General features: G+C 35.7%; 7 protein-coding genes, 1 long non-coding RNA gene and 1 pseudogene across 11 annotated transcripts; 4 read left to right on the plus strand and 5 right to left on the minus strand.

The window, feature by feature from the left end:
* The first annotated feature begins 18119 nt into the window (after positions 1-18119).
* Positions 18120-20093, plus strand: LOC111888441 (uncharacterized). The gene is made up of 4 exons (XM_052769103.1): positions 18120-18479; positions 18549-19270; positions 19344-19879; positions 20089-20093. Exons 1-4 carry the CDS (start codon positions 18120-18122, stop codon positions 20091-20093), a joined length of 1623 nt encoding a protein of 540 aa, XP_052625063.1.
* Positions 20094-21134: 1041 nt separating this feature from the next.
* Positions 21135-21749, minus strand: LOC111888442 (uncharacterized). The gene has a single exon (XM_023884612.2). The coding sequence runs from the start codon at positions 21747-21749 to the stop codon at positions 21135-21137; it is 615 nt and encodes a 204-aa protein (XP_023740380.2).
* An 881-nt stretch (positions 21750-22630) lies between these two features.
* LOC111888469 (uncharacterized) lies at positions 22631-24879 on the plus strand. Its single transcript, XM_023884641.1, has 6 exons — positions 22631-23170; positions 23280-23506; positions 23603-23713; positions 23905-24060; positions 24129-24370; positions 24440-24879. The coding sequence occupies exons 1-6, from the start codon at positions 22833-22835 to the stop codon at positions 24761-24763; spliced, it is 1398 nt and encodes a 465-aa protein (XP_023740409.1). The 5' UTR covers positions 22631-22832; the 3' UTR covers positions 24764-24879.
* A 1030-nt stretch (positions 24880-25909) lies between these two features.
* Positions 25910-26743, minus strand: LOC111888471 (probable amino-acid acetyltransferase NAGS2, chloroplastic; annotated as a pseudogene).
* A 110-nt stretch (positions 26744-26853) lies between these two features.
* Positions 26854-29278, minus strand: LOC128125900 (uncharacterized). 2 transcript variants are annotated; one of them, XR_008230481.1, is made up of 4 exons: positions 28236-29278; positions 27911-28023; positions 27605-27728; positions 26854-27438 (listed from the first exon to the last, which is right to left on the minus strand). It is a non-coding gene; the product is annotated as an uncharacterized LOC128125900 (long non-coding RNA). The 2 variants fall into 2 exon arrangements; XR_008230482.1 differs by having other exon boundaries at positions 26854-26938; positions 28236-29277.
* A 370-nt stretch (positions 29279-29648) lies between these two features.
* Positions 29649-32073, plus strand: LOC111888470 (uncharacterized). The gene is made up of 6 exons (XM_023884642.3): positions 29649-30106; positions 30467-30693; positions 30812-30922; positions 31022-31177; positions 31280-31509; positions 31599-32073. The coding sequence occupies exons 1-6, from the start codon at positions 29802-29804 to the stop codon at positions 31932-31934; spliced, it is 1365 nt and encodes a 454-aa protein (XP_023740410.1). The 5' UTR covers positions 29649-29801; the 3' UTR covers positions 31935-32073.
* Positions 32074-36191: 4118 nt separating this feature from the next.
* On the minus strand, positions 36192-36821 carry LOC111888443 (uncharacterized). Its single transcript, XM_023884613.1, has one exon. The coding sequence runs from the start codon at positions 36819-36821 to the stop codon at positions 36192-36194; it is 630 nt and encodes a 209-aa protein (XP_023740381.1).
* Positions 36822-41680: 4859 nt separating this feature from the next.
* Positions 41681-50252, plus strand: LOC111888466 (ferric reduction oxidase 4). Its single transcript, XM_023884636.3, has 8 exons — positions 41681-41901; positions 42039-42132; positions 42310-42501; positions 42729-42963; positions 47654-47981; positions 48097-48337; positions 49140-49852; positions 49961-50252. Exons 1-8 carry the CDS (start codon positions 41751-41753, stop codon positions 50104-50106), a joined length of 2100 nt encoding a protein of 699 aa, XP_023740404.1. The 5' UTR covers positions 41681-41750; the 3' UTR covers positions 50107-50252.
* Positions 50253-50984: 732 nt separating this feature from the next.
* LOC111888467 (lisH domain-containing protein C1711.05) lies at positions 50985-54637 on the minus strand. Of its 3 annotated transcripts, none has more exons than XM_023884639.3 (3): positions 54286-54637; positions 52984-53224; positions 50985-52889 (listed from the first exon to the last, which is right to left on the minus strand). In XM_023884639.3, the coding sequence occupies exons 2-3, from the start codon at positions 53140-53142 to the stop codon at positions 51243-51245; spliced, it is 1806 nt and encodes a 601-aa protein (XP_023740407.1). In that variant the 5' UTR covers positions 53143-53224; positions 54286-54637; the 3' UTR covers positions 50985-51242. The 3 variants fall into 3 exon arrangements, with proteins under 3 accessions (XP_023740407.1, XP_023740406.1, XP_023740408.1); XM_023884638.3 differs by having other exon boundaries at positions 52984-53217; positions 54286-54636; XM_023884640.3 differs by lacking the exons at positions 52984-53224; positions 54286-54637 and having other exon boundaries at positions 50985-52648; positions 52747-52882.
* Positions 54638-65208: the final 10571 nt, after the last annotated feature.

The following is a 65208-nucleotide window of genomic DNA, read 5'->3' on the forward strand; positions in this document are numbered from 1 at the left end:
CCAACTGCGGAAGCGTAAGGTACTCGGCTAATCTCAGCTATCTCAGCTTCGGTACTCGGACTTTGAGTCTTACTCAACTTGGTATTACTCTGTATCGGTAGTTCTCCCTTCTTTGAGTTTTCCATACTAAAACGTTTTAGTACTTTATCTAAGTAAGTATTTTGACTAAGTCCTATTAGTCTCTTATTTCTTTCTCTCACTATCCTTATTCCCAAAATATAGGAAGCCTCTCTGAGGTCCTTCATAGCGAAACACTTCTCGAGCCAGGACTTAACCTCCTGTAGAGTCGGGACGTCGTTTCCTATGAGAAGCATGTCATCGACATACAAAACGAGAAAGCTAACTATGCTCCCACTGGCTTTGACATATACACATGATTCATCTTCGCTTCGTACAAATCCAACTCCTTGAATTTCTCATCAAAGCAAAGATTCCATCTACGAGACGCTTGCTTAAGTCCATAGATGGACTTCTCAAGCTTGCACACTCTATTCGGATGCTTCGGATCGACAAAACCCTCTGGCTGAGACATGTAAACATCCTCAGCCAACTTCCCATTAAGGAAAGCAGTTTTGACATCCATTTGCCATATCTCATAATCATGGAATGCGGCAATAGCTAGCATCACTCTAATAGACTTTATCTTCGCAACTGGTGAGAAGGTCTCATCATAGTCAACTCCGGGAGTTTGAGTAAAGCCCTTCGCAACCAATCGCGCCTTGTACGTGTGCACATTTCCATCCATGTCGGTCTTCTTCTTGAAGATCCATTTGCACCCAACCATCTTACGCCCGGGCACATTGTCAACCAAATTCCAAACTTGGTTGTCATACATGGACTGAATCTCGCTGTCCACTGCCTCTTTCCATTTTTCAGACTTTGGGCCTGCCATGGCTTCCTTATAGCTATTAGGTTCATCTAGATTTATTAGTGTACCATCACTAATATACGTGTCCCCTTCAGTAGTAATATGAAAACCATAAAACTAGGGTTGAACTCTAACTCTTTCGGAACGTCTAAGAAGTAATGATTCGCCAATGGGTTCAACCAGATTTTTCCTCCTCGGGTTGAGCGCCAGCGGTGGCGGTTCGTTCATCATTCGACTCTTGAATCTCTTCAAGATCGATTTGCCTCCCACTGTCTCCTTGGCTTATGAGTTCTCTCTCTCGGAAAACCCCTCTCCTCGCAATGAAGACCACATTGTCGCTCGGTCTATAGAAGAGATATCCAAAGGATTTTTATGGGTAGCCGATGAAAATACATCTCTCACTATGGGGTTAGAGCTTGTCATGAGTTTCTCGTCTTACGAAAACTTCACAACCCCAAACCTTGATATGTGCCAAAGAGGGAGCTTTCCCTGTCTACATATCGTGAGGTGTTTTGGCAACCTTCTTAGTAGGGACTCGATTAAGGATATGGTCCGCAGTCTCTAAGGCACACCCCCAAAATGAGATAGGTAGTGAAGCACGACTCATCATAAAACGAACCATGTCCAAAAAAGTTCGATTGCACCTTTCTGCCACACCATTTAACTGCGGTGTCCTAGGTGGCGTCAATTGCGAAACTATTCCACATTCCTTGAGATAGTCATGGAATTAAAGACTTAGGTACTCTCCTCCTCGTTCGGATCGAAGCATCTTGATTTTCCTGCCCAATTGATTCTCCACTTCTTTCTTGAACTCTTTGAACTTTTCAAATGTTTCAGACTTGTGCTTGATTAGGTAAATATGCCCATATCTACTATAATCATCGGTAAAAGTCACGTAGAAGCGGTTTCCATCCTTTGTGGTGGATCTAAAGGGCCCACATACATCGGTATGTATGAGATCCAATAAACCCTCACCCCTCTCACAAGTGCCAATGAAGGGTGACTTGGTCATCTTTCCAAGTAAACAAGATTTGCATGTGTCATCTTCCCTAAGGTCGAATGACTCCAACACTCCATCCTTTTGGAGTTGGGCTATGCGCTTCTTGTTGACATGTCCAAGACGACAATGCCACAAAGATGCCTAATCCATACTATTGGAAGAATCTATACACAACACATCATTTCCTAGGTTATCTACAACCATAACAGTCTCATAAATTCCATTACAAGGCATTGCTTCAAAGTATAAAACACCATTTAGATAAGCATAAATAGAACCATTCATATTATTAAACGAATATCTAAATCCTTGTCTAAACAAACCATGAAATGAAATGATGTTTCTTGCCATATCAGGCGAGTAGCAACAATTATTTAAATCTAGACCTAATCCATTACTAAGCACTAAAGAATACACTCCAATCTTGGTGACAGGCGACGATCTTCTGTTTCCCATGATTAGATTTATTCTTCCTTGCTCCACATCTCTATTTCTTCTTAGTCTCTGCAAATCAGAACAAATGTGGTAACCACATCCTGTATCAAGAACCCAAGAAATAGTGTGAGATGAATTACTAGATTTAATTGTGTATATACCTGCAAAATATGGCTTGATCTTTCCTTCCTTGATGGCTTTTAGGTATTCCGGACAACTTCTCTTCCAATGCCCTATCTTGTGGCAATGATGGCACTCTGCCTCCTTCGGGTTAGGGTTGGGCTTAGCGGGATCAACTTTGGTCCCACTAGAAGAGGAACCATCTTGGGACTTTCCTTTGTAGTGGCTCTTTGACGGAGCCTTCCTCTTCTTTCCCCTTCCCTGCCCTATAGCCAAAACAGGGGCAGCAGTTGGTGCAACAGACATGTCCTTTAGGTTGCTCTCAGCAGTCCTTAGGAGTCCTTGGAGTTTGCTTTGGGTGACCTCTTCCTTGTTCATGTGGTAGGTCATCCTAAATTGGTTGTAGCATGAAGGCAAGGAATGAAGAACAATGTCGATGGCCAAATCCTCCCCAAAGTTAACATTTAACTTGCGAAGACGATCAACATATCGTTGCATCTTTTGCAAGTGCACAGTCAACGATTCTCCATTTCCCATCTTAGCGGTGATCATATTAGTGATGATCTCGTAGCGCTCTTGCCTCGCGCTTTGGTGGTACCTCTCCATCAAGTCTTGATGCATTTCATACGGATACATGTCCTCATAGGACTTTTGGAATTCTTGGTTCATAGTGGCTATCATGATGCAATGTACTTTCGTTGCATCACGTTCGTGTGTCTCAAAGACAGCCATCTCTTCGGGAGTAGCGATTTTCGGGTTGACCTTCCCGAGCTTTTCGTCGAGGACATACTCTTTGTCCTCATCGCGTGCAATGTTGCGAATGTATCTTATCCATTCGCTAAAGTTGGTACCATCGAAGGTCACCTTTTGGCAAAGACTCATTAAGGTGAATGAGTTGGCAGCAGCGTTGTTTGCGTTCGACATCTACAAATAGAAAGGACAAAGTTTAATTAGAATTTGGATCCCTAATTAAACACCCAATATGAAAAATTAGGGCTAGGACCCAACAAAATTATTCACATATTAGAAAAGGGATGCCGTAATCCAATCATGCAAATAATTTGGAGGTAAGTGAATGACGACTCACTAATTCTTCACCACGAAAACATAACTTTAAGTTTTATTGAGAATTACTAGATTTTAGAGATTCATTGAACCTTTCAATGGCATGTTTAAATCTCGATATGCCCCTCTAGTTTGTGACTGGGATACCGAGAATCACAAAGCGGGTGTGAATTACCATGCAAATCTACATGGTGCCTTCATTGTTACAATCATCTATTCGATGTGCCGGTAAACCACACACGCTCCATCGAACTATGATAAACAATGAATCACCCTTTGCCACCTTTGCTTAGAACCAATTAGTGTGCCAGTAAACCACACACGCTCCACTAAACTCTTAGCAAGGGTGCAAAGTGCAATTTCATGGGATTGCATCAATTCACTTTTCCTAAAGTAACTAAGATTGGGAATTTTATAAAATAGTTTAGTTACTTTATAGATTCATTATACTTATTAATGAGGAGAGAGAGTTGCCCTATCCTACCCGTTCGGCTAACGACCCTCCACCGATCAAGCAAGCGGTAGGTGTGAGTGTACACCCATTAAGCGCTATTTTATAGGCAGCAACCTTATACCCACCTTATAGACCGGCTTCGTGAATGAGGCCTACTAACGGTAAGACTAACATTTTAATCTTACTTATATATTTATTAAGCTTTTAATAATATAATAGTATAGGGTTGAATTTTAAACTTGTAAAACTCTAGGGGTTGAAATTTAAGTTCTTCTAAATTAAACTATTAATCACAAAATTCAAATTTCAAAACTTCGGGATAGAAATTGAACTTTTCAAACAATAGGGATCAAATAACAAATAATTCAAATTAAACAATTAATTTCATAATTATCTATATTTGACCTAATCCAATTTTAGTCATTAGATAATTACCAAATAATCTTAAATAGTCCAATATTTATCATATAAATAATCAATATTTAAAAGATTTGAAATTATCTTTATTTATGTCAAGGATAATCATTAAATTAAGTTAAAATTCGGATTTTTACATAATAAAACGATTTAGGTATCAATCCAAGACAAAACAGCAACAAAATCCCGAATTATCCTCTATCTGACGCTCGGACTCGCCGAGTCCAACTTTGGGACTCGCCGAGTAGGGCCAACTCGCCGAGTCCAAAAACTGACTCGCCGAGTTGAGTCGAAAGAGGGTAAGAAAAACGATTTTCAGCAAGTAAAACAGCTAAGCATCATATTCAATTGAAACCAATCATGGCTCTGATACCACTGATGGGTTTTGGACATAAGAACTTTACCTATGTGCACATACAACCCTATAGCTTTGATCTAGGTTTCACTAATTGAACATGCAATAATTCCAAGACTTTCATGGCTAGATCTAAAAACAAAACATCTGAAAAGAGATCTAGAATAATACCTTGAGTTACTTGCTTGAAACCTTCTTCTTCTTGGAGCTAAGAGTCACAAATGTCACTCCTCTAATGGCTTACAAACACCAACTAGCAAGAAGGTGACTTGAGATAGATGAGGGAGAGGGAAGTCGACTCTAGGGTTCCTCCAATCACAATGGTGGCCGATTTCCTCAACCCTATGGGTCTATTTATACTGTGAGCTCCTAGGGTTTCACCCTTAAACCCTAATTGGATAACTTAGCCTCAAAGCAATCCAAATCCCTTCCTAGATTAGGCCTTGGACGATTTCCAGGTGATCCATATCCCTAAAATCGTCCAACCCTATATCCATAAGGATTATCAGCTCAAAATACAACTTTCATACATTTGATAGTTTATACCCCTTTATTCAATTAATCTCTTTAAGTCACCAAATTAATTCCTAATTAATTTATGACTTATATTAATCAAACAATATTATTATTTCTATAACGTATTATTCTTATAATACATTAATAATAATATCTTTTTTCTCTAAATCACCCTGTCAAGTTGCTATGGTGAAGGCAACCCAAAAGGACTATGCACAATCGGGTCAAGTACTTACCAAATATAGTTATAGCCTTAGACACTAATCCAACAGTCAGCAGCTGTCAGGACCATCCCACTCTAAATACATGTCCAGGTCTAAGCTAGAAGAACTCAGTTATCCCAAGCAAACATTGACATCTACTAGCCTAGGGGACTTGTAAACGTATCCCACTAAGAATACATCAAACATAACGGGACCCACGTCTGATAAGCGTGGTAGTCAAGGATCGACATACACCTAGCGCCAAGACTACGCCCCCGCCCTCGCGATCCCATGATTATCCCTTGGCGCCTAAGAATTGAAGCCCACTTAGAGACAAAACAATACCAATTGTCTCTTAGAGCGACAGGTGTAGTAATCATGGCCACGCAAACTAAGAGTTCTGCACCAACGACAACTAACCACTAATGGAGCATGATCCCCCAATGAGACGTCTGCACGTCCTGTCGACCCAGCAGAGACCAAAAAGTATCGTCAGGACATTGTCCCCGCCATGACAAGTATAAATAGAACCCTTATCTTGAAGGAAAAGGGGGACCTCTCAATCACTCTTTTGCTAAACCTATAATGTATCAAATAGACACTGACTTCACCGTCGGAGCTTCGTTTCAGGAGCCCCTCCCGGACGACGACTAACGGCCTTGTTCTGTGCATTGTGATTCTCAAACTTAACTCCATTGGGACAACAAGAGGCGACATTAAGTTCGGGGAACATATCACATCAGGTACCATCAGAAGCAAGTAACTGAGTAAAATCATTATAGGTATATTCACCCCCTAAGTCATACCTGAAGCACTTTGTCACAAACTGAATGTTGAGTTTTAACAAGAGCTCTAAAATTATTGTAAATACCAAGGAACTCAGATATGCGTTTCATAAGATAAACCTAGGTATAGCGAGTATAATCATCTATAAAAGATACATAATAGGTTGAACCACCTTTTGTGGATACTGGCGCAGGACCCCACACATCAAAATGAATAATATCAAAAGGAGCAATAAACTAAACATAATTTTATTGAAAGGTAAAATAGAGTTTTATTCTAGTTTACATCCACTTCAATCATAAATGTCACAAGTGTTCAAATCACCCAAACCACCACTAGAAGCTAGAAAACTCAACCGTGATACAGATACATGTCCCAAACGAGAATGCCAAAGATAAAGTTGAGACGACAAAGGACTCAAACAAAAAGAAGACAAATCAATGTCGGAGGCAGAAACAACAGACTCTTTGAGAACCTCCATGACATATAGTTCTCCCACCCTACGACCAATCCCAATCACCTTCTGAGTGTGTTGGTCCTGTATAACACAAATAGAATCATAAAAAAACCAATTACCAGACTTACACAACTGGCTGACCGAAACAAAATTCAAAGTGAGTTTGGGAATGTAATAAACATCAGGGAGAGACATATGAGGAATAGGAAGACCTAACACCCTCAACTATCATAGATATATCACTAGAAGACATAACAAAGATAGATGACATGCGTGATGAGAGAACCCCTCTCTATAACTACATCATATTACTCCAAAACATGCTACATGCATATTCATGAACAATATTTTACATTGATGGTTTCATTACAAAAGACTGGATACAAACCGACTAAGTTTTAGTATATTACATAACTACACAGGAAATTATAATTTTATACATACACGATCACTAAATACAAAAGTAATGTTATTAACTATTCTAAATCTTCCACCAATATGTGTCTATACTGGATGCATATTACCTACAATAGTTAAACACTGAGAGGGATAAGCGGTGACGCTTAGTGAGTTAAAAAATAGATACAATATAACGTTATGCCATATATATACCAATACGACAGAAGCAAAGAGGAACAAAGAACAACAAATGAATATGTGAATCATGTGACAAGCTTTCCATATCAACAAATGATCTGATTCAAAGATTTACAGTCAATGAGATACAACAATTTTAACTTGATATACATCAATAAGACTTCAGCCCAAGTGGCACAGAAAATAAACGATTTATAAATTAACATTTTGCTAGAATTTACAGGCTTTCAGCCCTATCTAGCATTCTGCCAATGCCAAAGTGATGCTTACTCATTCACTTCATGGTCAAAGGCTACATACCAATACCAAAGTGATGCACACGTGTCTCGCTTCGGATGCCTCCACCGCGATGACACGCATCGGATCCGGACTGGGCCGCGCCTTCAGATGAGTCACTAGCTTGGACACGGGGCAGCTTCGCGGGCAAGGGTGATGTGGCCGAACCAGGACCTTGCATATGCGAAGGTTCTCGGTTTTTGTGTCACGAACTTCAAAAATTCATAACTTTTGCATACGAGCTCCGTTTTCGACGTTCTTTATATCCACGCGTATGTGAAATTATACTTTACAAGTTTCCCTTAGACTCTGTTGGCTAATTTTGACTTATTTTTAATATTATTATTTTTAACAGACCAGGACAAGAAAGACCGTTAAAAATTCATAACTTCTTCATCCGACGTCCGTTTTCGTCTGTCTTTTTACCGTTGTACTACTATTGATGAGACCTCCAATTCTCGTTTAGGTTGTTTCGGCTAAAAATTACTCGATCTTTATTTCGAGTTTTTAGTTGTATACTAATATACCGAATCTTAGAAAAATCATAACTTTCTCATACGAAGTTAGATTTTGACGTTCTTTTTATGAAAATTCTCAGTTTAATGAATACTACAAATTTCATTTAGATCACTAAAGCTAAAAAGTAGTTTATTGAAAACTCACTTTTTACGCTAAATAGTGTTTTACCGGTTTTGTCGCGGATCTTCGATTTGTCATAACTCTTTCGTTATAACTCGGTATTCGATGAGGTTTTCGCCTAAATGTTTCTAACGAGATAATATACAACTTTAAATAACATTATTTTTATTTATTTCCAACTTTATATTTTCGTTAATTTCGATAGTTGACTTTTGATCGGAATCTCATAAGACTTCCAATACTTTCCGAATGATCTAAACATAGTTTTACTTCAATTCTTCATAAAGCTATCTTGTTAGAACTCAACACTCAAAATGATATATTAAATAATATTCATTTTTAAACAAAACACGATAATTGAACGTGTATGTTACACGTGATAAGGAAGTAAACAATGACAGATAAGGAGGCATGTGATGGATTGCACCCGAGTCTAAAATCCACAAAGATGAAGGTATACCTGAGTTACCGGATGAAGTAGGACCAAAATGAGACATAGATGCAGACATATGAGTAGGTATATCAATGTTTATTAACAATGGTCACTAAGCTTTCAAGTGATTTTTCTGTCTGCAGAAGGTACACTCATCATACACAACCCTTGAAGTTTGTCGAGACTGATTAGAGGAAAAAATAAGCACAACAGGAGTGGGAGGAGTAGTGGAGATTGCTTTAGACCTTTTATCCGCATGAGAATTGATACAAGTTTCTTCAACAATCAGCTCATGAATAACAGAATCCACCAAGGAAGTGGGGAACGATGAAGAATTGTTCCATGTAGGCCTTCAAAATCAGAACATAACACCATCAAAAACTGAACCAAACGTTGTTCTTCCCTCCTAACAATAAAAGGCTCAAAATCGTTTAACTTCTAGATTTAGTAAGATCCAACCGATCCCATAAATTAGACATAGAAACATAGAAATCTTGAATACTCATATCATTTTGTTGAAGGGAACGAATGCCATACTCTAACAAATACTGTTTAGCAAAATTAGACTAAGTATACAGTCTCTCCAAATGGTTCCACACTTCCTTTGTTGTGTCATATTTAGCCAATTGCATACCAGTAGATGATAGCTTCATTTTATTTACTTCTTTTTATAGTTTATTTTAGTACATTTCATTCGCATTTTAGTTAACTTCCATGCATATTTTCCCTTTTGTTATTTTTATGACCATTTCGGGGTACTTTCTAGTTTCTTGAGCATTATTGCAGATTTTCTTGGAAACTAGCGGGGCGGCACTCTTAGGAGGCGATTGGGCTTGAAAGGAATTGGGGATTTCGTGCTTGATGGCTATGAAGGTGACTCATGGGGTGGACCTGTCAATTGCTTGAAGACTTGGAAGAATTGAGCTTTAAATTTGAAAGACGTGGGAGAATTCTTGAGTGTGCAAGATCAATATTTGGGAGTTTGCGGAAGTTTAGAGTGATGTGGATAAGCAAATTGGGCTTTAATTGAAGAAATATTGAAGAAAAATGGACTAGGAGTTGATTGGATTCGAACTGGGCCAATGGATTAGCTGTGGGGGCCCAAAACTTGAAGAAGCCCAAAAATACCCGTCAGACCCCGCGGCCCGCGTAGGATTCCCCGCGGCCCGCGTGGGTTTCTGACTAGGGCAATTTCGGGATTTTGCTTAGAGCTCTATTTTGGGAAGTTTGGTGTGCCTCATTAGCCTTATCTTGAAGGTCCGATTTTGAGACTTTCTCTCTGGAGTTTGGAGCATTTTTGGAGGCCAAGAACACTTGAAGAATATCTTCTTTTCATCTCTTGAATCTTGTCAAATGTTTGGTACAATCTCATCTAACTTTGTTCATTTGAGTTTAGCCATGTTTGGCTAAAAAAATCTTGGTTGACTTTTTGTTGAATCTTTTGAACTTTTGTTGGATGTTGAAGAATCCATGAACTTGTTCTTAAATCTTTATGGAATTGTTTTGTGTTTTATCATATTATCACTACTAGTATGTTTTTATTCATGAGTTTAAATATGTTTGTGGTGATTAGTTGGCTAATTTCTTGATTAAGTAAATGATCCTCAAATTAGCAAGCAACAAATGATTTTTGTGTTGTTTTTGCTTCACACAATCATAAAAACATTTCCTCCAACATGGTGGTGAAAGCATTTGACCCCTCTTGGATTTGGTGACTTTTTGGTTCTTAATGCTAGTTGACTTTCACTAATTACATGCTATTTGGAATTAGAGACTTTGACTAAGGAAATTGTTATGAGCTTCTCTAGCCATTTCAACAATTAAGAAAAGTCTAGGTAATCTCAAGCTCCTTGGATTGCTATAGCCAAATTAAGGATTTAAATCAAAGTATTGCACCATTGGATTCTAATGATATGTTCATCAAAAGTCAAAGTGAGGAAACCTTAAGTCAACCATCTCTCCTTTATTGATTTACATCAAACTCTTATTTTTGTTGCATTTGTCTATTTAAATCATAGTTAATTCTAGTTCGTTTCAAGTATTTCAAAACACCAAAACCCCCTATTTTATTTTTATTGTCATTTTACAAGTATTTTTACAAAGAGATTTTTCATAGAGTTATAAATTGAACCAATCTCCATGGATTCGATCCCTTTACCACTATACACTATTTTGGTGTGTAATATTTAGGGTTATTATTTGTGTTGGCCTCGACAACCACCAGTAGACTGAGTAACAAAATTGTTAATCCAAGTAATGACCTTGGAGTTATAAGTCTCCTAAGTATCAACCAACAAATCGAAAATTTCAGCTTGAGGCATTGATGGTTTGGCTTTAGTCCTAGTGACATAGCCCCACATATTCTTCCCACGAAGGAACTTCTTCATAACGTAGCTCCAATATGTGTAATTCTTTCCATCAAATCGAGTACTAAATGACTGAAGGGAATCATCCTTTTGTATTCATGATTGCAATAGGTAAATAACCACAACAATAACAATAACATCAATAGACAAGTAAATAGAGACTGAGAACAACAACAAACCAGCAGAATCAACAAATCAAATCAAACAAAAGGCAAATGACATAAATTAAACCATTAGAAAACGAGCCAGCGGAAGCAGCAAACGAACCAATAATGACAAATGAACCATATAGTAAACCTAGAAATTTGCGATTGGGGCTCCGCCCCGAACCCCGAACGGGGGCGTGATGCCCCTCGTAACCCCTAAGCAAACTTACTTCGGAGTTTGATTTGCGCCACAGGTAACTGCTACAAAACCTTCTAACAAATCAAAACATCTGCTCTGATACCAAGATAATTGAGCCATATGATTATTGAAAGAGAAAAAGTACAAGTGTTTTAGATGAAAGCTAAGAACAAGAAAGAGGAGAATAAATACTAGCTAAAACACCAAACCCTAATGGGCTAAAGGCTAAAGAGCCCATAAACATGTGGTCTAACAACATATAGACTAATATATCCCACATCGATGCACCGTTTTATAAGTGGTTATATATGTTGAAGCCCCATTTTTTCCACAAGGTCTCTTTGGAGAGTTAATATGGGGTATGCGACGGGGTTTAAATGCAAATCAATCAGTTATCCACTACACCTTACCAATCTGTCACCACTCTTGTGGTTTAACTAAGTTTTTTTTCTTATTTTTAATAAAAAGTTCTAAATAAATAAGATCCTAATAACTTATTTAAGTGAATAATTTTGTATATCATATAACACTAAAAAAACTTATTATTAGATGTAATAGGAGTGACATTCATCTTGTATTCGGGTTGACGGGTCATAAAAGTTAAATCAAGACACGACCCATCACCTATATAAATCCATGTTGTCGTGATTAACTCTAACCCGAATTTTTGTAGAACCAAATTCCTCTTCATCTTTTTCCTCAAAAACCTCCTCTACACCTCTTGATCTTTAAAGCTTTCAGGACTATCTTTACATGCATCTCCCTCGTTGGAAAAACGATCTACTGCTACACAGCATGCTCAGATACCTCGTTGGTAAAACATGTTGAGTTTGAATTAATGGGTGCTCGTACCCAAATCATATCACCCATCCGAAATCGTTTCTAGATGGGTGACGTGCTAAATGAACTGGGTCAATAGAGACGTCGAGGGACTTTAAATTCAAATTGAATTTCCTACCGGACATGGAGCCTTCGGTGGTGGGTTTTTGATAATGACTTTAGATCCAGATGTAGGTTTTCGATAAATGTATATACATTAAGTATGGGGTCCTCTTGTCTTGTTCTCATTGTACTGTGTGTTCGATGTTGAAGGTTTTGCCATAATCGACTTGCTCACCTATTTTCCTTCTTCTTTCCTCTGTCGGTGTAATAACAAGATGTAACAGTCCAATTTTCAGAAAAAATTTAAACTTTTAATTTCATAAACATCATCCATAGGAAGTACAAAAATCCCAATACATATCCATATTATTTTTGAATTCAGAGTACAAAAAGCTAAATGTGAAAACATTGGAGGATGCACGCCACGTCATCAAGTCGGACCCTTGCCCTTATCAATAGAAGTACCTGAAACATTCAATAAAACTCTAAGCACAAGCTTAGTGAGTTTCCCAATCACACAAATCATATAATCACATAATTTGATGCTCATACATATACATATAAGTTTTCCATGGACTGCCTCCATGATCTTCAATGGAATGCCATTGGCTACCCCCATGGTCTTATATCCTCATGCCATGGGCTCTTCCCATGGTCTTCACATAAACCCATATACAAATCAGATAGAAAACCATTAACCATTCCAATACTAATCATCTCATATCAGTTAATGGGTCGACCTTGGTGCCTTCGACCCATGAGTGTGGTGAGAAGACTCACCTTAATACTGCACAGAAGTTGACTAGGTCGGGACTCCAATATCCGCTCTACACCACCCTATAACAGAAACAATTTCTTAAATACAACTCAAAATGCCCCAAAACCCCTTAAAGGTCAAGCTTGGTCAAAGACTAAGGTCAAAGGTTAAAGTCAACGTCTTGAGTTAATCCAAGTCGCCGAGTTGTCCCTCAACTCGTCGAGTTTCTCTATCATCCGCACAGATTGGGAAAAATCCCATCAATTCGTCGAGTTGGCTAGAAATCCAACCTCTTAATGCATTAAGCTGATACCATCGAATCTAAGGACTCCAAATCTCAGATCTCATCCAAAATGATGTCTAGAAGGGTAAAGTTTCCAACTTTACCCTTAAGAACCATCCAAAAAGAAGCAAACCCAAACCCTAGGCTCTTTAGAGTGAGTCTTAGTCCATTAAGCCCTTGAACTCTCCTAATGTAGTACCAAAACACAGATCTAGAGTCCAAAGGTCGGTAATCACGTAAAGTTTCCAACTTTACGTCCATGCAAACTAGAAATACACTCTAGAGTTTAATAAGGACTTAATGAGGGACTTATTGCATTAATTAATAAAGTATAACATCCGGATTCCCAGGTATTATATTCTATTCTTTTATTTTTTGAAGTTGTGGGGAGACTCGGCGAGTTGGTGTCTAAACTCGCCGAGTATGGTCACAGATTCGTGTACGAGTTCACAGCTGGACTCGGCGAGTCCACGCTGTTTAATGAAACCCTAATTTCCAGGGTTTGAGACCTATTTAAAGGCCCTCAGGGCCGTCATTTGCGACCACCAACCCCCAGGGAGAAACCCTAAGAGATATAGAGCAATTGTGAGGAAGGAGAGGCCATTCTTGATCCTTTTGTGGGTGGTTTTGCAAGAAGGAGGTGACCAAGGCAAGAGGAGGCTGAAGGAGGAGAGATTGTGGTGATTTCTGAGTTCTTAGAGATCATATTGAGGTATTTTGCTCGGACCTTCTTCAGTTTTGATGTTGATTCTTAGTGTTAGGGTTTTCTAACCCTTTTAGAGGATGAATAAGTGGAGCATTTGGTCCCTTCTCGAGTCTATGTTCTGGATCTGGACCCAAAGAGGTCCAGAGACCTTAACCCTTGGAGCTTTATGAGTCATTTTGGGAGCCATGAGCTTGGGATGTCATTTTTGGGGCTAAATCACCTAGTCAGACCATTTAGATGTTATATGAGTGTCAAGTTCTGAACTTTACGTGATTATCATGCTTGGGAAGGCCAGATCTATGAATGTATGGAACAGATATGAACTTAGGAGGCCTATGGAGTTTGTGCATGGTATGAACTCGCCGAGTCCGAAGAACAGACTCGGTGAGTAGGATGAGGGTTTCCCGTAAATCACTCAGTGAGTAGACTTACCGAGTTGGGGAATAACTCGGTGAGTCAGGGAGAGTTAGGGGACTGGAGTTCAAGGCAGAACTCGCCGAGTTGTTCTTGAGACTCGGCGAGTTGAGTCGAGGTGGCCCCGCGATTCATGCCAGGTGTGACTCGTCGAGTCAGGAGAAGTACTCGACGTGCCAAGAGAGAGACTAAGAGAGTCAGTGGACACGTGTAGACTCACCAAGTCGCCCTAGTGCACTCGACGAGTCGAGTCAAAGTTGACCGTTGACTTTTGTTGACTTTTAGGGTTGAGTATAGTGGTATTTATGGGAGTATTTACTTTGTGTGACTAAGCGGAGGCTAGATCACATTTCTACCGAGTCAGAGACTTACCGAGACACTGAGGTGAGTCTTCTCACTATACGTTACCTAGAGTGGTATTATGCGATGACCAGAGGGTCTTATGTGTTATGTATGAGATTATGTACTATGTGATATATGTATGTTGTATGATGATATAGACCGGACCGGAGGGTCCAACGAGCTATGATCGGACCAGAGGGTCCAACGAGCTACGGGACTGGAGGGTCCCGCTGAGACACATCGACCGGAGGGTCGTACTATAGCCTCGAGTGGCGTATGTGTTGTATGCGGTATTTTGGGGAACTCACTAAGCATTTATGCTTACAGTTGTTGTGTTATGTGTTTCAGGTACCAGTGATGAGCGCGGGAAGGCGTTGGCATGATTCGTACACACGCACATTGGAGTTTATATATTATGATCTTGGGGTTTGTACTGATACAATGTTGATACAATGTTTTTGAAATGATTGTGAATGATACTTTATGGTTTTTCAAAAGTGAAAAATTGTTCAAATTTTTACGGTGTTACATAAAGTTTGCAACTTTCAGCCATGAAAAGTCATGAAGGGATTAGATCCAACCAAACTCCCAAAATCATGCTAAAACTTCCATTAAAGAGATCTAAATGATAACAAAGCAAGATGTCGACTTTATACCTCAAGAAGACTGCTACTGGTTAAGAGTTTCTGGATATATACTCCTAATTCTAAGCTAGATGCTTCCAACTTCCAAGCTCCTTCCAAAGAACCACCAAAATCAATTCATAAAGCTCACACACTCAATCTTGAAAGGTGATATACGAATCTAGGGTTTATGGACAAGGGTGGCTGGTAAGGAGGCTAACCAAGGGGGTTTAAGTCCTTTAAATAACGTGCAACACCCTAAAATTAGGGTTTCATCTTCAGCCGCCAACTTGTCGAGTTGGGTCATTAAAACCTGCGACCATAAAATTCTCGGCACGACGAATTGGAGCTCTCCAACTCGTCGTGTTCGCATAAAACTCCAATATGTTTGAGAAATGTATAATACCTGGACCAAAAGTTACACAAGAGAGGGATAATAGATATCGGGAACAACATCAACAACCGAAAAAAGGTGATGGGGTGGTGCTACCCGACGGTAGGAAGGTGGAGGCGGGATGAGGATGTTGTGGCAGCCTCTAGCTTGTAGGTTATGCGCGCGCTCGCTCGCTCGCTCGCTCGCTCGCTCGCGAGAGAGAGATAGAGAGGGCCCACTTATTTTTTATTTTTTTAAATAAATAAATGAATATAAGGTTTTAAAAAATGAAAGAAAAATTGAAAATAAATACCCCAAGGGTATTACAGGCATTTCAGTTTACCGAGGGACCAATAACACAACGAAACTACCTCAAAAGGACTACCAATCCAAAAAAACCGTGGTTTAGACTAAAATACCAAAAAAATACATACCATAGGGACCACTTTTGCAATTTTATCTATATGATACCGCCCCAATAAGTTGATGAAGCTTGTTAAACATATTTTTTTAAATGACTAAATAATATAGAATACGCTAACAAGAATCAAGACAAACATTATAATTTACAATTTACAAGCTATCATAAATGAAATACACCACCCTAACCCGCATAGGTATGGTCAGTTTTAGTTTTAACCTAATTAAACAGAACAATTTAACATTATCTTTTTTTTTTGAACTGGCAAATACAATATTATAATCTACTTCTAAACTAACACCTAATTTCACATATGTCCACCACGGGACTTGAACCCTCGACCTCAAGGAGGGAAGACACCACCTGATATCGTTGGGCTAGCACACATGTTAATTTAACATTATCTATAACTAGTAAAATGAACACAAATTTCTCAGCCTTCAAATAAATATATATTTTTTTGAACGGCGGAATACATTAAAACAATCTAACAAGACGCTAGAACATTATAAAATAAACTTGAAAAATTGGAACTACAACATCAATCAAACTTATCAAAATAAAAACACTTAGATCTATATTTTATCTATTATCTATTATGTGCCTTCCAGATCCACCAAAACATTCTCCAACCTAAGCCCCCTTTTATCCGGCTTCAAATTCCCAAATCCAGATAAAATCTCTGATCTACATATGTGAAAACGGAAACAAACAGGTCCACATGCGTAACCATCTCCACACTTCGGTCGCAAAAGGCACAATAAAAAAAAGAAGAGATTCACCGTAAATAAGGTGTTGTTTGTTTTTTCTAAGGAAAAATGTTTGCAGTCTGCGGACCATATCTGTAAACCTCTGCAACAGAAGAGGTGGACCAAACGTCTGTAGTCTGAAAAAAGAAGACTGTTTGTTTTTTTAAAATCTACAAGCTACTAAACAATTTCAACGACCATTATTATAATAAAATTTTATTTATAAATTTGTTAAAAATATCATGTTTGTGTCGTCGAACTTTTTTTTAAAGTATTGTAACTTTTTTTTTTCCAAATTGTTTATCACTACTAAAGTTGGAATAAATATAAATTCAAAAAAACTAGAAAAAAAAGTATATGTGTTTTTTTAGGCTAAAAGATGTCTGAAGATGTTAGTAGACTCTGCTCCACATCTACGCCAAGAAGAGGGCGCGCAAACATTTTTAGGTCTGCAGTCTTCAAAAAAACAAACAGTCTGCGAAGGCTAATATCTGCGTGTGGTCTGCGCCACACAGACAAAAGAGACCTAGAAGATCCGCGGACAAAAAACAAACACTTCCTAAGGAGTTTTTAACCATATTACCCAATGGGTATACTTTAAAACATATTTACTATAATGAGTTTTTTTTGGTAATTCAGTAAAAAAAGAAAAAACCACCGTGCCCTAACTCATTCTTTCAGAACGTCATTTTTACCCGTAGGAAGAGATGCCCTCTTCGTTCAGACCTTCTTCTCTGGCTAGACCTTCTTCTCCGACAAATCCGACGACTCCACTGCAGCCGATGACTCGAAGGTAGTCGGAGGTTGCGACTACACAGGTAAGAAGCACTCTTCAATTAGTTCAATTTTTTGAACTTTAATCTTCCTTCACAGGTTCAATAATCAGTTAAAGAAATGATTCTATTGCACCTTAATGTTCAATTTCTGTACTTTTTTCGTTTTCCATCATAGGTTCGATTATTTGAAACTTAATCTTCAATAGCCGATTGTTTCTCTGTTTTGTTGTTGTTACTGAAACTTTTGATTCCAAATGTAATAGCTTCCACCATAGTTAGGATTTATTGTCTACATTTGTGAGTATTTGAGATTTTTTGTGAATGCAATTAGATTCCATTCCATCACAGTGAACAAAATTTCAGTGAATGAAATTAGATTTGCTTGAATTAAATTAGATTTGCTTGAAAATTTGAGTTTTCATTTATGTTCTGATTGTTTGTTATGTTATATTTTTTGGTAGATGGATGTTAATGTCATATCAAACATTGTTCAAAATGAGAATTTCTATACAATCTCTCAAGTTGTCGTGGCGAGCAATGCAATGACAAATGATAATGAAGCTGATGCAAATGAAGCCTTTGAAGAAGATGGCATAGGAGAAGAAGATGATGAACACGCTTTTGACAACAACTTTCAAGTTCCTTCAACTTTTACTATTATAGAAGAAACGAATATAACCACCGACAACAATTGGATTGTGACACAATTAGCGAGAAAAAATGATTTTACACAAGAGTTAGGGAAAGATTTTTTCAAGGATAAGGAAGAACTTATTAGGGCTATCAAGCTTTATAGTATTAGGACACATAAACAGTTTGAAGTTGTTGTGACACGTCCAACTCTATGGACCATAAGATGCAAGTTACATTTACAATCCGGTCGCAAATAGCAAGTTCGTGCAATCAAACGAAAACGAAGTGGATATTTTGAAATTGCAAAGTACACGAGTCCACATACTTGTTTACACAACAATATTTCGCAAGACCATCCAAATCTAGATGGAAGCTTGATAGCCCAAGAAATCAAACATCTTATTAAAGAGCAACCTTCAATTACTATTCCTGCTTTAAGAGCCGAAATAGTTGATAAATTAGGTTATATTCCTTCATACAAAAAGGTTTGGACCGGAAAACAGAAATCAATTGAACAAGTGTTTGGCAATTGGGAAGAATCTTATTCTGCTTTACCCAAATTTCTATGCGTAGTTCAAAAGTTCAATCCGGGGACTATAGTTGAGTGGTTAGTTTCGAGCTCAACCAATGAAGAACCCATGGAATTTAGACGTGTTTTTTGGGCTTTTGCCCCTTCTATTAAGGGGTTTGTACATTGTCGGCTGGTGATTAGCATTGATGGCGCACATTTGTATGGTAAGTACAAGGGAACGATGATGATTGCAATGGGAGTTGATGGTAATAATCAGATTTTGCCACTAGCATTTGTAATTGTAGAAAATGAATCATATGATAGTTGGAATTGGTTTCTTTCTTATATCAAGATTCATGTGGTAAAAGAACGTGAAGGTATTTGTTTAATTTCTGATCGTCATCTTGGAATCCTAAAGGCAGTCAATCAACATGGATCGCCATGGTTAGAGCCACGTGGTTTTCATAGGTATTGCTTATAACACACATTATGTTTATTTTTTTAGCCTTTATAACTCACATTATTGCTGTTTATTTCATAGGTATTGTTTACATCATTTTATCAACAACTTTTATGAGAAGTTTCGTAATTCAGAATTGAAAGGTCTAGCTTATCGTGCCGGGAGTCAAAATCAAGTTCGAAAATTTAACTTGACCATGGAAGAAATTAGGAAGCTAAATCCACAAGCTAGACAATGGCTAGAAAGTCATCCACTTGATATATGGACACTTGCACATGATGGTGGGAGGAGATATGGGTTGCTCACAACAAATTTATCGGAAATTTTTAATAGTGTCCTTAAAGGTGCCCGTTTTTTACCAATCACGGCTTGTGTCCAACTTACTTTTTATAGATTGGTGCATTACTTTGAGGTGAGACGCCCTTTAGGAAATAGTTCACGGGCTAATGGAGATGCATATACCCCTCATGTTCTTCTCAAACAAGTAGCTTTAATGTCAAAAGCAAGTGCACATTCCTTGAGATCTTTTAATCGAGAGAAATGTATATTTGAGTTGATAACTCAAAGAAGAAGAAATGTGCAAGTAGTTAATTTGGAGCAAAAAACTTGCACATGCGGTAAGTGGGAAGTGTTTAAATATCCTTGTTCTCATGTCTTGAGTGCATGTGCCACACTTTCTTTGAATAGGTGGCAATATGTTGATAAATGTTACTCAATTGTAAAATATTGTGATACTTGGGCTTCCGAATTTTCCCCACTTCCTCATGAAGCGTATTGGCCACAATCTTTGTTTAAAGAATTATTTCCAAATTTTGAGCTCTTACAGAATGAAAAAGGTCATCCCCGCTCAACAAGACTTCGAAATGAAATGGACATTAAAGAAGGAAGAAAAGCGAACCTTTGTGGAATTTGTAAGCAAAGTGGTCACAAAAAAAATGTTTATTTAATCCAAGGTAAATTAAGACATTCAATATTTTTTCATTCGTATAACTTTATATCCTATTTTTTATATCTTATTATTATTATTATTATTATTATTATTATTATTATTATTATTATTATTATTATTATTTTTGCAATAGTAGTTATCGAATCAAAGTTATTTGGAATGTTTCTTATTTTCTTTTGTCTTTTGTAACAAATGATTGTTGGGTTTGTACTTAAAATATTTTAGTGTTAGATGATGTTTGTGGGTTTAAATTTAAAAAGTTGTTGGTTGATCTAAATTTTAATAGTTGTTTCTTGGTTTTTAATTTTTTATAAGAAGATTTGTTAGTTATAGTGATTTGTAAAAATCAATTAATAAACATTAAAAGCAAAGAAAAGTAAAAAAAAAAATATATTAAATAAATAAAAAATTTGTTATAGTAAAGTATAGAATACATATAAAGTGGCTTTAATTTGTGGGAGAAGAAAAGGATCACATGTTTTAAAAAATAAAATAAAATAGTAAATAACAAATATGTTTAAAAGTATACGTACATAAGGTTGGAGGGAGTGGTGACATCGAAAACGCACTTTCTCTCCCGCCACATAAGCGTCATGTCAATTTATACCACACAAGTGTGGTTTCTTGCCACACACCAAAAGAGTGGTGCCACACTTTTATTTTATTTTATTTTATTTTTTTTTGTTAACTATTTTAATTTAATAAAACTTATTTTTTAATGAAAAAACATAATTTTAAAAAGAAAATATTTCATTAATTAAAAATACAAATACCATACATTACTTGATTTAAAAAAAAAAACTAAAAATTTAGAAAAACACAGTAGAAACATAAAACGTACAACTTAAAAAAAAACACACACACGAAACGATTAAAAACTTGAAAAAAAACTAGAAATTAGCCACGATTGATGTAACAGTTTTTCACTTCTCCTTCATCGCCAAAACCACTTCAAGCTCGGCCCCGGTCATATTCGACGTGTCTATCGCTAGTATTCGCAGGTCGCTCTCCCTTTGTTTCCGAAACTCTCTTTCAGAAGCAATTTTAAAAATCTTGTCAATTCTGTCTTTTATATCATTCATGTCAGATCCCATTTCTTTCAAATAATCTAAATCTGACGCTTTGCCTTTGCCTTTGCTTTTTGATTTGTCTCTTCCCATTGGTCGGGAAGGTGGTGAAACTGGAACAGGTTCATCTTCGTTCAGATCAAATTGAACACAAGCATCTAATGTAGTGTGGCCGGACTCAGATGTTCTGCTGCGTTTTGACCCACTGTCGATATGCTCGTCTGATGTTTTGCTACTCAACCATTTCCTGTTATCTTTCAAAAAATTCCAAACTTCAAGAAACTTGAAAGCCTTCAGATTTTCTTTTTGATACACTTTCAACGCTTTCTTCAAAATCACTTCATCGCTTTCTCCACTTTTCCATTGACGTTTCATGTTGTTCCACAAGTCATTAAACAACATGACTTCCTTGTTCATCTTCCCCCATTTGGAGTACACTTGATGTTTTGAACGGTATTCTCCACAATTCATTCCTTTATGGAACCTGTGTAAAACGCGAATCCAAAAGCGGTCATGCTTTTGGTCTTTTTCAACCGTCGCATCTTCTGAAATATCGATCCAAGATTGTGCCAACACTAACGCTTCCAAAGGTTCCCAACATCTAGCCTCCGCCTTCTCTTTTCTTTTAGTTGCTGCTCGAGTGGGCTGAGTTTCTGTAACGAATTCCGGTTTAAAATCAGAAACAACCGTTTCTGTTTGTGTTTGTTGAACAAACTCGGGTTGAGACAAAAAATCAAATTGATTAAAATCCGGGTCGGGTTGTGGTAGTGGTGGTGTTTGTGGTTGTGGTTACGCTAGTCGTTGTGGAAAATACAGAAACATACCGTCGTAATGGTAATACGGAGATGAGAAAATCGGTTGATCAAATGAAGGTATTGGGGTGTTGGTATTTCTGACTGGTGTTTTTTTTGTTGGGTCGTTTGAAAGATAACATTTAAAAAAAAAAGAGAAAAGGAGTAGAGATATGGTTAAAGGTTGTGTAAAAATGTTGTGTAAAATGGTAATATATATATATATATATATATATATATATATATATATATATATATATATATATATATATATATATATATATATATATATATATATATATATATATATATATATATTAACCACAAAGACCATTCAATGGTAAAAAAAAAATAGTCAAAACCCAAGGACCAATCAAACAACGCGGTATTTTCTAGCCGCAGTACGACTAAGACTGCATTCTTGGCTGACGTGGCTTGAACCGCGGTCACAAACCGCGCCCCAACCTAATTTTTTCAGAAACATATGGTCAAAAACTCCTTCCTAAGTATGTCCAAAATCGAGTAAATTCAGATTCACCGAATTTAGTATTTACATTTGATACCTTCAATAAAGGTCGTACTTCCTTACTATATATTTACTAATCCCGGACTTGATGCCACGGCGGCGACTGAAGTACTTCCTGATCTGATGCGGCGGCTGTAGAAGAATCCGAGCAAAGAAGCAGTGTTGAAATTGTATGCTTTTAGGTTTAATCGGACTCGGCTATTGGCAATCAGTTAATCACTTTTATCAGTTGAGAGAATGTCGTCACATCTTCTCTATCTTCAGCTGCCGTCTCTGTGTCCGACTTTACAGCGGCGGTGGCAATTATCTTCCCGCCGAAACCAAAACATACTGACTTGTCATTCGACGAATAATTGTGATTTGAGACCTCGTCATTCGCTATCACGAAATCATAGTTCTGATGCCTGCAAAGATAAAGTCATATTATCTTCGCCACTTGTGGTTGATCCGAATAATGGCAATTCAAGTCGTCGATGTGTAAAGGTCAGAGCAAACTTGAATTTCCCGCTAATCTCACCCTCAGATCAATGGGGAAACTGGACTGCTCTCTTTTCCATCGGCGCTATTGGTAGCTGGTAATCTCTCTCCCCTAGAATCTATACTTAATTCTTCCCAACTGTCTAATTTACATAGAAAACGATCTTCGTAAACTCATGAGAAGACGATACTGATTTTACCTGTAAGGTCAGAGAATACAAAGATTGGAAACATGTTAAGCGGGGCATTGGTGAGCACATTGATTGGACTTGCTGCTAGTAATTTAGGGGTTATTTCATGTGAAGCGAAGGCTTATCCAATTGTCCTCGAGTATCTGTTGCCATTAGCTGTCCCCCTATTGTTGTTTAGAGCAGATCTTTTTCGAGTTGTTAGGTCAACAGGGAAGCTCCTTTTGGCTTTCTTGATTGGATCAGGTAATATTGTAACAGATAAGTTACAATTTCACAGACTGCTAATAACTATGATTGATCCCACTCTAACTTTAATCTTTGCTTTGCCCATTCATTTAGTGGCAACAACAATTGGAACAGTTGTGGCTTATTGGATGGTTCCAATGCGACCACTTGGCCAAGAAGGCTGGAAAATTGCTGCTGCTTTAATGGGTAGACATATTGGTGGAGGTAATGAACATTGTAATTAGTTTGTTAAAGAATCCTTCTATAATTATATATATATATATATATATATATATATATATATATATATATATATATATATATATATATATATATATATATATATATATATATATATATATATATATATATATATATATAACTAATGACTGCTTTTTGTTTATGTTACTTTGTAGCTGTCAATTATGTTGCCATTGCTGAAGCTCTAGAGATTACTCCTTCAGTTTTAGCTGCTGGATTAGCTGCAGATAATGTTATTTGTGCAGTATATTTTACCACATTGTTTGCACTAGCTGCTAAAATCCCTCCCGAGAGTTCAACATCAACCACTGGTTGGTTTTGAATCCTGTTATTAATATTATACTATGTTGAATTGTAAATAAACGTGGAAGTTTGACAGATGTTGAAGAAGATGTGAAATCAGAATCCAAGAGCAAACTTCCATTGCTGCAGTCTGCTACAGCCCTTGCTGTATCCTTTGGCATCTGCAAAATCGGAAGTTTTATAACAAAATATTTTGGCATTCCAGGAGGAAGCCTTCCAGCCATTACTGCTGTGGTTGTTGTTTTGGCAACAACATTCCCAAAGCAGTTTACTCACCTTGCACCTGCTGGCGAGGTTATGGCCATAATCCTAATGCAGGTGAACCTCCGTTGCAACATATTCATCTTCCCAATATTTGTTATTAATTTTTTTAATTTTTTTTGTCAGATATTTTTCACTGTGATTGGGGCAAGTGGGAACATATGGAATGTGGTGACAACAGCACCTAGTATATTTTTGTTTGCTCTTGTCCAGCTGGCAGTTCATCTAGCAGTTATTCTAGGTTTGGGAAAGGTGTTTGGTTTGGAGCTCAAGTTATTGCTGTTGGCATCAAATGCGAATGTAGGAGGCCCCACAACAGCTTGTGGAATGGCCACAGCTAAAGAGTGGACTTCCTTGATTGTTCCAGCAGTTCTTGCTGGCATTTTTGGCATTGCCATTGCTACCTTTCTGGGAGTTGCTTTTGGAAATTATGTGCTTCAATACATGTAATTATGTAAACAGCTTTTGTTTTCGTTTGTAACATCATCATACAAATAATGTTTAGTGCCGTGTATTTTTTTTGTTTACTGAAACCGAGATGTTAATTTCAGAGATCTATTTGTTAATAGTAGACTTACTAGAATTAGTCTAACTTACTTAAGGTAGCAAAATGGACAAAATGTTTTCCGGTTTTCATATACACCACCACACCATGTATGCAATATGCCATCTGCATATTTTGATGATTAAATGATAACTAGATGGGAATCCTGGGCGCTGAGTCATTTTATTTTTTCTTATTTCAAGTTGTATATGTAGTGCAATAATTACAAAATCAGCCAAAAAAAAATTCCTTTATTCAAAGCAAATAAATTTCACCAAAAAAACTGCAAGACCACCGCATGTTTAACAACTTCTTTCTAGTATTTTCCTGACCCAGAGCGAGACATTGTTGCATCATTTTCAAAGGCTATAAAAAAATTAAACACAATATTACTTTCTAAAACAAAAAATAAAATTAATGTAAAAGAAAAAATAAAAAAGGGTACTTTAAAAGTACAATGCTATAACTTAATTCAAAATCTTTCCAAAATTCAAATTTTAGAACCAACCATTATAAAATGACAAAATTCTTTCCAAGCATTGAATTTATTCTTTGCTGATATTTTTTTTTAATTGTTTACATCTCAACATGTTCCAAGTTTGTATGCAACATGCCAATTCTGGTCTTCTTTTAGTTCCCTTTAATATATGTTGCATAAGCCTGCAATTTGGAAGTCTGGAACATCCATATCAATAATCAGAGTAGAATCTGAAACCTGTCACAAATCTAACACAAATAAAATAGAAAAGAGAGAGAGGGTTTTATAGAAAGAGACCTTATGCCACACCTATTTTCTTGTGGGGTTCTTCTTTGGAAATCACATTCAGGTACAACAGCTGAAAATAATTTCAAAAATGGGTAAATCAACACCATCAAAAATTAAATAGCATGTTCTTTGCAACTTATCTGTTTTCCATTTCAATATTTGTAATAGGAAAAATGGTTTAACTTAGGAGTGACCCTCATACCTAGTCATAAAAATATATTAAATAAAATCAGCTTTAAAATTGAAGTTGATATTAGCCTTCAAACAGATAAAAAAACGGAAGAGGTGGAGGGATAGAGCAGAGAAAGGATTCTCTACTTTGTCAATCATTTTATAAAAAAACAACATAATATGAACAAAATTTGCCAACATGGATGCCACATACGACAACCGACTTGTTCGACTTGCAATAGCAGGTAAAAATGGTGCAACAGAAATGTAAATTGTGGTTTAGTAACTTAGAGAACAAATTTAACATTATTAAAAAGAATTTTTTAAAAAAATTGCATTTTTTGCACATGTCTTCATCGGTTCTCTTGACCAAAGTTCCAGAATCTTCTAAAGGTTTGAAAATTTGTCTTATTCCAGGAAGATCATCTACCTTTCCCATTCTGGTACCTTCATAAAGATCACTAAGAAATACAAAAATAAATATATCAACCTTAAATCTAATGTTTTATGTGTAGATATATTAGGTTTATATACACATATAACATACCTAGCCACCATAATCCCTACTCCATCTCTTTGAAAGAGCTCCTTCAGTAGCACTCCAGATATACTCCCATCTAGCAAATGAACTCTCTGGACACCTCCCTAATGTAAATTAAAAAAAAAAACCACAATTAGTAATGTTCATTAAGTTAATTTATACAAAATTAATAATTATTTTAACAACTGACTCTACAAACAAAGGCTGCAGCTGCCAACTCTGATAAATACCCATTTGATCTACTCAACCTTTCTTGTCCTCCAATAGCAAACCGTTGTTCATTGACCATAAACCATTTCCATTATCAAATCCAACACCATTCTGGAATTTTGCAGTATACCTGTTACTCGATGCCATTCCATTCATGGTGCTAAAATCAATGGAATTACTTTCATCATATTCAACCCCCTTTCATGTTAATCACTCTTTCCTTTATCTGTACAGCATAATGAAATTCAGATTGTGCAACCTTGTAGCAATTGGTATAGCATTAAATCAAGAAAATTACACGCCTTAAATACCTATTTTGTTGCACGCCTAAAAATGTAGGCAGTTCATCTAAGCATGTCCATTTTTATCCATTGCCCTGAAGATCTTCTGTTTCTGGCAGGAAAATTGATAGTTTGTATACAAACAAAAAATTTCCAATTATTAAAGCTCAAGAACTATTAACTAAAATGCGCAAATTATTATTAAACATTTTTTTGTGGCGTGTTGATTGCCAAATAACAAAAGATTAACCTATTTTAAAGCAATGACTAATTATCATTTTTTTTCATTCGAAACTAATAACTAAATTCCAATTATATAAATTATTTGTTAGTTCAGCAAGTAACAAAGATTTTAGATTGTTGATAATCTATTAAGATATCTATAAAATTGAAAGCTTTTGTTTATGTTAGATATGAGAACAGTATTTGTTGTATGAAAAACATCATGAATCATACTTGGATGTACCTGAATTAGTGTAGAAGGCAACATTATTTAAAAAATATAATCCAAATTAATGATTTTAAATTATCATACAAATGCAATACTTAAAAAAAACATACCTACGACACCAAGTGTTGTACGTAATGCACCAATTTACAAATCTTAGGATGCTGTGAAAAGACGTAATTGCCCATAAGAAATATTTAAGTGAATAACAAAATTTCCCCCCTTACACGTTAGTTAGGTTGCAACATTTGTAAAGACTAAAAAGCACAACAAATCCAAACCTTAAAAAGTCAAAGAAAAAAAAAACAGATATAGAAACAAAGAAGTAACCTTGTTTTTCAGTCCATTCAAAGGTCAAGACTTGTCATTCTAACACATCTCCAGTAGCAAATACATGAAAATGTTTCTGGTGGAAGGCCAATCTGATAAAAAAAAGGTGTATTGGAAGATAAATCTGCAACAAAAGAGAAATAGAAGATCATAAGTACTAATCAACGAAACAAATGACAACCTACATCAACTAAACTAAAACACACAAGAAAACCACGAACAATAACATATAGATTCTCAAATTATCCAAAACGTATAAATCAGATAAATAATTAAAACAACTCAAAAAAATAATAAAATTCTTACAATTCAAAAACGAAAACCAAGATGTATTAAACACTATAATCATAGTCAAGTTTTGAAATATATTGAATTAACTTGAACCAATATTCTGCATATTGGGTATTAGGCATAGACTCCTGCAAAAAATCATGTAAAAGAAAATCAGAAATTGTGAATAAAACAAACAACTAACCATAAATCTGGTTAGAAATAGTGTGTGCTGGTCTCATCAAGGAACCCTAAAATTGATAGAAAGAAGAAGGGAAGGCGGTGATGGTATAGGCATCAGCAAGGAAATGAACAAAGATTGAAAATCGGAAAAAATAGATAAGGAGATGAAGTGACTGACCCGTTTCCCGTCTTCTCTCTCCGATATGGGATTCCATTTCAATCACCAACAACATCATTGTCAGGCTTTGACTACGTCCCAGTCGATGTGTTGATGAAATCCAAACAATCAATTTGGTGCAAACATATGCTTCACAATCGAAGATCTAGGGGTGAGAAAGGCGGAATCGGATTAGTAGGGTAGAAACTCCTCCTGTGTTCATCTTCGTCCAAGAAAAAAAACGGAGATGAGGCGGTGGAGGGAAGGTTCGCCAAATATTTTACTGTGAAGTTACGGATGGACTAAGTTGCAAGAGAGAAGCATCTGATACGTTGTCCAGTTGACGTTTTGTGTTGAAGGAGGATACATTTAATTGTGATTTCTTACTTTGAAGCCCCATCAATGTCTGAGTCGGAGTTTGGTTACCGCCCCTTTTCTTCTCCACGCAGAAATCGTAGGCTTCAACGATTAATCCCATCTGTGTTATCTGTAACATAAATTCGATGATTAAATGACCAAAAAAGAATCTGAGTAAACTTGTTAACCGATTGACAGGAAAGCATATGAGAATAGGCGAACAGAAGTGAGGATTTGATGTTTTCGGATCAAAATCCGATCCGGGTCTTGGTTGTCGGAGCTACCCATGTAGACGACATACACCTGAAACAAAATGAAGATTGTAAGGTGTGCGAGAGACAAATATACGAAAAAACCCCAAAAAATGGTGTTAGAAGAAGAAGAAGAAGCAGCCATTTTGCTTCAGCAAGGGTGGCAAGGCGTCGACCAAAAGGGATAAGAAGGAAAGAAAGAAAAGAGAGATGATTAGATAGGAAACCCTAATGAAGGTAGGCGACGGTGGAGGTGGGAGAATATTATTGTACACCGATTGGGAAATCGAAGTATATCGTTGGCGGTCGCGGTGGCCTTTGTGTTCGCGAGAGAGAAGGCGGAGAGGGACGTAAGCAGAAAGAAAGAGGAAATAAAGAAAAGCAAACGAATTTGATTAGACGAGGAGGGCGGCAAGGCGGTGACCCAAACGGATAAGAAGGAAAAGGAGGAAGTGAAGAATTGGGGCTTTTTCATGAAAAGGTAAACTTTAGTGGCAACAGAAGAAAGAGAAAAAAGAGTACTGTTTCTCATCTTTTTAACGATTAATAATAGTATATACAATAGTATACTTATTTTAACGGAATATTAAAGTTACATGCTTTTGAGAATAAAAGTTTCAAAGAAATATGCAATCAAACTATACCCACAAGACGTACACGAATTACCAAAGAGCCCTAATCTTTGGGCTGTTGACTTTGAGAATGTCTCATACCAAAATCGAGTCGAGACTAGACTATTTTAACCGGTTTAAATTTCAGTTTTATTATTTTATATTTTCGGTTTTGTTTTTGGGCCTGTGTTAATCCGTGCCAACACACGGCAACCCTGTTTATTTATTACTGGATAAAATTGATATCGGAAAGCTCCAATTGACAAAACACAGGTGCCGGCAATCTACATAAAACACACATAAAAATCCAAGGACAGGAAAAGCTAAATTGATGAAGCAAGTATTTCGGAAGGCTCATCTCACCATTAATGGCGTCGTCGTCGCCGTTCATGACGGCCGCTGCGTCGTCATTTCGGTTACCGTCGCTCTCTTACCGCCAATATTGTACTCATTCATTAATCTCATCCAACAGTTCAAAATCCGAACCGAAACTGTGTACGTTCACTTTGAGACGTTTCTCGCTCGAAACATCTCGCTTCTCATCGTCGGAAAACATACCTACACTCAATCGAAGTGTAGTGGCTAGCTCTAATTTGAGATTCCCTCTGATATCGCCTAATGACCATTGGGGCATATGGACTGCTCTCTTCGCCACTGGTGCTTTTGGTCTATGGTAATCAATTTCTCTATTCTCATTGCTTATTGTGAATTTGAGATTATCTGTTCATTCTTTTGATCAATTATAAGATTGAAACTGTATTATTTCCTTTGCTCCTTAAATAAACTGTCACCTAAAATCATTCACTAGCGTTTTCAGAATATAGATCCTGACTTTTAAGAGTCAGTTCCTAAAATCTGAAGGTTAATGATTGGTACGGATCCATTGACTTTTTGGGTACAGTAGATGTGCTATTGCTTGCAATCTTAAAGTTGTATATGCTGCAATCAATTAGATTTGTTTCCTTTTTTGAATTTCATGATTTTGGTAATTAAGTGTATGTGGATTTTGAGGTGTTTGAATATCCAATTAAAGGTCAGAGAGAACCAAGATTGGGGGGATGATTAGTGCTGCACTTGTGAGCATCTTGTTGGGCCTTGCAGCCAGTAACATGGGGATTATTCCTCACGAAGCACATGCTTACTCTATTGTGATGGAATTCATTCTTCCTTTGACAATCCCATTGATGCTGTTCAGAGCTGATATGCGCAATGTGATAAAATCAACTGGGAAGCTCCTCTTGGCCTTTTTGATTGGATCAGGTCATATTTGTTATACAAACAGTTATCAGTTTAAGCATGCTTTAATAGATGCTTCTTTGAAAATATCATTCTTGTAACACTAAGAAAAACTTACATTTTATTTATTATAATGTGGCAGTTGCAACCACATTTGGAACACTAGTAGCATTCTTGATTGTTCCTATGCGATCACTAGGTCAAGATAGTTGGAAGATTGCTTCTGCTCTCATGGCCAGTTATATAGGAGGAGGTAATTAATGATATTGCTAACCAAAGATGTGGTATTTTTCATTTACTGCATTTTTAACCTAAAACTAAAGCTACGTTTTTTTTTTTGTCTATTTTGTAGCTATAAACTATGTTGCAGTATCAGATGCACTTGGTGTTTCTCCATCTGTTGTTGCTGCAGGTGTAGCTGCAGACAATGTTATATGTGCGATTTACTTCATGGTGTTGTTTACATTAGGCTCTAAAATTCCTTCAGAGGCTTTACCACCAACCAAAGGTGAGTTTAAAATAATAAATAACCTCATTTTTTTTTTTTAAATTGCCACCTCCCTTTATTTGAATGTCTATCTATGCACCTTTAACTTATGTCAAATGGCAGATCCGAGAAATAATTTGGAAGGCAATGTGGCCACAATACAAACAGCTACTGCACTTGCTGTTTCTTTTGCAATCTGCAAAGTTTCAACACATATCATTCAAGTTTTAAAATTGCCAGGTGGCACTCTTCCAGCAATTACTGCAACTGTTGTGATTTTGGCAACTTTACTTCCAAGACAAATTGGTTACCTGGCACCTGCTGGTGATGTTGTTGCTGCAATTTCAATTCAGGTATTTCAAGAAAATCTTTTTGTTTTTTCTTAACCAAACTTAAGGTTTACAAAGTTCATAACATTAACTATTTGATGTTGATGATATAGGTATTTTTTGCTGTATTGGGTGTGAGTGGGAGCATATGGAATGTTATCATGGTTGCTCCAAGTGTGTTTGTGTTTGCCTTTATTCAAGTCACAGTGCATCTTATTGTGATTCTTGGACTGGGAAAGTTACTCAGATTAGACCTAAAGTTACTACTTTTAGCATCAAATGCTAACATTGGAGGTCCTACAACAGCATCTGGGATGGCAACAGCCAAAGGTTGGGGCTCTTTGGTAATTCCTGGAATTCTTGTGGGTATATTTGGAATTTCAACCGCAACATACCTTTCCTATTTCTTTGGAACTTTTGTTCTCAAAAGCATGTCAGGGTTTCTGTAACATTTTGGCTATCAACTGTCTGCGATTTCTTGTTCCTAAACTTCTAATTATGCTCTCGATAGGTGACTAAGCATCTAGAAATTTCATACAGTATTATTATCAAACAAGTGGAGGACTTTCACATAGGATTATCATCAAATAGATGGTGTGCTTCAGAAGTCTCGTAAATTAAAACGTACAGAACTGCTATACTTCTGATATTAGTCAAATATTCTAGAAAGGGTAGGTAAGCTGGAAAATCAGAAAAATATAAAGCATCTTATTAGTGGGAGGGGTATTTTGGGTATTTATGCTATTTAGTTTGTTACAACAGTGGCTTATAAAAGATAATAGCGATGAGAGTAGCATCATCTTATCTTTATGTGAACTCGAGGAATCTTACCATTGGAAGAGGCTTGGCTCTTGAACCACTAAAATCATTAGGGTTACAATTTGTTTATTTGGTATTGTGAGTGTTTCAATCAATACAAGATGCTTTTGAATTCATTTTCTTGTTTTTGATTTTATTTTAGAAGTTAGTTCATAGCAAATTGGTATGAGAGTAATGGCCTAATGGCCATTATGGATATACTATATATGGCTCAAAAGGGTGGAAACAATAGGAGAAAATGTGGAAACAATAGGAGGAGTGAAGGAAATACATTCCGTCTCACCCGATGGAGATATCAACAAAGACGGTGTTCAAGTATACAACTCTCCATTCATCAAGTTTAGATTCCGACCAAGGCAACAACTCCACACCACCGCCACCTTCTCCATCACCACCACCATTATAACAACCCTTGTTTTTTAAAATGTCATGTTCTGGTATAAACATAAGTTTTAAGTGTGTGTGTGTGTGTATATATATATATATATATATATATATATATATATATATATAGAGAGAGAGAGAGAGAGAGAGAGAGGGAGAGAGAGAGAGAAAGTTACAAGTAGCTAGTTTCAATGATAAATCATACCTAAATACCATGGAATGTGAGTTGTAGAAAGAGATCTTGCTGTCTAGATTTGTAGCCACATTAAATGTACTACAAAACTAAGCTAAATGTAATTACAAAGCAAAGCAAGGAGAGGAGGACTAGATGCATGACATGTCAAGAAATCCTAAAGGATAACTAGATAAAGATGCGAAGGTATATGTGTCATATCACTAGAGATTTACAAGTTAAAAAGCCAAAGGAACAATGAACTTAGTGCAATACACTATCACTGTTTATAGGAACCTAAATAATCCATTTTTTTATTCCAAATAATGATTTATTATCAAGAGCATAAGTAGCAAAGGTTAAGAAGAAAGTTAGGAATTCCTAAACAAGAATTAAACAAGGTGAGTATGCTAATGACAGTTATGAAACATTTTCAGATTAAAGTATTTCGAAGGAGCACTCAAAATCTCTAATCGGATGAAATTCACTGTTTTCTAGAATGCAGAATAAAGAAGATGTTATGAAATTTGTACCCAAAAATGATTTCGAAATTAATCATATAATAGGAACTAACTTTCTGTCTTCAAACTGACATATGGTAGTTGTAGGAAAACAACTTCTTGTCAAAAAACTATCACATTACCTGTCATAAACTAACATAAAATTGGGTTTATAAATGGATCACAAAACCGGGTGTATTTAAAGAAAATACGGATTTCTGAGGCATTTACCTGTCACAAACTAGCATAAAACCGGGTCTATAAATCGATCCCAGCCAGGGGCTCTGCCCCTTGGACCCCACTCCCAGGGGCGCTGTCCCCGGACCTCCGTTAGTTCAGGGGCTTCGCCCATAAATAGCAGTATACTTTCAACAAAGACAAACTTAAACAAATGTGCACTCCGCACCATACCGATTTGTTCAATAATTGTCAAAGTGACATTGATCAACAAATTAATCTCATTACACTTAAATAATATTAGGGATATAAAATCACCAACAAAACCTCCCTTATTTAAGTGTAATCTTGATTAACTTAAAATTAAAATCATAACAACAACAAACTGATGCATAAATGAAATATCGTGACGATTGAATTTCACATTAGTATATTACTCATTCCAAATATTCGGATATCAGGGTGTCACTAAAGATTGAATCATTTCTATTCTAAGTGAATACATGAAGATAATATACACAACAATTTACATTCTCAAAGTTTTAACTTAACACTATATTTTAGTAGCTTGTGTCTCATCCTTCAATAAGCATATCAAAGTCAAGTCCCAACTTCTTGAAGCAGCTAAACTTCGTGCTTATATAGGTAATTCTTTTGTTCTAGCACCTGCAAATGCAATTTTTCAAAGAACTATTAAAAATAAAATTTGCACCTCCTTAACTTGCAGTACTAAACACATACATTGGGATGATGATAGTAATATATTCCAATCTTCAATTATCAAGCTTTCCACATTGAATTCAGCATCTAATATTGCATTAGATAGGAATTGGGTATCTTAATATAAAAGATTTTAGGTGGACTTTAAACCCATCCCTACAACCGTCTTGTGCACAAGATCTCTAGCTAGCCCTTTTGTTAAATAACCGGCTAAGTTCAACTGAGTCTTACAAACTCCACATATATAACACCAATCATGATGAGCTAACAAATCATGCTATGCATAACACCTAAATGTCTAGACCTCCCATTATACACTTGACAATAAGCTTTAGCCAATGTTGCAACACTATCACATCTGATAGAAATGGTAGATATTGGTTTTGGCCATAGTGGAATTTCATAAATCAAATTCGTTAGCCACTCAGCTTCTTTACCAACAGCAGACAATGCAACAAACTCATATTCCATGGTTTAGTTAGTAAAACAAGTTTGTTTCTTATATGCCCAAGAAATGACACCTCTTCCAAGAAGAAACACACAATCATTTGTAGAGGAGTGATCCTCTAAGTTGTTAATCCAGCTGACATGAGAATAACCTTCCAAAACAGAAGGATACCCACTATAAGTTAAACCATAATTCACGGTCCTTTTCAAGTACTTGAATACCATACTCACAACTTACCAATGATATGTAAGCCTTCCCACAACATATAATATATCAGGCCTAGTATTGATCATGTCATACATTAGATAACCAATAGTTCTTGATTATTCAAGTTAGACACTGGAGATCCTTTATTAGGTAGAAGCTTGAGACTAGGATCTATAAGAGTGCTAACAGGAGAACAATTTTCAAAGTTAAACCTTTTCAATATCTTCTGAATATAATGAGATTGAGAAATTGAAATCCCATTGTTTCCTTGTTTAATTCTTATACCAAGAATTACCTCAGTCTCCCCTAGGTCTTTCATTTCAAAATTAGATGATAAGAATTTCTTGGTTTTATCAACTTTTTCTAAATCAGTATCAAAAATCAACATATCATCCACATATAGACAAATCATAACTCCTTTACCAAAAGTATCAAATTTGTTATATACACACTTGTCAGCTTGGTTTAATGCAAAACCATTAGACAAGACAACATCATCAAACTTTCGATGCCATTGTTTTGGTGCTTGTTTCAAACCATATAATGATTTCTTCAACTTGCACACTTTGTGTTCATTTCCATGCATCACAAACCCTTCAAGTTGTTTCATGTATATTTCCCCATCGAAGTCACCATTCAAGAATGTAGTTTTCACATATTTGGTGAATCACAAGATTATGTATAGCTGCAAGAGCTAATAATAATCTAATAGTGGAAATTTTGGCAATAGAGCATAAGTATCAAAGAAATCCATGCCTTCCTTTTGTATAAAGCCTTGGATAACCAATCTTGCTTTATACTTATCAATTGTGCCATCCAACTTCATTTTTCTTTTGAGGATCCATTACATCCTAATGCCTTGCAAAAGGAGGTAAATCAGACAATACCCAAGTATTGTTATGCATTATAGAATCAATCTCATCTTGAATTGCCTCTTTCCAGAAATGAACATCCCTCGAAGCCATAGCTTCACTGAAAGTCTTTGGATCCTCTTCAATATTAAAACAATGTTGATGTTGAGACACAATCTCATCCCTTGTTGCTTTTCTGGATCCTTGGATCCACTTGGTCCATCACCATCCTTGTTCACTTTACGAAAACGAAAATCTTTCTTGAAGTGGCCCGGTTTGTTACAATTCCAACAAACCAACTTAGCCTTCTTTTTGGAAGACTTGTCATCCTATCCTTTAAACTTCCTTTTTCCATTATACTTCTCGGGATTCTTTGAACTTTCTCCTTCCACCATGTTCATAGAAGATGAACCAACTTGGTTCTTGCCTTAAGGATTGTTATCAAGTTCTTGAGTCCTTAAGGACTCTTCAATCCGTAAATGGCTTCGAAATTGAGTCAAAGTTAATTCTTCTTTGTTATGTTTCAGATTATGTTTAAAATCTTTCCAGAAAGGAGGCGGTTTATCAATGATCATAGCCACAAAAATGGTTTCATCCATTTTCAGATTTTGTTGAGTAAACTGTCCCAAGATCCTTAACATTTCATGAAATTGTTCCATAACAGGCCTGAAGTCAGTCATCCTGTAACCCATAAAGTTACTTACAAGAAACTTCTTGCTTGAAGCATCTTCAGTCATGTACTTGGATTCAAGAAAATCCCACAATTCTTTTGCAGTTTCAACATTTTTATAGTTATCAAATAGAGAACCAGACATACCATTGAGAATATGACCACGATAGATGTAGTCATCATTATCCCACTTTGACCTTCTTCTTGTTGCCTCCAAAGTTTCATCTTCAATAAATCCTAGCATGGGTGTACTCAGAACATACACCATTTTCAGAGTAGCGAGGAGAAAATGCATCTTCTTCTGCCATGTACGAAAATCTTGCCCTCCAAACTTGTTCAGTTTGTCAAACTTGTTTGTCATGTCCTTCACAGATTCGCTACTTGCCATGATCACAGAATGCTTTAATCTTTGTTAGAAAATCGGGGTATAGATATACTTGGATCAATGAGAGTTGTGAAACACTTTCAAATTAAAACATATCGAGGATACACTCAAAATCTCTAATCGGATGAAACTCACTATTTTCTGGAATGGATAATGAAGAAGATGTTATGAAATCTGTAGCCAAAAAATGATTTCGAAATTGATCATATAACAGGAACTAACTTGTTGTCTTCAAACTGTCATATGGTAGTTGCAGGAAAACAACTTCCTGTCCAAAATTGTCACATTACTTGTCACAAACTAACATAAAATCGGGTCTATAAATGGATCACAAAACTGGGTGTATTTAAAGAAAATACGGATTTCTGAGGCATTTACCTGTCACAAACTAACATAAAACCGAGTCTATAAATCGACTCCAGCCAGGGGCTCTCCCCTTGGAACCTACCAGGGGCTGCTGCCCCTTAGACCCCGCTCCCAGGGACGCTGTTCCCTGACCCCCGTTAGTTCAGCGGCTTCGCCTCTAAATAGTAGTATACTTTCAACAAAGACAAAATTAAAGAAATATGTACTCCGCAACATACCGAATTGTTCAATAATTGTCAAAGTGACATTGATCAACAAATTAACTTCATTACACTTAAATAATATTAGTGATATAAAATCACCAATATATATATAAGTGTGTATGTATTTAGGAGTATAGGTATATTTTTTAAGTATAAACACATTTTTATATGTTTTTTTAAAATCATAAATATATTTTTTTAAATATTATTATGTTTTTTTCGAAATATAAATATGTGCTTTTACATATTGTATTTTAAATTTTTGAAATTGGTGTTTAATTATCAGTATGCATATTTGATAGCTATTTAATTAAGAAAGAAAAAGAAGTTACTATTAAAAGTTATCAGAAAAGTAGTGTTTATTACTGTAAAAAATAAGATGATCTATTGTTATATAATATAAACTTTTATAAATTGATTAGTTTGCAAGCTGACTAAACAATTTAACCCTTAAAAGTATGTATACATAATAAACGGTGCAAAATTAAAAAATAAACAATAATATTTCTATGGTTTTTATTAAATAATAATAATAATAATAATAATAATAATAATAATAATAATAATAATAATAATAATAATTTAACCTATATGTTTAGATGTTTATTTGAGTATAAAAATCTAAATTATCACATAATTTGATACAACATTATATAAATTCATTGTTGAGTATCCAATTTTAAATTACGACTACCAAGGAGTATTTTTAATTAGAAATGGGGGTCAATGTGGTTACATACGAAGTACAAGTACTTCACATTGCAAGTACATTTCATCTTGTATCTTCCATACTTCTCAATTAGGGTTTTTAAGTGTACTGCACTTTTAGGTTTTGCACTGTACTACAAATTATATTTTTATATAGTTTTGTTGCGAATTTAAAAATATATAATACATTATTTATTATGGTATGAAAATAACATGATATATTTTGCAAAATTATTCGGTTCTCGGGTGACGAATGTATAATTAGAAGTCAACGGTAGTTGATTATTCGTAGTTACAATTAATAAAGGAAATGTAACGTCAGACTCGAAAGATTTATACCTTAGAAATGAATTATCATGTTCTCTTTTTTTTGTTTTCTAAACTTTACAGGAATAATAAGCGATGTACTTGAAAAACAATTGCTGAAAAAATACGATCGAATGTCAATGGTTTGCTACGATAATAAGTTAAGGCTAATTCACTTGGCTGACAACTAACAAGGAAATCATGAGTTCTATTCCAGACATATATTAACCCGTCATTCTAAAAAAATGGTTTGCTATGATTGTTTAGTTACAACGTAATCAAGAATCATGATATTGGACTTTTAAAATTATATCTTAGGAACAATAATTCGCTATTTATTATGGTATTAAAATAACATGACATATTTTGCAAAATTATTCGGTTTTGAGATAAGAACGTATAATTAGAAGTCAACGGTAGCTAATTATTTGCAGTTACAATTAATAAAGAAAATCTAACATTAGATCTCATGGGTTTATACCTTAGAAATGAATTACTTGCTCTCTTCTTTTTGTTTTCAAAACTTTGAAAGAGATAATCAGCGAATGTGAACAGTGTATTAAGATTGTTTGGTTACAACGTAATCAAGAATTGTGATATTAGACTTGTAGAATTTATATCCTAGCAGATATTATTTCTATATCAAATTCTCTAATGTATTCATTTTGTTTCACATTTGAAATGAATTAATACGTCACCTGTTAGGAACAATAATTCATTATTAATTATGGTACTAGGTGTAAAACATGTGTATTACATGAGTTGATTAAAAAAAATAAAATATTAAAATATAAATAATAAGTATTTTTTAAAATAAAATTTTGAAATGAGGAATGACATTTTAAAATAAGAAACATATTAATTACAATTTAGTATAATATTTATTACATTTGATAGTTTACTTATATAACTATATGTATTATCTGACTTTTTAATCTTAAAAATTAAAAAAAAAAAAAAAAAAAAAAAAAAAAAAAAAACTAGAAATTGACATGTGGATATTATTTATTTCAAAAATATCACAAAATTACAAGTGTCAAAATTTATGAGAGATTGACATATGGCAAAATGAATTTTCATTTATTAGGATATATTAAAATACCATGAAATATTTTGCAAAATTATTTAGTTTGGGATAAAAATGTTTAATTAGAAGTCAAAGATAGCTAACTATTCACAAAGCAATCAATAAAAGAAATTTAACATTAGACTTAACGGGTTTATACCTTGTAAATGAATTATTGGCTTTTTTTTCTTTTTGTTTTCAAAACTTTGTAGAAATAATAAGCAAATGTCAATGGTTTGCTTCGATTGTAGTGTTACAACGTAATCAAGTATCATGCTATCATAGTTTTAGAATTTATATCCTAAAAGATATTATTCTATATCAAATTCTTTAATATATTCATTTTGTTTCGAGTTTTAAATGAATTAATATGTCATCTGCCGTTTAGAAAAAATGACACACTATTTGTTATGGTAAATGACATATTTTGCAAAATTATTCGGTTTTGGGATCAAGAATGTATAATTAGTAGTCAATAGTAGCCGCCTATTCACACTTGTAATTAACAATGGACATATGATGTTAGATTTTTAGAAATGAATTATTCATTCTCTTCTTTTGGTTTTCAAAAGTTTAAATAAATAATAAGCAATCTTGATGTGCTTGAAAAACAATTGCTAAGAAATATGCAATTGAATGTCTACGGTTTGCTACGATTGTTTGTGTACATTGTACAACGTAATCACGAATATCAACATTACACTTTTAGACTTTATAACGTAGGAAATGAATTCTATGCCTATTAATTTTCTTATGTATTCATTTTGTTTCAAGTTTTAAATGAGCTAATACATCATCGACTGTTCAAAAAAGTAAATAATAAACGACTTTTGTAATATAAAAACTTCAAATATTTGTGTATTTTTTTAGAACAAAAGAAAGCGAGAGCAGAGAAGATGGAAAACTCATGAAGTGAGAGCAAAACTTATATATTGATTATAATTAGGATTTTATTTTCCGCACGTTACAGTAACAGTAATGGATTTAAGAACTAGTAGAAACTAAGTTGTTACATGTTGAAAATAGATGAAAATGTCGTTTTTATTTCCAAAGATAACTAAAAATAAGCGCGAAAATGTAATAAAAATTTATATCTAAACATAGATAAACTTGAATTTATACTGGTACGTATATAAAAAAAAAACAAGTAAGTTTTGTTTTTTCTTAAATTAACGAACGAAAGTTTTAAATATATGTCAAAGTGTTGACTACCTCGAATTTATATCGACACACATACATAAAAATAAGCATGTACATGAAACTTATTACGGAAAATGTCATTTTACAATGTAGAGGGGTGCAAATTGTTGATGAGAAAATTCTATGAGGTCAAACTTACATTTAAAAAAGTACAGGGGTGAAAATTATTATTTTCCAAAGTAAAAAGGTACATACATCGAAACACCCACGAACATTAGTTAATTTCCAAAAATTACCAATTACTAGGGTAAAAACTCAAAAATTACTCATATGCGGTTTTTTAGCCCTAATCTTTGATCACATTTATGAAAAAAAAAAAAAGCACCCATATTCGATTGGTGACCGGTTACCAAGATAAAAAACCAAAAATCATTCATTATCAGGGTAAAAAACTCATGTTGCATGCTTTTGGAACTTAATTGTAAACAACTAACAATATTTTGGGCTTAATTGTAAGAAAAAAAGGACTTAATCGATTATAATGTCAAAATGTAAGAACTTTGTGGGTGCTTTTCCTTTTTCTAATGCCTGGACTCTTGAAAATCACTTTGTGAAAATTGGTCCAACCAAATTATAATTCTGTTGATCCGGATCGTATCTTAATTTAATTTGGACTATTTAGATCAATATTTTGAAAATTAAAATCAATTTGGATTAACTTGATTGCATCGGATCAAACTTATATATTCAAACGAACACCCTTAGGTTCATTACCAACTTGGCTCTAGGGTTTGTTAATTGTTAATATTAAACTACTGTTAAAGTTTGTTAATCATTGGTAGTAAAATATATTAGGTTTTGTTAATTAATTGGAATTTTTGTTAAGGTTTGTTGATTGATAATTTGGTTTTTTGTTAGGAATCTTAATTAAGTGAGGCACTAGCTAGGTTTTAGTTACATATCCGCCAAAAGCATATGGATGGTCAGATGTCAATTACAAAAGACCTTGCAGCTTGGGTCAACATCAGATGAGGATCATTTTCCACTTTCATTCTCGATGGTATTTAAGTGAAACTCATAGAAGGAAGGGACACACCACAATACCTCCATTTCTTTAAAAAAGAAGCTCCGAGTTCTAGGATTATGGAAGACAGTGCAGTAGTAAGAATGGTGATGCTTCTTGTTTTCGTTGGGTGGCTCATGATGTGGGTTATGCTGCCAACGGAAACCTACAAATTTTCATGGAAACCTACCCTCGCAAATCGACTAGACTCAACTTATTTTCGTGAACAAGGTTTCCTTATATATATACACGTTTATCTTTGTGTTTGCATGTTTGTCTTGTCAGTTGTCAGGATTCTTTTGTTGTGAAAATTAACTGTTTCGATTCATAAATGATTTACCAAAGAAGTATGTTGTATTTTCTTTCAGGGACAAATCTTGTGCTTTTCTCATTTCCCATAATGTTCTTGGCATCGTTGGGCTGTATTTATCTCCATTTTCAGAAGAAAACTCGTTCTGAAAGGTTAGTATATATATTACATATATCTCTCGAATGCAATACAAAGATAGTATTAATTTCACAACCCCGGAGTACTGCATCCCAACAGTTCTTGCTAGCTAGTATCTATGTTGTTGTTTTTCGTTTAAGAAGTGCATATACTGAAATACTGATCAAACAAGTAATATATATTTGCTGCAGTAATCTGACTAGAAGAAGATGGTTGGACGTATGGAAACGTCCATTAATTGTGACGAATCTTCTAGGGATTGTGAGCGTGATGGAGCTGGTGTTTGCAGCCATGTTCATCGCTCTACTAGGATGGTCTCTATACAATTACTTGCACGTCAGCTTCACCCATCCTCATATGCATCATGGAGTTGTGCAGAAAGAGTAAGTTGTCGATTTTCGCCATGATTGGCCAGATTACTTTTATCAGGATTTAGGAATAATTAAGTAGTGTACTTGATTAGGGTGTATATATATATTGTGGGCCTTCAAATTGAAAAAGCTCTTTTGCATCGGGTAAAAGAAACGGTTGATCTAATTAGTAGCTAGCTAGCTAGCTAGAACAAATTAAAGTTGTACTGTTCTGTGAACAACGATTATATTACATGCAGGTGGCTAACCAAGTTCCGTAGTGTATCGTTGAGACTTGGGTATATCGGGAACATAACGTGGGCGTTTCTGTTCTTTCCGGTGACACGTGGATCATCGATCTTAAGACTCGTTGGGCTTACATCTGAGTCAAGTGTCAGGTATCACATATGGCTTGGCCATTTATCCATGGTTCTCTTTACTGCACATAGCGTTGGGTTTATTATCTACTGGGCTTTCACTCATGAAATGGCTTTGGTACGTACTTCCATCTCTTTCAATTCCTTTCGCTTCTTAATTAATTTGTTTTCAAGTGAATTAGTTCATAGATTATATATTATCTATATAGATTGATTTAGATTATATTTTTACATCAACCACAGTGAACATTTTAAATTAAAAACTGCTTTATTCGTAGTTCAAGAGAGACAAGGGGGGGGGGGGGGGGGGGGGGGGGGGGGGGGGGAATGCCTTAGTTAAAAGAAGCTAGCTGATGTCCACTTTGCATCAATAATTTTTGGACGGGTTTTAGTTTTGGACCTCTGAAAACCTATCCATATATTGGGTGCTCTAATTATTGTGAAGTGGTCGTTTGGAATTATATAAATGTCTAGAGAATATCGTTTTTTGTTTTTTTCTTTTACAAAATTTCATTTCTGCATGTGTTATGATAACCACCGAATGATTTATAGTGACATTTTATATCAACTAGAGACCAATAGTTAAAGTGAAAAATGTAATTATGTTAAGACAATGCATTGAAATTAGAGAAGATATCATTGATCGTAAATAAAACTACTAAATAACATGACTATATATAATTATAATACTTTATAATATTCACTAAAACTTACGGACATAATGACATGATTTACACAAACACACCAAAATAAAAACTATATTATTATAAACCCTGCTTGCATGCAACCAAATTTTTAAATATTTGCTGATTTTTGTTTTGAACAGAAAATATTTTATGAACTTAGAACCTTTACGATTTTATGATCACGGGCGGAGATAGTAGAGGGTTGCCGGATGCTTTGCCCCCCTCAATCTCTATAGAAACTTTAAAATATATTAATATACTATATTAATACCCGCACGTTACGCGAAAAACACCTATATAGTTGAAGTCTTTATCAATATATGTTTTTTTTTTAAATATAATAATAATGTTGTTGTCAAATTTGATATCATAATTTCGTATACTAAATTAATATATTATATTGATTATTTTGAATTATATGATAATATATATATATATATATATATATATATATATATATATTATAACTGCATTATCTTAATAGTTTGAATAACTTCTACACACGAATTATACGTGAATAAAATTGAATATAATTATGGTTCAATGTTATTTATAGTTGTTATTATTATTGATTAATTTTTTAAAATTAGTTTGCTTAATGTTTTAATTTTTATTATTATAACTATTTAAAACATCAAAAATTGTTTTTTGATTTTAAATGTAACAATATAATCATTTATATAGAATTATTTTTAACTATTGTTAATGTAAGTTATTTTAAGCTACTTATTTGAAAACTTTTAACAATTATAAAAATATCTTTGAGAAATATTTTAGTTAAATTGATATTACAGTTTAGTTTTTGTATTTATCACTACAATTTATTACTTTTAACTATTTACAAAATATTCTTTGGTTTTTTTAAGTGAAAATGAAATTTATATTTAAATTGACACTGTAATGTTATATTTAAATCAACAATTTAAGTATTTTTGTCCAAACTGTTCAAAAGTTGTAACTTTAAACTGATGATGGTTTACATACAACAACAGTTTAAATCTAATAAATTAAGTATAATATGTTAAAAGTTAAAAACATAACATTATAAGTAGAAGTAAAGATATTATTTTAATATTGAAATTTAGTTTATTTATGATTACACTTTAGCTTTGATATTTATTTAACCTTATTAACCAATTTAAAATCATTATTAGAAAGATAATACAATTTATCACTTTTAAATATTTACAAAATATTATTTATGGTTGTTTAAGGTAAACTAAAGTTTATATTTAAGCTGAACCTGTAATGTTATATTTAAATTAATAATTTAAGTATTTTATACAAATTGTTCCAAAATTATATCTTTAAAATGATAATTGTTTACATCCAACAATATATTAACACTAATAAATTAAGTATAATATGTTAAAAGTTAAAGAACATAACTTTATAAGAAGAAGTAAAGATATTATTTTAATATTGAAATTTAGTTTATATATGATTACACTTTAGGTTTGATATTTATTTAACTTTATTAACCAATTATAATTATTATTAAAAAGAAATTGAAAAGTCATGGGAGTTTCAAATGAATGTGGTGAAAGAAAAAAAATGCATGGGAGTTTCAAATGCATGAGGTTCAAGGAAAAATGCTAGCTTTATAAGATACTAGGAAAATCCCCACGCAACATAGTTAAAATAATATCTTTTACCAAATTAAATAGTCAAAATGGAATAAATTATATAGTTAAAATAATATCTTTTACCAAATTATTATTTAATATTTCTACTTTGAAACAAAATGTTAGTAGTAAAGCAAAAATAGTTAACATATTAGTTTTATTAAACATTATAGTTTAATTTTTAAGTCATTGTGATATATACAATTATTTGATAATTTTATAAACCGTTTAAAATTGTGTAAATTATATATCAAATGAATGATAATATAACGGGTAACAAAACGTATGAACAAAAATATGAACTGAAACTTTTAGTAACACAAAAATAGAAAAACATCTATTATAACATTTGTATTAAAAAAGATATATATACAACAAATAATAAAGAATATGAAAAATAAACACTATAACTTTTAATAACAAAAAAACACTAAAACATCGATTATAATATTTATATTAACTCTTCATATTTAAATAACAGATCTCTTCAAATACATTAATGTTTTTAATGAGGAAAACTTTACAACCTTATAAAATAAAGGAAAATAAAAAGTTATTAGTGATTACTAATTAATAGTCATGAGTTAAAAACTCTTGAGTTGTAACTAATAAATATACATAAATTAGAAAACTCTTGAGTTGTAATGTGAGTTTCAAATGAATATGGTACTTGGAAATGTATTATTATTATTATTATTATTATTATTATTATTATTATTATTATTATTATATTCGTCTAAATAATTGGTTTTGATGCATCATTTTAATCCCTTCAATTATTAAACATAAAGATATTTAATTATAAATTTATATCATACATAGGTGCATATACATGTTAAACCATTCACATATAATATATATATATATATATATATATATATATATATATATATATATTCTTAAACGGCATATGTAATTCTTGTCGTAGTAATATGGATAGATTACTTTCATATGAAGAACATATCATGATAAGTCTATCATAATTACATATCAAATGTTCAAAATTATGTTATCTTTTAAATATTGTCTTTTAAATATGTTGTGTAGGATAACCCAACAAAAAATAATAGAAAATAAACATAATCAAAATAGAAAAATTACAATCAAATAAATAAGAGCATTCGGTGGTTGAATATATAAATAAAGATGTTACATAAACATACATTTAAATCAAAAGAAAAAACTAACATTCATCAACTTTGCTCAAACAAAAAAACCTATATCCATTTTATGAATCTTCTTTTTTCATTTAACACCATTCAACTATAGAAACTTGATGACAATTCTTCACTAACCTACAATCAAAATATTTTTCTTGAAAAAAAAATCAGAAAGATATTCCAAGCAAAACATTGATGTTTGGATAATCAAAATATGTCCACCTCCATCTGTTATCCATAATTATGTGCAAGTGGATAATAGCGCTCGAAGTTCCGCCACTTTTGGCTGCCGATCTAGTGCGTCCGATGCTACCATCCGCTCCATGTAACGCAACAATAACCTCTTTCCCATGTGCCTCCTTTCTCGGTTCCAAAAACTCCACCACCATTTTGATAATAAAGAAATATTGTAATTGTAAGCATTAAGGCTTTCAATACCAAGCCCACTCTTGTCCTTAGAGTTTAAGACTTTCTTCTATGCAATCCAAGAAATATTTTTGTTGTCGCTAATTAAAGCCACCCCAAAAGAAACACATGCTCTCACTAGTATTTGAAAAACTCAATAAGGGCTATTTATTGACTCATCAATACGCATAGTTTCAGATTGTAGTTGTATGTTAGGTTATTTACTTTAACCAATAATTAAATATGTACAAAATCATACATTCATTAACCTCACAAGTAATTATCTCTTAATTATACACAAAATCATATGATTTACTGCTAATTAACATCACTTATATAATTAAGCATTCCAATCGATCTTCAAAGATATCATTTGAAATTGGAGGTGGGTTTATATAACAAACGAAAATGTATAAAAACATAAGTCGAAAGAATCCATATATCATTTTTTCATAGTTGAATAAAATCAAAGAACAAGACAAAACAAAACTGACTGTTTGGTTTTTCAAAATGAAAAACCGAAATATTTCATTTAGTTTCGATTTTAGTTAAAAATCCATAACAAAATACTCAACTCTTAAACTCTTGAGGTGTCTTTTCTAATTAATTACACATAAAAATACATCTTTTTCAATATTCACAAAAATATGGTTATCATTTTTAGCCTTAGTTTTTTTTAATCTAAATAGTTAATTATTTGATTTTTAGTTTTTAACTAAATAGTTATTTGACCACATGTCCTTTGCGTTCTTTTTTAACAAAGCTAAAAGTGTATTCGAGTTGCATAACTAATTATTTGGATCGAAAATAAGTTTAAAATTTGAAGACTTGCTTGGACAATACTTGTAGCATGTTAACATAGTTGTCATTTCAGTCTTTAATAGGATTACGATCAAAGCTTTAAACTTGCAATTTTTTGGCCATATATGCAGATGCTAGAATGGAGTAGAACTTACATTTCAAATGTAGCTGGAGAGATTGCTTTTGTACTTGCTTTGATTATGTGGGTGACAAGCATGACTCGGGTAAGGCGAAAGATGTTCGAGCTTTTCTTCTACACACACCAAACCTACGTTCTCTACCTCTTCTTCTACATCATCCATGTCGGGGTAGCCTATTTCTGCTTGATTCTTCCCGGAATTTTCCTCTTCCTTATCGATAGGTACTTGAGATTCTTGCAATCACGGACAAATGTAAGGCTTATCGCTGCCCGCCTCTTGCCTTGTGACACACTCGAACTTAACTTCTCCAAGATTGCTGGTAAGATTGATTGTGCCCAAAATCTTAATTAGGGTAATTAGTTGGTCTACAAATGGGAAAGTACTTTTGTTTATGTTCGATAAAAAGCTGATAAATTATGTCAAATATGTTGCAGGATTAGAGTATCATCCAGCAAGCTTCTTGTTCGTAAATGTGCCATTAATCTCCAAGTTGCAGTGGCATTCATATACAGTGACTTCCAATGCTAACATGGAGCCTGAAATGCTCAGCATTGTGATCAAGTGTCAAGGAACGTGGTCTCACAAACTTTACCAAGAGCTTTCTGGTTCTGCTATCCAACGTCTTCAAGTCTCTGTTGAAGGACCCTATGGACCTACTTCACCACATTTTCTAAGGTTATATATATATATATATATATATATATATATATATATATATATATATATATATATATATATATATATATATATATATATATATATATATATATATATATATATATATATATACTAGTTGTGAGACCGTATATTATACGGATTGATTAAAACAAAATGTTAAGTACGAACGATTAAATAGAAATTTTATTTGAATTTGAAATTGAAATAAGTGAAAATTATAAAAAACATGCAAAAAATAAATTAATTAAAATTATGTGTTTAGTGTGTACTAAACGAGTTACTTATAACAAAATATTAAACATAAAGGTTTAAACTGTAAATTTATTTGAAATTGAATTTAAAATTTAAAATTTAAAATTAATAGTTATTATGGTAGGTTTAATTTATGGAAACTAAATTAATAATATATTGAAAATGAAAATTAAAGTAATGACAAGTGGAAAATAAATATATCTCAATTTATGACAAAATGTCATGTGGTTAGTTTTATGAGAGAAGGACATGAGGCAAAGTCATTTTCATTTATTAGGGTATATATATATATATATATATATATATATATATATATATATATATATATATATATATATATATATATATATATATATATATATATATATATATATATATATATATATATATATACACACACACTCCATTTTAAATTGTTTGACCTACTAATTAATTTTAACCAGAATTTTGATTTTAATGTTAAATTGATTGAAAGTCTAATGCTTGCTTGTAGTGTTTTAATTTGGTGTTAGAATCTTGACATTCAAACATTTCGGTTAATTTGTAGTTATGAGAATTTGGTATTGATCAGTGGAGGCAGCGGCATCACCCCGTTCATCTCTATAATTCGCGAGCTTACTTTCCAAAAGGCACGACAAGAACAACAACCTGATAAAAATCACAAGATCCCAACAAGTGTTCTCCTGATTTGTGTCTTCAAAAACTCTGCAGAACTCTCGATGCTTGACCTCTTGATTCCATTAACATCAACCAGTACGCCTTCAGATCTTTCCCAAATAAACCTTCAAATACACGCCTACATCACTAGAGAAGTCGAGCAGCCACAGACCCTTGAAAACATCAAGACACCTCTTCAAACCAAATGGTTCAAACCAAATGTCTCCGACTCTCCTGTTTCACCACAACTTGGACCTGACAGTTGGTTATGGCTATGTGCGATTATCTCATCCTCTTTTATCATGTTTTTGATTTTATTGGGGTTTGTCACCAGATACCACATCTACCCTAAAGATGACATTGAAGGTGATAAGGTCTACAATTACACGTTCAAAACGTTATGGGACATGTTCTTCGTCTGTGTTAGTGTTTTTTTGGCTACTAGTTTCATGTATCTGTGGCAAAAGAAGGAGAACGACAAAAAGGAAGGGATGAAAGTTCAAAACTTTGAGGTCGGTGAAGTTGGTGAGATCGAAAGGTTTGATCGTCAGTCTGTTGTTGGAACTACTGAGGTTCATTTTGGCCATAGGCCTGATTTAAAGAGTATGTTATTGATTACCTTAATTTACGCTGATTAAACAAATAAATTAATAGAGAAAATAATTGTTGTTGTTAGTCTTAAAGATTGATGTTTCCGTTGATGATTTGCAGGGATGCTAATGGAGAAGAACAAGAAAGAGGCGGATGTGGGCGTTTTGGTCAGTGGACCAGGAAAATTGAGACGTGAAGTTGCCAAGATATGTTCATCAAAGATGGCTAAGAATCTTCATATGGAGTCCATGAGCTTTAACTGGTGATGATAAAGAAGAATGTGAATTATAACAATAAATAAATAAGAAAGTGTGAGAGTGGATTGATCAAGAAAAGGGTCTTTTCGGCTCTTTATGATTCCTGTAATATATATATATCTAATGCCATGTGTTACTTACTTTGTTTGATTTCATTGGTTTTGATTCGATATTAATGCCAAGTTGAAGGAATATGCTTATTTTTGTCCATATTAATGTAGTTGTTGATGTGAAAGCTTAAAACAAAACATACATGAGTTATATCCCTATCTGCATGGGTGATATGGACCTTCATGAGGAACGGGGTTGTTTTTCACCGCAAAACGAAGAATACCACTATTCTTGTTAGCGAGGTTAAGGCTCACGCCTTCCATTTGCTTAAAATTAGAGCTAGGTGAGGTATAGCTGTAAATTTAATCCATAAAATATGCATCTCAATTTCAAAATTTAAAGTTTCAAGTTTCTTCATTCATGGTTTGAGACATTCGCTGTTCTGTTTCTACTCATCTTATTTCTTTTCAATTTGCTATATTTCTACACGTTGGTTTGCCAGACGCCCTTGGCATTAGAAAAGAAATTCCTTAACTAGAGGACACCATAAACTTTCTAATCTCAACATAAAGTATGTTTCCTTCTCTTCTAATTCCCTATTTTATGTGTGTTCTGATCAACCTATGTTGTGGATTTTAAAGGTGAATTCCTGATTTTATCACAGTAGTTTGAGACTGGAAAGATTAAACAAGGAAGTAGCTTTTGTGTTAAACCAGACTATTGCTTCCAAATACATGCTTAAGGACATTTCTACACAAGAAAAAATGAGTCATAATTTGATGGATTGCAAACTCATTACCCTATGGATTGTTTTGTCTGTAATTTTGATAAAATCATGTTATAATACCATGTTCTTATTAAAGAATCGATGATGTAAGCATGAATGTAAGTAGCTCTTTCTGCATTGAAAAACTAGTTTCTTTTCTTATCTAAAAAAAAGAGGGGACACGGCCAAAGAGAGAACCAAACCAATGAATGGTATTTGACCCAACAAAAAAACAATGTCCTAAATACCCCTCTCGTGAAAGGAGAAAATGAAGATTTAAAACCAAAAAAATAAATAAAATAAAATAAGTAAACAAAGTGATTGGTTATTACTTTCGGGTACAAGTATAACCATTCTTGTCCTTGTAATTGTGATGATCATCTGAGTGTCTCTTGTCTGTATATCTGGAAGAAGAAGAAGAATGAGGTCGAGGTTGATCAAATTCAAGGCTCCTCTGTCTCTGTCTCTGTCTCTGTGTTACAACATCCAAATTCTTTGGCTTCTGAAAATGCCATGCGATTGGAGATCCTGATCGGGATCTTGAATAGCAACCTACTTTTCTTTCTCTTTCTAAATAATTATAATGATAATGATAATGATGTTCTTCTCGTGAATGAAATCTGTATCTATTCGGTGCCCTGTGATTGTAACTATCATCGCCATTGTTTCTTTCAGATGATGATGATGATGATGATGGTCTTCTTCTGTTGTGGGCCCTATAACCACTATCCCTTGGACTATAAGAATAGTAATCTCTACCAACATTTCTGGGTCTATTGTGCTCATGACTACTGCTCTTGTTTGTATCCCACCATGATCTACAATTACTACTATTATAATTTCTACCGACATTCTTCCTACTTTCTTCCACACTCACACTGTCAGCCAACAATAATGAGCTTTCACCTTCACCATTGTGGTCAACTTCTTCTGACAAAGGGTTTTCAATACTCCCAAGCTCATCCTTGTCTTTGTCTTTGTCTTTGTATGTATTATCAGACTCATAATACACCCTCTCTCTCAACTCCCCATCTTCAAATGGAGAATCATAACCAACTTCTTCAGCTTTCTCCATCTCAACCTCATGTTCATCTTCAGTAACATTTGAATTTGAACCACAAGGATCTTCTGAACCACCTTTCTTCTCACAATAACTTTTCAACACTTTTGGGGATTCACAACCACCTTCAATAATTACTTCTTCACAAACAGCCTGCTGCTGATCTGAATCTGAATCTGAACCCTTCACATTGGTTTCTTCTTGTGTATCTGATTTACTTACAGAGCTTTCACAATCTGATGTCTTGCTGGTAATCGTCTTTATGCCCAAATCTTCAATCGATTCATGTGTTTTCTCAAAAGAATCATCGTTACAGCTTTCAATTAAAGGCAATTGATTCACAGATACACCTTCGGTGCATCTACTTTCATACCCTTCTTCTAACTTCATCTTTACATCTTCTGAACAATTTTCCTGAGGCTGAGATTTAACCAGCAACCCATCACAAGGCTCCTCCCACTCATCCATTACAGTATTTAAGTCCCAATGTAACCTTAATGCAACCTTATTCTCTGCCTCATCTGACTCCGTTGATATCAAAGTTTCTTTTATATCAACAGCACACGAATCAGCTCCTGGTGTTGTGTCTTCTTTCAACACTTTTTGATCATCAACATAATCTGCATTATCTTGAATGAAGCTACTGCATGCAGCAGCAGCAAGAAGCTCAATACCTGAAAAGTCAACTTTTTTTGTGGGATTTGATTTATTACTGTTTCTCAATCGAGTCCTGGACTTTGTTTTCAGGTTCTGAGATAGTGAAGAATGATACCGCTGACTAGGATCTTCATAATGGACACAAGGAGTCTGAGGTCCAGGTGGAAGAACCCCATTGCCATGGAGACATGAAATTTGAGGAGGTGTAGATGGGGATTCATGCACAAGTCTTCTTCTCTTCAAAGGAGTGTCAGCTACCTGTCAGGAAGACAAGAGTAAAAAGTAAAACTTCATGCCACATAGAAGATAAAACACATCTGAAATATACTATATATAGAATAATAATAAATACCTTCTTTGTTTCAAAAGCAGTTGGATCTTGTTTTTTGTTACCCAATTCAAAAGTGTCTGCCCCTGTCTTCCTCGGGCGTCTAGCCATGCTCCTTCGACCTTTTTTCAGTATGTTCCATTTTAAGTCCACATTGATATGGTTCAAAAGTTCTAAATCCATTCTGGTATGCTTTAGTTTACACTGGTTCTAAACAATCAACTTATAGCTTGCAAGGTAGAAGTAGTTCAGAGTAACCTGCAAACTCAAGTAGCAAAACATCAAAGAAGGTTATTATTGAGAAACCAAAGATGAGTTGGGAAAATAAATGCAACATATATAAACTTATAGGATTTTAAAAACCAAAATTCATCTTTTAGCCCATCGTTGACCACATATCTAACCTGCTTTATGTCTCTATACAAACAAGAAAGTTATAAGATAAAGGTTCAAGTCTTCAAGACAAGATTTACAAGTATGCCAAATATTTAATACATGCTGATTTTGAAGGTAGCACTGTAACAATGGACATTAGGTTTGGGAAAAGGCATGTGATTAATATTTATTAGTTATGCAAACGAAGCTCTGGCCAAAATCTAAAAAACACTCCGTACATTAATTTATAAATCTGGACTTATGAGGGCTATTTCCTTTGAAGAAATCTTGAAAAGATCTTAATGTATCACAGTCTGATGAGATCTGACAAGGTGTAAAGAATTGAAGGCCATATGAGCTGTTAAGAGAAACAGTACTTGCATATAAATAGCATAACTGTAACCATTTATTCATTAGTTTGTAGATTAATCAATGCAGAACTCAAATCCAGATGAAGAACGAAAAAAGTAGTCTATATCATCAACACCTACAATTTGCCCTAATCCAGTTTTTCGACAAGCACTCAATTTGAGTGTTTGTTCCTTGATTATTAGGAAGATTGTTTCCCCGCATCGTGGTGATAAGAGGAGATTTAGATTAGTAACAACGTAACAAGATTTATTATCCGCGGACCCCAATGACGCGAATGACGTCTCCATTCGAGAAATCCTTAGAGCACAGAGATAAATAATGTCTGCATCGATTTAAATGTGAAACCTCAGAAGAGATGAAAAATCAATTTCAAGATGGAAGCTCAACTAAAGATGTAGATACATCAGTCGAACGAATAATCGAAGAATTTCTGTTTGTGGCATCGGTTCGCATATTCGGTATGTTTCGGGACTAATTCAGGTAAAATTCTGGAGATTCGCATAGTCTGATAGCCGAGAAATCTTTATCGTTTGATTGGAAAAAAAAGGATAAAATCAAAAAACTTATGGTTTCTCGTACCTGTGCTCCATATTTGACTGGACATATATCATACGAATAACGAAAAGCCGCCGATTCTCTGGCGATCCAAACAATAATCACGTTTCCTCCTTTGAGTAGAATGCATAAACATCAAGTCTTCTTTGTTTGATTCACATCAATCATACACGCCAGAATGAACCAATCGTCGAACGTATAGCTTCGAATGATGAAACATGCGATGCTCTTGAAGATTTAACACCTCATAATCCAGTTTTTTTCCTTCAAAAGAGCCTCAAAAATCATATGGCAACGGATCGCAGATTCGAAGGAGTTGAGGAGGGATGAATTTATAGTTGGATGTTGTCTGAATGACCCGAACGATAAGAAGCCCTAGGTCAAAGGTGGAGATTTGGCAGCTAGTTTAAACGAGAAGGATGCGGCGATGATGGAGGATGTAATCGTGTGGCTGTGATTTTGACCTAAAGATCCAACGGTCAGTATGCCAAATCTTTCCACATCTAATGTTGTTTCGCACCACATTTAATTTTTTCTTTAGTTAAAAATTAATCCATCGATAAAAAGGAAATTAAACGATCTAACTATTTTTTAAAATTTATTGAAAAAAATTACCAATTTATTTTAGAAAAATAACCACTTCGACCGGAATGGTTATTCCGGACCAAAAAAAAACATGTTTCAGATTTAAAAAAAAAATCGAAATTTCAAGAATAATTCCGAAATTTCGAAAAAACAATTTGGTTTTTACTTAAATTAACAAAAAGTTAAACAAATATAGTAATATTAATTATATATCATATTAATTTAAAACAGTGATATTAAACACTTAGAAATTGATATTTCGTACGCAATAGGATAATTTTCAAAAATATATAAAAAAAAAAAAAACCAAAAAATAATCTTAAAGTTCTAAGATCAAACCCGGAATTAAGCATTCTTTGAAAAAAAAAATGAAAAGTGGTTTGGAATGTGAATGGTAGTACGAAACGAGACATTTAGAGCATTTTTAATCCATTCTCATTTTTCATTATTTCTCCCATTTTGTCCTTTATTCATCTCCAACCTTGTCCATTTCGGAAGAAATGAAAACTATAACCTCAAATGTGGTGTTATACTATTTATTTCTCTTAAATTTGGATAAACTTTGAGTTGTCGGTTTTAGTCTATCTTTTTATATATTTATACATTTCTAGTTTATTTTTATCTATTAATTATAATTTAAATGTAATATTTAATACTTATAATATTTTTGTTATATATTAACTTATATTAAATAATTATAAATATAAAGTTTGTTTTTTGTTTAACAAATTCATATAAGAATTTAAATACATTTCGAAATTTTAAAACACGATAACGTATTTAATATTATTGTAATGAAAAAAATATAGAGTATACATTTCTTAAAATCAAATTAGTAGAATAGGTGTATTTGACAATCTATATAAGCTGGAAGAATGAAATATATTTTTTGAGGTAAAAACTAAAAAATTGATTAGGGTTGGAGATGAAACACTGTTTATCTTATTTTTTATTCCATTTTTAGGGGGAATGAAAATGATTTGAAGATGGTCTTAAGAGAGTGTGATCATTTTTCAAAAATTAAACAAAAAATGGTTATTTTCTTCAAAATTTTATATGGGTAAGAGTACTTAATTCCCCATAGATAAAATATAAATTAAAAGTTATGTGAGTGATAAATATAATTGGATATAGTCTCAAAATAATAGATATTTAAGTTTTTTTATTTAATCTTTTGTTTAACTTTTAAAACAATATTATAAAAATTGTCTAAAAATTGTCCTATTTTGAATTAAAAGAAAGAAAAAAAACATTTTAAATGAAAATTATGGTCGACCCTTAGAGCATCTTCATTCCACCCCAAATGCCATTTTTTCTTCCATTTTTCCCTGATTCTGTAACATATCAATGACGGGGTACTTCTAATTTTGACCCTATAATTGAATTATTTTGCATTTTGGCCCCTAAGTAAAAGAAATAGTTCAAAAGGGCCTTTAGTGGCATTTTGGTAGTTTGGACTTTGGGGAGTACGTTGAGCGTACGTGTATACGCTAAGCGTACTAGGGCGTGCCTTAGTACGCTGAGCGTATACCTCGTACGCATGGCATACGTGAAGATCATGCAAACCCTAATTTTTAGCGTTTAGCTCATATTTAAACCTCCTTATAGCCTCACATCTCATTCTTATTCAGCCTCTTTATGTGAAATCAACCCCCAAGCAAACCCTAAGAGACAGAGAGTATTTTTGGAGCTTTTGGAGTGTTTGGAAGTGTACTTGAAGAAGATGGGAGTGGTGTGGAGAGCTTGCAGTTTGGGAAGCACTTTGGATCTGAAAATTTCTCCTTATTTGCAACCTCCAGGAGGTATAAAGCTTGCAACTTTATCACTCCATCTTGTAGATCTAGACTTACGTTCTTTTAAGACACTTTTTGGTCCCAAAATGGCGATTTTTGAGCATGACATGTTCTTGACCCAATAAGTCGTCCTTTCAAACCTTAGGGAGGGTCTTAAGTCATAAAAAGGTGGTTTTGATGGTTAGTTTTGCTCCATGCTTTCTTTAGAAGGTCTTAATGCATTAAGATGTTGTATTTTGGGGTATTGGGCACTTAATGCACATGCAAAGTCATCAAGTTGGAAACTTTATTGACTCTTTTTGATATTTTAGCCTTACATATGGAAGTTAGACGTGAGAGCTTAATGCGTTAAACTCTTAATGTGTTTTTGGGAAGACTGAGCGTACACCCAGCGTAACCTGAGTACGCAGCGCGTACGTAGTCAACTCTCCCATCTGCAGTCAAGATTTGAGTATGGCCCACGTACCTTTGGAGTACGCCTCGCGTATGCATTCTGTGTTGACTCAGTTGACTTGTTGATTTTGACCAGTTTGACTTTGACCAAGGGGTATTTTGGGCATTTTGAATGGTGTTTGAGAATTGGTCATTTGGATGAATAGGTGACGGTTAGAGCTGAGATTCGGAGTCGGGACCTCATCAACTATTGTTCAGACCGTGAGGTGAGTTTTCCTCACTGTACTAACGGGTCGAAGGCACTAAGGCCGACTCATTAGATTGATATCATGTTATACATTGATATGTTGAGTATGTGATATATCTGTATGATTAGATGCTAGTTGTTGATATGTATAAACTGGTAGGACTACCTATAATTTTTGTCTTCATGATTCTCAGTCTGTTGCTTATGTTTGTTATTTGTTATATGTTGACATATTGTGTTAGGTTGAGGTTGTACTGCTTTGTGTTGTGGCCAACAAACCCGAGAGCATTCCAGATATGAGTTAATGGTCGGTTGGCATGCCAAACTCATACTGAGGGCTCAGGAGCATTCCAGATACGAGTTAAAGGCATGTTAGTATGCCAGACTCGTACTGAGGGCCTCAGGATATTCCAGTCTTGTAAGTCCCTAATCTACCCGTGTATCAATCAGATCCATTTGATGGTGCGGAATCCCAATCAAACAGATGATGTCAGATCAAATAGAAGAGAAGGAGAAGAAGAATAATATGAATCTCTGTATGAATTGATTAGAATTAAAGATCCAGATACAAAAGATTCACACAAAATGCTCTCTGGTTGTAAACTCTCTTCTCTCTTAGCCGTAAACTCCTTAGGGTTCATCAATCAATATTCCTCACCCTAACACCTATATTTATACTTGGAGAACATGGACCGGATAACATGAGCCGTAAATGGGTTTACGTCCGTAAGGTGTTTACGGCCGTAAACCCAACCGTAAACTCCAAAAATATTACAGAAAAATATAATTGTCCAGAAAAGTAAAGTATAAACCATATTTTTGACCCAACAATTTCCCCCCTTGGTTTATAACTTTCTTTTCTTAATTGACCCAACAAGCTCCCCCTAAAAAGTAGTTGGCTTTTTTTGTTAATCTTCATTGAGAGCTTGGCTTCAAAATTAATCTTCAAATTCTTCACGACTTCAAGATGAACTTGATGAATCTTCAATGAATGACCTCATCTTGAGCACTTGAGCTTTTCTGTAGAATTTGACATTGAACACCCATTGGGTGAGGAGGCTTCTTGTAACACCCAGGATTTTGAAAGCCAAGAAAGTAAAGGAAACCCTAAATTTAAGAGGGACTCGACGAGTCAAAGGAAGGACTCGGCGAGTCGGAGCGGGATCCGGGTCGATAAGAAAGTGACCAACTCGACGAGTCGGCCAAGTGGACTCGGCGAGTCTGGTCTGTGCGAGGAAAACCCTAAATCCGGGGCTTGGAGCCTATTTAAGCATCTTAACCTTCTTCCTAGGGCTCCTTTACAGTCTCTTGCACCCAGAACGCCGCACCTTAAGCCCCCATTGTGTTTATTCAAGCTTCTAGCCATTTTTGAGTGGGTTTAAGGAAGAAGAAGGAGTGGGAATCCTGGAAGCATCAGGGAGTGGCTTTGGATCTGAAGTTTGGGAAGCATTTCAGAGCATTGGAAGGTATCAATTCGTTTCTCTCCTCCATATTTTTCCTTGGTTATGAGTTTTGGGGCTTTTAAGCCATGTTTAAGACCAATCTTGAGCTCGAGGTCCAGATCTGAGGTTGCTACCTCAGATCCATGTTTATTTTGGTATGAAATCCTATAAAGTATCAGCCATTGGGTGGAAATTGGAGTCTCTTGGTCCTAAACCCTAGCTATGGATGTATTTTGCCTAGATCTCACTCTCTACACGTAAAGGTTGCAACTTTACGTGGGAAATAGGCTTGGGGAGGGTGGATATATAGTTTGAAGCTCATGCATGACTCGGAAGTCCTCTGCATGTAAGTGGATCTTAGTGGACTCGACGAGTCCTTCGAGTGGACTCGACGAGTAGCTTGGAGATGAGGAGGAACTCGACGAGTGGGATGAACAGCTCGTCGAGTCGGATGAAGATGGGCATGAACTCGGCGAGTTGGATGAACAACTCGTCGAGTTGGATGAAGTTTGTCGTGTGCTCGGCGAGTCTGTTCTTAGACTCGGCGAGTCAGGTCGAGTGGTCCTAAACCCTTCGAGTTAAGACTCGAGTCAGCGAGTGGAGCCAGGACTCAGTGAGTTGGTCAGGACAGGAATCGAGGATCAGTAAACTCGGCGAGTCAGGGGATGACTCGGCGAGTAGAGTCGCGAGTGGAAGGACTCCGGATTTATGGACTCGGCGAGTCAGCAGGGTGACTCGGCGAGTAGGGTTGACCTGGAGGGTTGACTTTGACCAGGACATCGACTTTGACCAGAGTTGACTTGGTTAACCTTTGGAGGTCAGTTAGACTAAGTGTTGGGTTGTTGTTGGTAGCTCAGGGAGCTAGCGGAGCGGCAGTTCGGAGTTAGCGGTCAGGTAGCGGTCGAAGGGGTTAGCAGCGGCAGTTCGGCAATATCAGGTGAGTTACCTTCCAGTAGCGGTGGGTCTAAGGCCACAATGCCGACCCACCAGTAGGAGTTGTATGATAGATGATTGTCTTTGTGATATCATCTAAGTTCGCTAGTACCTGATATGTTATATGCTAGCATGATATGTTGTATGTGTTAGTAGCCGAGTGTTCGGTTGTTAGGACCGAAGGGTAGTCAGACACCCCAGATACGTCTGACAGTATGTGATGATATGTTTGCATGCTGGCTTGTTATGTTATATGCGATAGAGGTAGTATGAGGGGACCAGTCCCCGTGTTCGGTTGTTAGGACCGAAGAGTAGTTCAGGCACTCCATATATGTCTGATAGTATGATTATGTTATGATATATGTGATAGTAGCAGTAGGGGGTGGAATAGTCCCCGAGAGTCGGTTGTTAGGACCGACGGGTTGGTCAGCACCCCAGAATGGCTTGACATGGGTCGGTCAGCACCCCAGAATGGCTTGACACGGGTAGGTCGGGCACCCCAGAATTGCCCGACAGTATGTATGCTATGTGGTTGTATGGTATATGGTATGATGGGGGAACTCACTAAGCTTCGTGCTTACGGTTTTCAGTTTTGGTTAAGTGGATTAGATCTGATCCCACATCGGCTTGGAAGGAGAACGAAACATTTCCTTATAAAGGGGTGTGGATACCTTCCTTGTCACAACGCGTTTTAAAGCCGTGAGGGCAGCAGATCCCATAAGAACTCTGCAGTTAAGCGTGCTCGGGCGGGAGTAGTACCAGGATGGGTGACCCCCTGGGAAGTCCTCGTGCCGAGTGGCCCAAAGCGGACAATATTGTGATACGTGCCAGAGGGGGATGTTACAAGTTGGTATCAGAGCCTTGGTTTGAGGGATTCGGGCATACTCTCGGGTGTGCCTGAACTCAAACTGAGGGGTCGGATAAAAAAAAAAAAAAAAAAAAAAAAAAAAAAAAAAGAAAAAAGGGTTTTCAAAATGTGAAAAGACAGTTTTTGTAAAAAGAATTTTGGAGAATGAAAAACAGTTTTAGAAAAGCAAAAAGAATCCAGAAAGAAAAGAACTTTGAAAAGAGAAAAAGGGTGTGGTGCATGCAATCAACCGAGCTCAAGTGAGTACTCCCAATTTACCCATACAAGTTATGTTATTATTTTCAATATCAGTTTCAGTTTCAGTTCAGTTTCAGTTCCAGCTCCAGTAGAACAGCATGCTAGAATAGGACTAAGGATCTAGGATGATGCCTTATGTGCCTGCTTTATGTGTTCCAGCTTGATGAGAATTGCATGCTAGTAATGAGTAGACGGTAATAGGATAGCCTGTGTAGGTTATGCCTGATAGTATGAGCTTAGCATTATGTGTTAGTGCAGTTTCTTGTTATAAGAATAGTTTTGCCTGAGTATGTTTCCTTTATCCGAATGTTGCTTGCTTTGTGCTTTGTGGGACTCTGAGTGATGGGAGTTAGCCATTAGGTGAATACGTCACATCACATATGATCAGGGTTGAATAATCTCAGAGTGCTGGATTTGGCCCTACTGCGCAGCTCTCGTCTGAGTCTAACCGTTGTAGGGACGAGACTTTTACTCGAAGGATTATCCGAGCCTCATTGCATGTGATGGTATTCAGGTGGTGGCTAATTGGCATTACAAGGAGGCCTTCAGCAGCTGAGGACTGGGTTGGGTGGAGTCAGAAGTTCCCTAGGGCAAGCCTAGGATGAGAGTAGCAGAGATCAGTAGTAGAGAAAAGGGGATTTGGTGGAGTTGAGGTAACTCTTGAGGAAAGTACGGATAGATGTGGAAGGTAGTAGGGGCCCATACTACTGAAAGCAGAGGATCCGTACTCGATTCAAGAGGGGCCAAGACGAAACCAGGAAATGGTAGAGTGTGGGAGAGGTCCCTCAGCAGTAGTATGTAAATTGATCAGGATTTTGTTATATTTTCAGCATGGTGACGTTGCGCGAGATACCAGTTAGCAGTTCAGGTGTCAAGGAGGGGTCTGGCTCGGGCTTCAGAGTCGGGCAGCTTGATGATCAGATGAGGGATTTCATTTCCGCAGAGATTACGCGCAACATCATTGATCAGACTCCAGTGATTTTCGGTTCGGTTAGAGAGGCCATTGTGGAGCTCATGGACAGTCATCTTGAGGCCTTTAAGGCCGGGTTAGTTTCAGGACAGATTGGGGCTCGTCTAGGTCCCGAATCTTATGGAGTTCAGGGATCCATCAGGGAGGGAGATCTCATTTCTAGTTCCTGCCATCAGGGGGCAGGGGTGAGTGGGGAATTCTGTCTCCAAGAGAGACCATTGCATGATTGGATAGTTGAGGAAGTTTCGCGAGCCATTCGCGAGGTTCTGCCCGACATGGTCGTGAGGATCACTGATAGATTGATAGCGAGGCTTCAGGATCAGACATCTGTTGTTCGGTTAGCAGGCGTTGCCGTTGGGGTAACGCAGGAGCGAGAGTCGGGCAGGGAGTCAGAAGGGAAAAGGGAAAATTGATGAGACTCAGGTAGCCACAGGTTCGGGTAAGAGGCCCAAGAGTTCGGATTTGAGGACGAGGAACTATCAGAGCCGCAGTCGATGCGGGAAGTGCGGAAGGACGCACATGGGTGTGTGTAGGCGTAGAAGTGGTGGCGATGCTGGGTGTTTCAAGTGCGGCCAGATTGGTCATTTTAGCAGAGACTGTGTTGTTACCATCGCCCAGGGGCTTGATCCGTTATGTTTCCATTGCAGTCATAGGGGCCACAAGAAGGCCCACTGTCCGAGTTTGTATCCAGCAGGGCAGGTGCCAGCTCCTGCCCTTGGGACTTCGAGTACCGCCAGCAGTTGTCGAGGCCGGGCAAGGGTGCCTACGGCTCAGAGCCGAGTTTTCCGGTAGATTTCAGCAGGGATTCGAGCAACATTGAGTAATGAAGGTACGTAACTTTTGTTTTTCTGTCAGCTGATGTCATGATTATATTGTTATGGTTCTGCATCAAATTGTGGTATAAGTGTTGTGTTATAGTGTGGCTTGCTTGTGATTATGTTATATGTCATTTGCATACCTCGGATAATTGGTTGGTAGTTAGGGGATGTGCTCTTATGGAGAAGGTTTCGGAGGATGCAGTAACTGTAGCATGGATGAGAGAGATTTGGTTCGTTTCACTAGTTCGGAGTGGTTAGTGATTGGGATGGATTGGTTAAATTCCTACCTGGCAGGCTTGGGTTCCCTAGTAGATGTTCCGGAATGGTAGTGAAGATCAGGATCTCTTTTGAGTGTGAATCAGCAAGGGGTAAGCAGGATCGAAGTGGGGGAGAACCCTCCGAGTATTCATGGATAAGAGACACGTAGACCCAGAATGAGTGCGCAGCCTCCGAGAAGAAATGGTAGTAGCATAGTGATGGATGGATTGAGAAGTTCAGAATTGGGAGTTCGAGAACTTTTCCTAGCAGCTAGTTCATGTAATCGAGATGGTTAGAAGCTGGTTGGGAACCAAGCCGAAGAATTCCTCGACGAAGCGCTAAGTATATCAAGGATATAAGATGTCGAGGATGATGCAGAATTCAAAGACTGAGGGCTGGTTTGAAAGATCGGGATGAGGAATCACTAGCGGAACTAGGGATAGTCAGGATGTCCTCGGGATAGAGTAGTAGTGGTGGTGTTGTAAGTCCGCGAGCGTAGTCGCAGCCTTTATCAGATTGGTAGGTGGCATGAGCGCGTGTTGGACGCGGAAAAGCAGTTGTACCCACCAGTTCGGGTGCAGCAGTGAGGATATGGGAATCCACGGGTTAGCTTTCGGATTTCCCAAAGGGATCAGTTATGGCTAAGTCAGCGATTTGGGCTATAGATCGTCACATCAGTTATGAGATCAGAGTCGCAGTGGACCGTTGGGGTTCGGGTATGTTGTGGGCTACCATCAGTCTGGAAGCCACCATGTGGTTAGTCGTGGAACTGATGATGTCAGGATGTGACATATGAACCCGATCGGTTGGATCGGAAGGTTGCTAGAGCCACAGTGACAGGATAACTAGTGGAAACTAGTCCTAAAGGAAGATTTCGTTCAGGAGTCGTGGAAGCGACTAAGTGAGGAGTCCCTTGACTCCACAGTTGGGTTGGAGTTCAGTGTTTCAGGCAGCTCAGTGTTTCAGCCAGTTCAGTGTTTCAGGCAGCTCAGTGTTTCAGCCAGTTCAGTGTTTCAGGCAGCTCAGTGTTTCAGTCAGTTCAGTGTTTCAGGCCGTTCAGCGTTTCAGGCAGTTTAGTGTTTCAGGCATGTTCATTATTGCAGGCAGTTCAGTGTTTGGAAGGTTTCAGGGTTTTGGGTCAGTATTAGTTTTGTGTTGGAATGCAAGTGCTGTCGGTATAGTTGGTTGATTTGGAAATGGCAAGTCTCTCTCAGCAGGATCAGTTGAACCTTCTGCCAAGTGTAAGTGATCTGTAAGGATAGCTAGGCAGGTAGCCTTTCTTTCAGGATGGAAGGCTCGAGTTAGTAGAAGTTGAGTAATCAGATGGGATATAAGCAAGCTGTTCCAGCAGCATCGTTTCAGTATGAGCGGCATAATAGATATAACAGCTATAGATAGTCGAAGTATCTTCAGGAGTCGCGGGAAGAGACTAGGAGTTTGCGATGGAGTGTAGTGACCGGTGGGAGTCCGGTAACTCAGATATAGGGAGATTGGTTAGACCAGAGTAGTCTCAGTGCATCCGGTAGGCAAATGGGAGGCGGCAGGATTTTCAGTCGGAGGAAGTAACGTTGAGGAAATTATGGAAAAGAGAGGGATTCGGTATGTTCAAATGGTAATGATCGGCATGGTGAGTGGCAGGAGTGTCGGACAAAAGGGTGTTAGTTTTCCAGACAGAGAATTGGGGGCAGTTCGCAGGCAGTTGATCATAGCAAACTTCGAGGACGAAGTTTAGTTTAAGTGGGGGAGAGTTGTAACACCCAGGATTTTGAAAGCCAAGAAAGTAAAGGAAACCCTAAATTTAAGAGGGACTCGACGAGTCAAAGGAAGGACTCGGCGAGTCGGAGCGGGATCCGGGTCGATAAGAAAGTGACCAACTCGACGAGTCGGCCAAGTGGACTCGGCGAGTCTGGTCTGTGCGAGGAAAACCCTAAATCCGGGGCTTGGAGCCTATTTAAGCATCTTAACCTTCTTCCTAGGGCTCCTTTACAGTCTCTTGCACCCAGAACGCCGCACCTTAAGCCCCCATTGTGTTTATTCAAGCTTCTAGCCATTTTTGAGTGGGTTTAAGGAAGAAGAAGGAGTGGAAATCCTGGAAGCATCAGGGAGTGGCTTTGGATCTGAAGTTTGGGAAGCATTTCAGAGCATTGGAAGGTATCAATTCGTTTCTCTCCTCCATATTTTTCCTTGGTTATGAGTTTTGGGGCTTTTAAGCCATGTTTAAGACCAATCTTGAGCTCGAGGTCCAGATCTGAGGTTGCTACCTCAGATCCATGTTTATTTTGGTATGAAATCCTATAAAGTATCAGCCATTGGGTGGAAATTGGAGTCTCTTGGTCCTAAACCCTAGCTATGGATGTATTTTGCCTAGATCTCACTCTCTACACGTAAAGGTTGCAACTTTAC

The sequence above is a fragment of the Lactuca sativa genome, chromosome 2 (genome assembly GCF_002870075.4).
Source record: "Lactuca sativa cultivar Salinas chromosome 2, Lsat_Salinas_v11, whole genome shotgun sequence".
Classification (NCBI taxonomy): Eukaryota; Viridiplantae; Streptophyta; class Magnoliopsida; order Asterales; family Asteraceae; genus Lactuca; species Lactuca sativa.

Excerpts from the sequence above, each read along its gene's own strand:
- LOC111888441 (XM_052769103.1), top strand. The coding sequence starts at position 18,120 with ATGGATGTTAATGTCATATCAAACATTGTTCAAAATGAGAATTTCTAT. Across the intron at positions 18,480-18,548 it reads GGACACATAAACAGTTTGAA|CAAGTTCGTGCAATCAAACG; the intron begins GTTGTTGTGACA and ends GGTCGCAAATAG. Across the intron at positions 19,271-19,343 it reads GAGCCACGTGGTTTTCATAG|GTATTGTTTACATCATTTTA; the intron begins GTATTGCTTATA and ends TTTATTTCATAG.
- LOC111888442 (XM_023884612.2), bottom strand. The coding sequence starts at position 21,749 with ATGAATTGTGGAGAATACCGTTCAAAACATCAAGTGTACTCCAAATGG.
- LOC111888469 (XM_023884641.1), top strand. The coding sequence starts at position 22,833 with ATGTCGTCACATCTTCTCTATCTTCAGCTGCCGTCTCTGTGTCCGACT. Across the intron at positions 23,507-23,602 it reads GGCTTTCTTGATTGGATCAG|TGGCAACAACAATTGGAACA; the intron begins GTAATATTGTAA and ends CCATTCATTTAG. Across the intron at positions 24,371-24,439 it reads TGGCCATAATCCTAATGCAG|ATATTTTTCACTGTGATTGG; the intron begins GTGAACCTCCGT and ends TTTTTTTGTCAG.
- LOC111888470 (XM_023884642.3), top strand. The coding sequence starts at position 29,802 with ATGGCGTCGTCGTCGCCGTTCATGACGGCCGCTGCGTCGTCATTTCGG. Across the intron at positions 30,694-30,811 it reads GGCCTTTTTGATTGGATCAG|TTGCAACCACATTTGGAACA; the intron begins GTCATATTTGTT and ends ATAATGTGGCAG. Across the intron at positions 30,923-31,021 it reads GGCCAGTTATATAGGAGGAG|CTATAAACTATGTTGCAGTA; the intron begins GTAATTAATGAT and ends TCTATTTTGTAG.
- LOC111888443 (XM_023884613.1), bottom strand. The coding sequence starts at position 36,821 with ATGGCAAGTAGCGAATCTGTGAAGGACATGACAAACAAGTTTGACAAA.
- LOC111888466 (XM_023884636.3), top strand. The coding sequence starts at position 41,751 with ATGGAAGACAGTGCAGTAGTAAGAATGGTGATGCTTCTTGTTTTCGTT. Across the intron at positions 42,502-42,728 it reads CATGGAGTTGTGCAGAAAGA|GTGGCTAACCAAGTTCCGTA; the intron begins GTAAGTTGTCGA and ends TATTACATGCAG. Across the intron at positions 49,853-49,960 it reads CCATAGGCCTGATTTAAAGA|GGATGCTAATGGAGAAGAAC; the intron begins GTATGTTATTGA and ends GATGATTTGCAG.
- LOC111888467 (XM_023884639.3), bottom strand. The coding sequence starts at position 53,142 with ATGGATTTAGAACTTTTGAACCATATCAATGTGGACTTAAAATGGAAC. Across the intron at positions 52,890-52,983 it reads CTGCTTTTGAAACAAAGAAG|GTAGCTGACACTCCTTTGAA; the intron begins GTATTTATTATT and ends TCTTCCTGACAG.